The 72,089-nt window shown below is 34.9% G+C and overlaps 1 protein-coding gene, 1 non-coding gene and 1 pseudogene across 2 annotated transcripts in view; 2 read left to right on the forward strand and 1 right to left on the reverse strand.

The window, feature by feature from the left end:
- Positions 1-24,892: 24,892 nt before the first annotated feature.
- Positions 24,893-31,380, reverse strand: LOC136226049 (YTH domain-containing protein ECT1-like; annotated as a pseudogene).
- Positions 31,381-35,352: 3,972 nt separating this feature from the next.
- On the forward strand, positions 35,353-35,424 carry TRNAT-UGU (transfer RNA threonine (anticodon UGU)). The gene has a single exon. It is a non-coding gene; the product is annotated as a tRNA-Thr (tRNA).
- A 35,841-nt stretch (positions 35,425-71,265) lies between these two features.
- LOC136225444 (uncharacterized) overlaps positions 71,266-72,089 on the forward strand; it is a 4,222-nt gene continuing 3,398 nt past the window's right edge. The window contains exons 1-2 of the mRNA XM_066013444.1: positions 71,266-71,629; positions 71,799-71,855. Coding sequence (XP_065869516.1) covers positions 71,372-71,629; positions 71,799-71,855 — 315 coding nt within the window. The 5' untranslated portion in view covers positions 71,266-71,371. The remainder of the gene's footprint in view (positions 71,630-71,798; positions 71,856-72,089) is intronic.

Consider the following 72,089-nt stretch of genomic DNA (forward strand, 5'->3'; position numbering starts at 1 on the left):
CAAATGATAGTAAGAAAGCAAAATTGGTTTGCCATAGTTTTGATCAGGAGCGTTGTAGAAGAGATTTGGTTAGAATGATTGTAATAGATGAATTGCCATTTAGGACTGTTGAAAAACATGGGTTTAGAGATTTTTGTGCTAACAATCTTCCAGAATTCAAAATCCCTTCAAGGAGAACTATCACTAGGGATTGTTTTTCTTTGTTTAACAAAGAGAAAATGAAATTGAAACTTTTAATCAAATCCCAATGTCAAAGAGTATCTTTCACTACAGATACTTGGACAAGTCTCCAAAATGTGTCATACATGTGTTTAACTGCTCATTTTGTTGATAGTGAATGGTGTGTGCAAAAGAAAATTTTGAATTTCTGTGTGGTAGAAAGTCATAAAGGGATTCATCTTGCTAATGCTATTAGTTCTTGCATGGAAGAGTGGGGACTGACTAGGATAATGTGCATAACTGTTGATAATGCTTCAGCTAATGATGTTGCAGTTGAACAATTGAAGAAAAAATTGATTAAAAAAAATGCACTTGTGTTGGATGGAGTTTCTTTTCATATGAGATGTTGTTCTCATATTCTTAATTTGATAGTCAAAGATGGTCTTCAACTAGTTGATGAATCAATCAAAAGAATAAGAGCTTCAGTTAAATACATTCGTAATAGCCCACAGAGACTTGCTACCTTCAAACGTTGTTGTGAGTCATCAAACATTAAGTATACAAAAGCATTATGTTTGGATTGTCCTACTAGATGGAACAGTACTTATTTGATGTTGGATGTTGCATTAGGATATCAAAAGGCATTTGACAAGTTAGAAGATCTTGATAAGAAATATGCAGAGGAATTTGTGAATGATATTCTTGTTGAGAGTGATTGGGTGAATATTAGGAATCTATGTAGGTTTTTGAAAAGGTTTTATGACATAACTTGCAAATTATCTGGCTCATCATACTCTACATCTAGCCTTTATTTTCCCGAGGTGATGAAAATTCTCAAGGATATAACATTATGCCAAAATAGTAAAAATTCTTCTTTGAAACACATGGGAATTCAGATGCGAGCAAAATTTGATAAATATTGGGGTTCTATTGACACAATGAATATGATGCTTTTTGTAGCAGTAGTTTTAGATCCAAGGTATAAAATGAAATATTTGATGGCGAAATATATTGAATTTTATAGCGAGAATGATGCTAATGAGTTGGTGGCACGAGTTACAAAGATTATTATTACATTGTTAGATGAATATAAGGTAAAAGATGTGGATTTTGGAGCACAAATTTCTAGGTTTGATGAAGTGGATGATGACATTGATGATGATATTGATGATTACTTTTTGGATGTCGATAAAAATAATGTGGTAACGGAGGGAGATTGGGATAGATATGTCAATGAGTTACCTGAGAAATATGTAGTTGATTTTGACCTTCTAGCGTGGTGGAAGGTTAATGCTATAAGGTATCCAGCTTTATCTCAAGTTGCTAAAGATGTTTTTGCAATCCAATGTTCTACTGTGGCTTCCGAATCTACATTTAGCACGAGCGGTAGAACTTTAGATCAATTTAGGAGTTCGTTAACTCCTATTACTGCTGCGGTGTTGATTTGTTGTCAAGATTGGCTAAGAACCTCGACTCTAGCGTTCAAATATGAAGAAGAACTTGATGATCTCGAAGCTATTGAACAAGGTAATATTTCCTTAAAGAATTTATTTTTGTTTATTTATTTTTGTATGAACATGAATTTATTATGTGCATAAGTTATTAGTTATAGATTTTGATAAGAGCTTCAGTTAAAAACGAATTAATTAACCATTTGTCTTCTTTAGGTTATACTGATTACATATTCTGTTATAAAAAAATTACATATTCAGATATATTCTTAGTATGAATTTATTTTTAACTTTGTTCTCTAATTTTGCAGAGATTAGTACTGATCCTGATGTTGCAGCGTCTCTTACATCCATATTTCAATTGGATTGTTGAAGTTTTTCAATGTAACACAAGCACATCGATTTTGTTTGACAATTAATATGTATTGTAAACAAATGTTATTTCATTTGGCTAAAAATTTTTATTTTACTTAAATATTTTTATATTTTTATTTTATAAATTTAATTTTTATTTCATTAGAATATTTATCCGAATAACCGAATAACCGTATTGGATTGAACTGGATTGGACCGGAACCGATCTCCGAATCTCCGAACTGGATTGAACCGAAATTTTTAGTACAATCCAATCTTGGAGATTTAATCTTTCAATCCAAGTTTGGAGATTTCTATTTTGAAATCTCCGAACCACAATCCAATCTTGGAGATTTTTGAATCTCCGGATTGGACCGGACTGTGCCCAGCCCTAATTATAATAACAATTTATAAATCATAAGGGTTTTTTTTAACTTATAAATATAAATTAATTGGTGTGAATAATTGCTCCCTTACCTCAATTTCGAATTCACATTATATATAAAAATATACTGCTTGGATTTCAGAAATACATTTAATGCAACATGGATCGCATTTACATGTATAACTGGAAAACTAAAACACATATGAAGGCGTCTTCTAATTGGCGAACGCTTACCATATTAAATTAGCAATTCATTTATTTTAACGCCACATTAATGACATTCATAAATAGCACGGTATATAACAAGGAAAACCTTCATACGTGCACTCACAAATATATTAGATTGTTTCAATTGCAATTAATGTTCAAATCTTTTTTTTCTATTAATATTTATTATTTCGGCATATGGAAAAAGTTGCATACATTTTGACATTATGGTTGTTCAAATTTAATTAAAATAAAAAATTATAAAATTTGCTAAAAAGGGGAATCGAACACATGATCTTAAGATTCAAGGGGAGTCACTATACCATCAGGACAATGAGCTATTTTTGTTTATGCTTACACCGATTTATCTAAGACGACTTTTTAATTCCTTTTTTTTAATAATATTTTCTTTATTTCATGTGCAATTAAGGTCTTATTGCCTTCTATTAAAAAAAGGTTTTATTGCCTTGCGTAGGCTTAAATAACGTACCATAACTCCCTAGGATTTCTCAGCTCGTTAATTGAACGATTATGTTCTATATTCATCTAATAATAATTTTATTTTTATTTTGAGGTCATGAAACCTTATCGTAACCTAACACCATCGGGCTTGACATATCTTGGTCTGGCTAATTAAGTAATAATCACGATCTCCATACAAAACTCCCTAGGGTTTCTCATATCGTTATTCGGACGATTGTGTTCTATATTTATTTTATCAATCATTTATCTAATAATATATATTTTTTTAAAATTTTGAGGTCATGAAACCTTATCGTAACCTAACACCGTCGTACTTAACGTATCTTTGTATGAATAATTAAGTAATAATCATGATCTTCATACAAAAGTCTCTAGGGTTTCTCAGCTCGTTATTCGAACGATTGTGTACTATTATTATTTTTCACAATCCTTTTGTTTAATAATATTTTTTTATCGTAGACCTCATGTAACCTCATCGTAAGGTGACACCACCCGACGTAACGTATCGTAAAGTATTAATTAAGTAATAATCATGATCTCCATACAAAAGTCCCTATGGTTTCTCAGCTCGTTATTCGGACGATTGTGTTCTATATTTATTTTTCAATCATTTATCTAATAATATATATATATTTTTTAATTTTGAGGTCATGAAACCTTATCATAACATAACACTGTCGTACTTAACGTATCTTTGTATGAATAATTAAGTAATAACCATGATCTCCATACAAAAGTCCCTAGGGTTTCTCAACTCGTTATTCGAACGATTGTGTTCTGTATTTATTTTATCAATCATTTATCTAATAATATATATTTTTTTTAATTTTGAGGTCATGAAACCTTATTGTAACATAACACCGTCGTACTTAACGTATCTTTGTATGAATAATTAAGTAATAACCATGATCTCCATACAAAAGTCCCTAGGGTTTCTCAGCTCGTTATTCGAACGATTGTGTTCTGTATTTATTTTATCAATCATTTATCTATAAATATATATTTTTTTTAATTTTGAGGTCATGAAACCGTATCGTAACCTAACATCATCGTACTTAACGTATCTTTGTGTGAATAATTAAGTAATAATCACGATCTAATACAAAAGTCCATAGGGTTTCTCAGCTCGTTAATTGAACGATTGTGTTCTATATTCTACATTTATCAAACATTTTTTTGTATCATGATTTATAAAAAAAAATTAATTGGAATTTAATCACTGTGAATGTAAAAAATAATCAAATGTATATTGTCCTCTCCTCATATTCAAAGTTAAAAAAATAAATCTAAAAATATTATAGTAGTAGTATTTTATTTAGGTTTTCTTAGCTTGGTTTGTTAATCAATTGGTATTACTATTAATTAATTGCCTTACCTCAAAATTCGAATGCATTAATTTCACAAATACATTAAATGCAAATCAGAACGCATCCATATGAAACGTGTTCATTAATTCATAAAGGAAGACGTCTTATACTAAAGAGTAAAATAATATAAGTGAACTTAGGAGAAAGAAATTGCCAACAAGGGGACTCGAAACAGTGACCCAAGGATTCATGAGGACGTGTTATACCAACAGATCTACGAATAATGACTGTCATAAAAAATAGCGCGGTATATAACAAGGAAAACCTTCATACGTACACTCACAAATATATTAGATTGTTTCAATTGCAATTAATGTTCAAATCTTTTTTTTTCTATTAATATTTATTATTTCGGCATATGGAAAAAGTTGCATACATTTTGACATTATGGTTGTTCAAATTTAATTAAAATAAAAAATTATAAAATTTGCTGAAAAGGGGAATCAAACACATGACCTTAAGATTCCAGGGGAGTCACTATACCATCAGGAAGATGAGCTATTTCTGTTTATGCTTACACCGATTTATCTAAGACGACTTTTTAATTCCTTTTGTTTTAATAATATTTTCTTTATTTCATGTGCAATTAAGGTCTTATTGCCTTCTATAAAAAAAAATGGTTTTATTGCCTTCTAAATATATTACATTAATTCAATTACAATTAAGGTTCCTTTTTTTATTATTATTACTAATATTATTATTTCAGAGTATCTTATATTAAAAAAGTTGCATACAACTTTGACAATATGGTTGTCCAAATTTAATCAAAATCAATAAACAAAGAAATTTGCTGAAAAGGGGAATCGAACACATGACCATAAGATTCAAGGGGACTCATTCTACCAACATGACAATATGGTTGTCATATTTAATCAATAATTTATTTAATAATTTTTTTTTTACCTCACGTAACCTTAGCCTAAACTAATAATAATAGTAGTAAATTAGTTAGATTTTGTTATATTATTGGTTTGTTAATCAATTAGTTTTAATAGTAATTAATAGCTCTATTTTCGAATGTATTGACTTCACAAATACATTAAATGCAATTCGGAACTCATTCATATCAAACGTGCATATTTACGGACATAGGAAGACGTCTTCTGATATATTGATTCAACTATAATTAAGGTTTCAATAATAATAATAATAATAAATACATACTTGTTCGAATTAAAATAATATTTGCCAAAATAAGGTGACTCGAACACATGATCATTTATTTCAAGGGGAATTTGTTTTACCAACTGGACAAGGGGCTATTACTGCTAAGATTAACACCAAATTATTTGAGATTATTGTGTTGTACATAAAAATACCTAAAATGGGAACCTTGGTTATGAGGGGAATTGAAGGAGCATGTTCAAATGCTAACATGGAATCAAAGTGGTAGAAGACATCCAGAATACGTCGGCACCCCTTTCGACCAGATAAACAAAACTCAAATGAATAAATAATCAATAACCCGAAACAAAACCCAAATGAATAAATAATCAATAACCCAAAAAATAACATAAGCATATTAAAAGAAAACATGTTTAAATGCTAACATGGAATCAAAGTGGAAGAAGACATCCAGAATACGTCGGCACCCCTTTCGACCAGATAAACAAAACCCAAATGAATAAATAATCAATAACCCGAAACAAAACCCAAATGAATAAATAATCAATCACCCAAATAAGAACATAAGCAAATTAAAAGAAAAGCAAAGATGAAATCAACTGATGTCAAAGCTCCCTGATGAAATCAACCGATACATAAATGTTTGCTCAACTGATGTCAAAGCTCCCTGGGGTACAATTATACAAATGAGTAACTATTGCAGCCCAGGGAGTTTAGACATTAGTTCTTCATACATTTTTTCTTCTCTTGAAGGTATATATGTCTCGCCTAATTTGTGGATTCTCCTCAAGTAGTTTAATAGTTTTTTTTTAGAATACATAACACAGAAGAGAGTTCCATTTCAGTTATTTATATGTAAATGTCAATGCAGTTGGAGACTCTTCAGTTTCCCATCATCAATGAAAGGAATATCAAAAAAAGGCTGCAACTCTTTACGTATAAAAGTGGTAAAATAATTGAGGATGACCAGTTACATCAGTCATCTCCCATTCTCCATTATTGAATATACTAGTAATAACTTAAACAAGTAATATAGTAATAATAATTTAACTAGAAGATATGATTACACGATATCCATAATGAATCTATATTCAATAATTCAGATAGATGCATCATATAAAGACAGAAAATAATTAAAAGACGTCTTCCAGTATTCTTTCGTTTCAAATTTTTAACTTATCATGCATTTATTATACTGCCACATTAATGGCATAAAATCGACCTTGCATTTATTATTGTATGCAAGAAATTTGAAAAGAATTTTTAGTAGTAGTATAAATAAGCTTGAATCGATGGAAATCATTTAAAGTATAACATTGGCTATCAAAGTTTATCAATCATTTATCATTTCATCTTCAAATATAATTCATATTATATGGATAAGTCTGAAAAGCAGATTGGAAACATTATGGGAGAGAAGGATGATGTTACTGATACCGATGCCACAAAAGCATTGGCTGATTTTTCAAACATGATTACAAGTTTTAATGATTCATTCGTGGAAGGAGATGCAGATTCAATAACAGACTTCATGCAGGTGATTGCATCTGCCACAAAATTGATGTATGAGTCAGCGGCTAAATATATGAAATCCGAATTGGAAGAGATTGAGGAGTTGAAGGATGAAGTTGAGGAGGCGAAGGAGACGTTGAAGGCTTTTAACAAGATGAACAAAGTATTGGATAGGTTGGAATAGTCAACTACACATGTTATGTTTGCTTTGTTTAATATTGTTGTTTTGTGAGATACCGTAAACACAGTTTTTATTTTAATGCAAAATAATTTCTTATCTACTGAAGTTTATATTAATAATTGCATTTAAGAGTATATTTGATTTGAGTATATTTTATGTGTAGTGAGGCAATAAAATTTGTAAATACTTAAAATATCCGTTTTTTCATATTACATCTAAAAACTTGTAATTTTAAAGTACGATTTGCATAGGGATAATGAAAATGTGTTGATGCTTAAATTGTTAAATTAATTGTGTAGTGAAACAAGTATAATTTGGAAATACCTAAAACATCTGTTACTTCATATTACATCTAAAAACTTGTAATTTTGAAGTACATTATAATTTCGTGATATAGTCGGTTTAACATGAAAAGTTTAATTATATTTAATTAAGATTTGTAATAATTAATATTTAATAAAGGATATCGTAGGTGTAATTTTATGGACTAATTTTTTTCCGTAGCTCAATTTTTTTTTTTTTTGTTGTCAAAATATTATTCTACTCAAATATAATTTGGAAATACCTAAAACATCTGTTTCTTCATATTACAATTCGTTATATAATCGGTTTAACATGAAAAGTTTAATTATATTTAATTGATTTAACATAATATAAACCTTAATTTTGACATCAATAATTTACAGTTAATAAATATAAAAAAAACATAATATTTCAATATTAGTGAGATTGTGATGATAGAGAAAACCATAGTACTATTATTGAAAATGAAAAAGAACTGTGTAAACATAAGTAAAACAACAAAAAAAAGTTCCATAAAAAAAATAACAAAATAAAGTAAAAGACAAAAACATCACAGTTTATCTATTCTTAAATCCACATTCACATTATGTACAGCATTAATTTTTGCTTTCAGATCTTCCAGCTTCTTCACCAATTTCTCCTTCTCCTCCATTTTTGACTCAAAATAATCAGCCATTGAATCAGAGAGAAACACTAATGCAGATGAAACAACTTTCATGAATTTTAGGATTTCATCCTTGTCTCCACGCTTGAGTGCAACTTGTACTCCATTTAGAACACTTTCATAATAAACTCCCAATTGAGTATCATCACTACCCTCACTATCTTCGCACGTCTTTCTCTTTTTACCTGAGGACTCACCTGCCACGTTACCAAGATTCTCTCCTGACATATTTATCAGTGATTACAACACTTTGATAGTGCTATGTGAAATGGTATGCATGGTAAGAGACTATTTATATAGATTAACACACCTTTTTAAATGCACACTACATGTAACTGAAAACTGCTTTTATTTCACGAATACATTGAATCCAATACGATCTGTATTCAGTTACATTTACCATACCAACATAATGGCATTTAAAAAAAAGTATTAATGCATTGAATACAAAACGGATACATCGAACGAAAAGACGTCTCTGTATTTAAGTGTGATTATGAATAGACTTTACAAATTAAGTACATTAATTCCGAAATTTTCTATATAAATAGGAGTATGTAATGCTCTCAAAATGTTATACTCGCTCTTAAAATATGGACGTGGTAGTACTTTCCGATTCAGTAGATCCTTCCAAAGAGCCTTCCAAAAATGAAGACAATTTCCAGCCATACCTATTTGAAGATGATCCTAATGAAGGAATTTCTCCACTCAAAAAAATAAAAGTAGAAAAGTCTAAAAAAGAATCAGTAGGGCCTTCGTCGCAAAAGAAGAAAAAGGCTCAGCATAAGTTGGATGTGAAGGAAGGGAATACATTCAGGAAGCTTATTATTGGGAAGACTGATGACGGTGTTAATCCGTTGGGTGCTACTCCATTTCCTTTAAATGAAATTGAAGATGCTGTTCAAATGTGTGTCAAGAAACATATGCGTCAACATACAGATCAATTCTTAGCTAAAATCAAGATCATCGCCAGAGCCTTAAATATTTTGCATGATTCAATGGGTCTTAGTTTGGAGTCGGATTCTGAGGAGATGGAAACTAATGATGATAAGCTGAATGAAGGGAAAGACAAGAAGGAGATGTAGATCCACAAAAGCATTTGATTGTGAAAAAATGCTTTAATAAGTTTCATATTCTTAATTATGTGTGTCTTGACTTACTGTAAGACATTAATTTCAATAATATATATGCAACATTGATTTTCAATATTTTATTTCTTAGTTTCATTATTGGATGCTTAATTTTCAAGTAATACCTAGGTTACATATATTTCAATTTGTATTGTAATGATAACAATTGCTAATTTTTACAAAAAATTAACCATTCATATAATACCGAATATTAATTCATAAAAAAAAATACATTTAATATCAAACTACAATTTGCAAGTAATACCTGAGTTGAATGAATTATAAATTAATGCATTAAAATAAACTATATATAAACAAGATGTTTAATTAATTAACAAAATAATTTGAATATAAATACCCAATTTGAACGATTAAAAGTGATAATTTTCAAGTAGTAGCTAATTTGGATGCATTCTAAATAAGTACACATAAGAAGACGTCTTCTGATTGTTATTGTTTTTAAAAATGCATTTAAAATAATTTTTAAAACCAATTAAAAAAAATACCACTAGCCAGTTTCGAACACAAGACCAGATGACTTTTACGGTAGTTGCTAACCAGTTGATCTACGAACAATTACTGATTAGATTGATAATTAATATCTTTTAACGTGTTTGTAGAATAATCTGCAAAAAATACAAAAAAAGAGCGCGACGTTGGAGTCGAAAACGGGTCGGCTTGTTTAGAGCACCAAACTTACCGCTACAGTAGACCGTCTTAGTGATACTTCTCTCGAATTAAATTGTAACACGTGTTATATGGGGTTTGTTTAATCCTGGAGAAATAGGAACGTCATTGTTTCCGATCAAAATCCTCGACAAATTCCCAATACCGAAACCTAACTTCATCACCGGCGGCATCGATTTTTCCTTACCACTACACAGATTTTCTTATCATCCTTCATTTCTAAATCTTCAAATTTCAAGCTCCAATTTCAAGCTCCAATGGCTAAGACACGACAGAGTACAGCTGGTTCACGAAGCAAGGGGAATCAGACATTGCAACCTAAGAGGAAGAACAAGGCTGTAAAAAGGCATAGAACTTGCAATGCCGGAACATCTAGTACCAGAGATAGAGTGGCGAAGCTGAATAGTATGCATGTGCTCAAAGGTATGCCCGTTGATATTGAATCCCTGAAAAAAATCGATTTTGATGTTTCTCCTTACATTGAGCATTTAAAATTGAGGAAATTGTTGACTCTTAAAGTCAACACATACGATGAATTGGTTAAGGAATTCTATAGAAACCTTCATAGGAATAACAGGGGAATAGAGATATCTTCTAGTGTAAAAAACGTTAAGATCAAAATAGACACTGCTTTGTTAAATGAACTTTTTGATATGCCTTCGGTTGAGGATGGGTTTTGCATTAAAAACCCAGCTGATAAAAAAAATAGAATGGGAGGGGTATAATGATACACATTTCATAAAGGAAGTCCTACACGAGTCTGGTTTACCCCTTGCCACGACAAACATGACGGCTCATGCCCAATTTTTACATCAAGTGGTGATAAAGACACTGCTACCTAAGTATGGTAGCAGGGAAAAATGCTCATTAGCCGAAAGGATTATTTTGTGGCATCTGTTAAAGGGGAAACAGATGAATTTTGCTCAACAGATTATCTATCACATACTGAACAGGTTCAGAGCGGTTAAGAAAGACCGTCAAAGGAAAATCCATCTACCTTATGGTAATCTTTTGACGGTAGTCTTTGAACATTACAATGTTCCTGTGACTGTGAGGGATAACCGGTCAGTCAATACAAATCTCATGGATGCTCTATACTTGTTAAGTATGGCAACTATGACGAGTAATAGAGGCTGGATCCTTTCCAAATTTGTCAGAGCTAAAGATGAAATTGTGTTTGATAAAAAAAACATATTTAAGGAACGTGGGGAATGACGGAGAGGATGTTGAGGTTGAGCTGGAAGGTGATGGGCCTATGGATGATGACATAGAAAGTCTGGATGTTGGGATGGATTGTTTTGATTTTGAAGATGGAGATGTTGGGATGGGTGGTGTGGAGATGGAGGGTTCAGAGGATATGTTAGAGGCTAATGAGCCAAGACCCGAAGAGTCTGACGAAGAAGAGGAGGATGAGTATGAGATTGTATTCCGGACGGTGGAGCAGCCAGAAAAGGAGAAAACAATGGAGGAAAAAGTTGATGATGACAGCAATGTTCTGATGCTGTTAACTTATCCTGAAGCTGAACTACCGACACCCTCTTGTCCAATGAAGAAGCTTCTGATTTTAGACTTGAATGGGGTACTTATATGCTCGCGAACCGGTCGCCATCGCCCACATATCACTCCATTCATGAAATTCTGTTTTGATAATTTTACGGTTGCAATTTGGTCATCAAAGATGAGGTATTTTTCACATTCTTATAAGATTCATTGAATTCTAAACATTTGATCCTCTTTTTACATTCTTCTTAAGTTCATTGAATACTTTATAATTATAGTGTCTTCTTATGTGTTTTCCAGGAAAAACATTGACAAGATTCTTCCAAAAATTAGAATGTCATTGGCTGATGAAGTTCAAATGTTGTTTGTTTGGGTTAGACAATTGTTTCCAACTTTTAGGATTCTTTTCCGTTCCAACATCAACTATTGAAATATTCATGTTTCCTATATAATAGTTTACTATACTGTTTGATTTTCAGGGTCAAGAGCATTGTGTTGTAACAAATGTCACATTTGGCCCCCGTGATAAAAAATGTATAATGTTTAAAGATTTGAAGCATGTTTGGGATAGCTATCCACAATTCAATGCTTCAAATACTGTGTTGATAGATGATTCACCATACAAGTCACTACTGAATTCTGTAAGTGTACCATCTTTATTACAATTACCCTGTATTATGATGCATTATAATTTCATTTGTTGGATTCTGTAGCCAAACAATTTCATCTACCCCACAACATTTGATTCAAAGAACAGATTGGACAAGTATCTAGGTAAAGCTTCCTGTCAATATCTATGTACTTTATTTACCAAAATGTTCATCTAACTAAAATAATGCAATTTGCAGAGCCAAATGGAGGTTTTATAACCTATTTGGAAAGACTATCACGCGCACAACACGTTGCAGAATTCATCCAGAGGGAACGAATCGGTCAAGATCTCATTCGAGAGGATGATGGGCGAATGGCTAAACTGCAACAAGCTATAGATTATGCTATGGCATATGGAAGATGGCAAAAAATACTTTGTCAAATGTAAATATATATTTTGACAAACAGTAACTAGATATTTTTGGCATACTATGTGAAAACAATTGTTTCGGCGATCAATCTGTGTTACAAATTTATGTTTGTTTAATTATCATTTGGTTGTGTCAATTTCGACAGGCTGTGTTAAACACAAATTTATAACAGTTTGTATATATGAATTATTCCATAGAAGACATCTTCTTTGTAGTATTTAACACATAAGAAGACATCTTCGTTTGACAATATATTCTATATGCTAAAAGGTAACACCAAATTATAATACATCATTTTTTTTTGTTTTACATTGTTTACTTATCACAAATATTTACTCATATCCAAATGACACAGATGACTGGAATTTCGGCTATGCTTCATATTTGATTGATAATAAGACAACCTCTTATGTATATTCTCTAATATGATATCGAAACAACATTTTTTTACATTGCATTTTCAATCCATTTATTTATCAATGAGGATTGAAATAGAGTGGTAAACGATTAATCTAAAACTAAGATCAGTTCTGGTCGAATAGAGGCTGCCTGAGATTAATTCCGATCACTTTGAGACTGCCTGAGATTAATTCCGATCATTTTGACACTGCCTGAGATTGATTCCGGTCGAAAAAAGTCTGCCTAAGGTTGATTTAGCATCGTCAATGGCTGCCATGAGAGAGAAATCGTATTCCTTTGGTTGCACAATTCAACGTTATGCATTAATTTGGAAAGAGAAAGAGAAGATGATATTAATTGATGAGAGAGAATTCGGTTTTTAAAATGCACAAGGTTTTAAATTACAATCTACATGTCAGCAGGTAAAACCTTTTTAATATTAAATGCCAACTTAAATTATGGACCATTAGATCTTGATCCAATGGATATTAATTGCTCACCACCCATGGAGATAATTTAGTGATCACCATTAAACCCAACCCCATATATATATATATATATATATATATATATATATATATATATGGAAGAGTTCTCAATGGTGAGTCTCCATCCATGGAGACTATTATATTCTAAATAAATGACCTGCTATAGCAGGTTACCAATAAGTTATCAGGTTACCTAAATGCATATTTCTCTCTATAATAAATGATTGTCCACATTTTCCAAAAATACTTACTCTTTCTATAATAAATTCATAAAACATTAAAAATAAATAAATAATCAACAAAAAAATCCTTGTCAATTTTGGTGGATGATTTTATTTGGGTAAATTACACCCATGGCCATTGAACTTTACCAATTTTCATATTATGACCACTGAACTTCAATTTTCCGGTATGGTCACTGAACTTTATACTTTTTTAACATCGGTGACCACTCAATTATTAATTGAGCTTACAATTCTAAGGATTTTCTAAATTGAGCTTATATTTATTACGTTACTTTACTTACGTTGCGTTGGGTTACGATGTGTTAAGGATTGTAAGCTCAATGATTGTTTATAAATAAAAGTTGGGATAGCTACCAAAATAGGCCTAAGGTTTTTGAGAAAGTACCAATTTAGGCTCAACGTTTAAAATAGCACCAATATAGGCTTAACGTTTACAACATAATATCAATTTAGGCTTAACGTTTACAATATAGCATCAATTTAGGCCTCACGTGCAAAATAACACCAATATAGGCTTAACGTTTACAAAATAATACGAATTTAAGTTTAACGTGTTACAAAATATATACAATTTAAGCTAAATGTCATAATTAAATTAATCATATTATATTCTTTTCCTATTAACTTTATATGTTATCTTTTTTATTTAGTTCTATATTCTTATTTATTATAATATAATTAATTAGTATTCTTGTCCATTAAAATCTTATATTTGTTTTTCATAAATGATTCCATGACTACTAAATTTCATTGCTCGTGTAATATATGCAAACTAAAAGTAATTGAGCATCAATATTATATTTACTAGTGTTCAAAATATTGTGGATATTCAATTACTTTTAGTTTGCATATATTACATGAGCCATGGAATTTCGGAGTCATGGAATGGTTGATGAAAAATAAATATAAGGTTTTAATGGGCAATAAAACTAATTAATTGTATTATAATAAATAAGAAAATAGAATTAAATAAAAAGAAAACATATAAAGTTAATAAGAAAAAAATATAATATGGTTAATTTAATTGTGACGTTTAGCTTAAATTAGATATATTTTGTAAACGTTAAGCTTAAATTCGTATTATTTTGTAAACGTTAAGCTTATATTGGTGCTATTTTGTACGTGATGCCTAAATTAATGTTATATTGTAAACATTAAGCTTAAATTGATATTATGTTGTAAACGTTAAACCTATATTAGTGCTATTTTGAACGTTGAGCCTAAATTGGTACTTCCTCAAAAACCTTAGGTCTATTTTGGTGCCTTATCCCATAAAAGATTAAAGAAATAAAAAAACCTAAGGATTTACAAATTCAGCTTCAAATCCTAAGGATTTATAAATTGAGCTTATATTTATTATGTTATGTTACGTTACTTACATTATGTTACGTTACGTTGCATTAAGGATTGCAAGTTCAATGATTGTTTATAAATAAAAGTTTGAAAAAATAAAAATAAAAGCCGAAAGATTTACAAATTGAGCTTACAATCCTAAAGATTTATAAATTGAGCTTATGTCACGTTACGTTACATCACGTCACCTAAACATATAAGATTTATATAAAATTCAAATGTTTTACGTAAAACTTGATTTTTTGCAATGTTACTATTTTTTTTTTTTGTAAAAATACAACTTTATGTTAATTAAGTCCAATTTTACGTAAATTATCTCTAAAGATATGAGATTTACGTAAAGTTCAAATTTTTTATATGAAAGTAATATTTTTCGTGAAAGTTAGTGATCTACATTACGTTATGTTACGTTACGTTACGTTATGGTATATCTTGTGTTACATTACGTTATGTTACGTCATATTACATCATGTTACATCACATTATGTTACGTTACATCATATTACGTTACGTTACGTTACATTATTCATGTTATGTAACATTATATTATGTTATGTTACGCTACGTTACATCACGTTATAATATGTTATGCCATGTCAAGTTACACTACGTCGTGTCAAGTTACGTTACGTTACGTTACAGATTGACAGCTCAATGACTATTTATAGATAAATTGAGCTTACAATCCTAAGGATTTACAAATTGAGCTTACAATCCTAAGGATTTATAAATTGAGCTTATATTTATTACGTTACGTTACGGATTGTAAGCTTAATGATTGTTTATAAATAAATGAAAGCTTAAAGATATAAAAAAAAAAAAACTAAGGATTTACAAATTGAGCTCATAATCCTAAGAATTTATAAATTGAACTTATAATCCTAATAATTTATTGGTATACTAAACTGAAATATTACGGAAGTGAAACATCACTGAATTGAAATATTACTAAACTAGCACATCACTGAACTGAAACATCACTGAACTGAAATATTACAAATCTGAAACATTACAAAACTGAAACATCACTGAACTCAAACATCACTAAAACGAAATATTACAAAATTGAAACATTACTAAACTAAAACATTACAAAACTGAAACATCACTCAACTGAAATATCATTGAACTAAAACATCACTAAAGTGAAACATTACTGAATTGAAACATTATTAAAATGAAACATTACTGAACTGAAACATTATTAAACTGTAACATCACTAAACTGAAATATTACTGAACTGAAATATCACTGAACTGAAACATCATTAAACTAGAACATTACTGAATTGAAACATCACTCAACCGAAAAATTACTAAACTGAAACATCACTGAACTGAAACATTACTAAACTGAAACATTAATAAATTGAAACATTACTGAACTTAAACATTACTAAACTGAAACATCACTGAACTCAAACATCACTGAACTCAAACATTACTAAATTAAAACATTACTAAATTGAAACATTACTGAACTGAAACATCACTGAACTGAAATAGTACTATAGTAAAACATTACTAAATTGAAACATTACTGAACTGACCTATCATTAAACTAAAACATCACTAAACCGAAACATTAATAAATTGAAACATAGCTGAACTGAAATATTACTAAACTGAAACATCATTGAACTGAAATATCACTGAACTGAAACACCATTAAACTGAAACATCACTAAACCGAAACATTACTAAACTAAAACATCACTAAACCGAAACAATACTAAACTGAAACATCACTGAACTGAAATATCGCTAAACTGAAACATTACTACACTGAAATATTAATGAACTGAAACATTACTGAATTGAAATATTACTAAACTGAAACATCACTGAACTCAAACATCACTAAACTCAAATATTACTAAATTGAAACATTAGTAAACTGAAACATCACTGAACTGAAATATTACTAAACTAAAATATTTCTGAACTAAAATATCAATGAATTAAAACATTACTGAAATGCCACATCATAAACTGAAACATCACTAAACCTAAACATTACTAAACTGAAACATAGCTGAATTGAAACATCACTATACTAAAATATTAATAAACTAAAACATCACTGAACTGAAACATCATTGAACTGAAACATCACCGAACTGAAACATCATTGAACCAAAACATTACTAAACTAAAACATCACTAAACCGAAATATTACTAAACTGAAACATCACTAAACTGAAATATTACTACATTAAAACATCATTAAACTGAAATATTACTGAACTGAAACATTACTAAACTGAAACATTACTGAACTAAAATATCATTGAACTGAAATATTACTAAACTTAAACATTACTGAACTGAAACAATCACTGAACTGAAACATAACTGAACCGTACCATGACTAAACTGAAACATTATTGACATAAAAAATCACTGAACTGAAACGTTACTAAAGTGAAACATTACTGAACTGAAACATCACTTAATAGAAACATTACTAAACTGAAATATTATTGAACTAAAACATTACTAAACCGAAAATTACTAAGCTAAAACATCACTGAACTAAAACATCACTAGAACTAAATATTACTAAACTGGAATATCACTGAACTGAAACATCACTAAATTAAAATATTACTAAACTAAAACATTACTAAACTAAAACATTACTAAGGCGAAACATTATTGAACTAAAATATCACTGAACTGAAACATTACTGATCTAAAACATCACTAAACTTAAATATTACTAAACAACAATATCACTGAATTGAAACATCACTGAACTGAAACATCAATGAATTGAAACATGACTAAATTGAAATATTACTGAACTGAAACATCTCTGAACTAAGACATCACTGAACTTAAATATTACTGAACTGAAATAATCACTGAACTGAAACATAACTGAACCGTACCATGACTAAACTGAAACATTACTGACATGAAAAATCAGTGAACTGAAATGTTACTAAAGTGAAACATTACTGAACTGAAACATTACTGAACCGAAATGTTACTAAATAGAAACATTACTAAACCGAAATATTACTGAACTGAAACATTACTAAACCGAAAATTACTAAGCTAAAACATCACTGAACTGAAATATCACTAGAACTAAATATTACTAAATTGAAATATCACTGAACTGAAATATCACTAAACTAAAATATTACTAAACTAAAACATTACTAAGGCGAAACATTATTGAACTAAAACATCACTGAATTGAAACATTACTGAACTAAAACATCACTGAACTTAAATATTACTAAACAACAACATCACTGAATTGAAACATCACTGAACTGAAACATCACTGAATTGAAATATTACTAAACTGAAACACCACTGAAATGAAATATTACTAAACTAAAATATTACTGAACTAAAATATCACTGAATTGAAACATTACTGAACTGCCACATCATTAAACTGAAACATCACTAAACTTAAACATTACTAAACTGAAACATAGCTGAATTGAAACATCATTATACTGAAATATTAATAAACTGAAACATCACTGAACTGAAACATCACTAAACTTAAACATCACTGAAATGAAACATCACCGAACTAAAACATCATTGAATTGAAACATCATTGAACCAAAACATTACTAAACTAAAACATCACTAAACCGAAATATTACTAAACTGAAACATCACTAAACTGAAATATTACTACATTAAAACATCACTAAACTGAAACATTACTGAACTGAAACATTACTAAACTGAAATATTACTAAACTGAAACATTACTGAACTAAAATATCATTGAACTGAAATATTACTAAACTTAAACATTACTCAACTGACACATCACTGAACTGAAACAGTACTGAACTAAAACAATCACTGAACTGAAGCATAACTGAACCGTACCATGACCAAACTGAAACATTACTGACATGAAAAATCACTGAACTGAAATGCTACTAAAGTGAAACATTACTGAACTGAAACATTACTTAATAGAAACTTTAGTAAACTGAAATATTACTGAACTGAAACATTACTAAACCGAAAATTACTAAGCTAAAACATCACTGAACTGAAACATCACTAGAACTAAATATTACTAAACTGAAATATCACTGAACTGAAACATCACTAAATTAAAATATTACTAAACTCAAACATTACTAAACTCAAACATTACTAAACTAAAACATTACTAAGGCGAAACATTATTGAACTAAAACATCACTGAACTGAAACATTACTGAACTAAAACATCACTGAACTTAAATATTACTAAACAGCAACATCACTGAATTGAAACATCACTGAACTGAAACATCAATGAATTGAAACATTACTAAATTGAAACATTATTGAACTGAAACATCTCTAAACTAAAACATCACTGAACTGAAACAATCACTGAACTAAAGTATAACCGAACTGTACCATGACTAAACTGAAACATTACTGACATGAAAAATCACTGAACTGAAACGTTACTAAAGTGAAACATTACTGAACTGAAACATCACTTAATAGAAACATTACTAAACTAAAATATTACTGAACTGAAACATTACTAAACCGAAAATTACTAAGCTAAAATATCACTGAACTAAAACACCACTAGAACTAAATATTACTAAACTAAAATATCACTAAACTGAAACATCACTAAACTAAAATATTACTAAACTCAAACATTACTAAACTAAAACATTACTAAGGTGAAACATTATTGAACTAAAACATCACTCAACTAAAACATTACTGAACTTAAATATTACTAAATAGCAACATCACTAAATTGAAACATCACTGAACTGAAACATCACTGAATTGAAACATTACTGAACTAAAACATCACTGAACCAAAACATCACTGAACAGAAACATCACTAAACTAAAATATCACTAAACTTAAACATCACTTAACTGAAATATTACTAAACTGAAACATTACTGAACTGAAACATTACTGAACTGAAATATCACTGAACTGAAACATCACTGAAACATTACTGAACTGAAATATTTTAGACATTACTGAACTGAAATATTTCAGTTCAGTAATGTTTCAGTGATGTTTCAGTTCAGTAATATTTCAGTTTAGTAATATTTCAGGTTAGTAATGTTTCAGTTCAGTAATATTTTAGTTGAGTGATGTTTGAGTTCAGTTATGTTTGAAGTAAGTAATATTTCAGTTCAGTAATATTTCAGTTCAGTGATGTTTTAGTTGATTAATGTTTCAGTTTAGTAATATTTCAGTTCAGTGATATTTTAGTTCAGTAATATTTCAGTTCAGTAATGTTTCAGTTCAGTGATGTTTCAGTTTAGCAATGTTTCAGGTTAGTAATGTTTCAGTTCAGTAATGCTTCAGTTGAGTGATGTTTGAGTTCAGTTATGTTTGAAGTCAGTAATATTTCAGTTCAGTAATATTTGAATTTAGTAATGTTTCAGTTTAGTAATCTTTGAGTTCAGTAATGTTTCAGTTCAATGATATTTCAGTTCAGTAATATTTTAGTACAGTGATATTTCAGTTCAGTGATGTTTCAGTTCAGTGATGTTTTAGTTCAATAATATTTCAGTTCAGTGATATTTCAGTTCACTGATGTTTCAGTTTAGTAATCTTTTAGTTCAGTAATGTTTCAATTTAGTGACGTTTCAGTTTAGTAATATTTTAGTTTAGTGATGTTTTAGTTCAGTAATATTTCAGTTCAGTAATATTTCAGTCTAGTAATATTTTAATTCGGTAATATTTCAGTTCAATGATGTTTTAATTTAGTAATATTTCAGTTGAGTAAGGTTTCAGTTTAGTAATATTTCAGTTAAGTGATGTTTAAGTTTAGTGATATTTTAGTTCAGTGATGTTTCTGTTCAGTGATGTTTTGGTTCAGTGATATTCAATTTAGTAATATTTCAGTTTAGTGGTGTTTCAGTTCAGTGATATTTCAGTTCAATGATGTTTTAGTTTAGTAATATTTCAGTTCAGTAATGTTTCAGTTCAATAATGTTTCTGTTTAGTAATGTTTCAATTCGACAATGTTTTAGTTTAATGAGGTTTCAGTTGAGTAATGTTTCAGTTGAGTAATGTTTCAGTTTAGTAGTATTTCAGTTCAGTGATATTTTAGTTCAGAAATATTTCAGTTCAGTAATGTTTCAGTTGAGTGATGTTTCGGTTTAGTGATATTCAATTAATTAATATTTCATTTTAGTGACATTTCAGTTCAGTAATGTTTCAGTTTAGTAATATTTTAGTTCAATGGTGTTTCAGTTCAGTAATGTTTCAGTTCAGTAATGTTTCAGTTGAGTGAAGTTTCAGTTTAATAATGTTTTAGTTTAGTAATGTTTCAGTCTAGTAATATTTGAGTTCAGGAATATTTCAGCTCAGTGATATTTCAGTTTCGTGATGTTTCAGTTTAGTGATGTTTCAGTTCAGTAATGTTTCAGTTCAGTAATGTTTCAGTTCAGTGATGTTTCAGTTGAGTGATGTTTCAATTGAGTGATGTTTCTATTCAAAATATTTCAGTTCAGCGATGTTTCAGTTTAGTAATATTTCAGTTCAGTAATGTTTCAGTTCAGTGATGTTTCAGTTCCGTAAAATTTTCTGTTCAATGATATTTACATTACGTTTGTGTGAGGATATAAATCAATTGCATGAAGGGAGTAGTATTTAATACGACATCTATATGGATGACATTAGACATTTATTATTGTCATTAGTGTGGCATTAGAATATATGAATTATAGAGATTGTAAGTTTAATTGTTTATAAATAAATGAATGCTTAAAGAAATAAAAAAAATTTAAGGATTTACAAATTGATCTTGGAATCCTAAGGATTTACAAATTGAGTTTACAATCCTAGAAATTTATAAATTGAGCTTACAATTCTAAGGTAATAAATAGGGGGACAACACCATTAATTAGAACATCATTAATGTTTAATTTAGTTATAATAAATAATATTGTACATTCTCAATGTCAAGCTTTTCGTGTTCCCAATGAATAATCATTTATTAAGATTTAATGCATATAACATTGATTAGACGGATACAAAATTACTTAAAAGAAGATGTTTTCTTATGTAAAATAAAAACATCCGGAAAAAAATTATTTCTTGGAAGTTGGTTATATCTTGAGAAAAGAGAAAACGTTTTTCAAAGCACAATATTCCAAGTTACAACTGACATGTCATCAGGTAAAACCCATTTTAATATTAAATCACAACTTAAATCATGGACCATTAGATCTTGATCCAATGGATATTAAACACTCACCATCCATGGAGATAATTTAGTGCTCACCATTGAAACCAACCCCATATATATATATATATATATATATATAAGGCTTTAAGTTGTCTCTAACTTACCTTTCAGATTACATTTAATTTGTTTCATAGACATTTAGTACATGTCATCATCTTGCATCATGATGAAATTGCTTTTATACCTTCTGCAATGTAGCTTCTATTATTGAACATGCTCTCGAATTGTTTAATAACAGCCTCATCCTTCTATTTGTCACCATGTGATAAACAAAAGTAAACGCTTATGTGAGTGCACTACTTTTCTGTCTGGCATGCATTGTAATATATAATACCGAACATTAACAAAAAAATTGCACTTGAATATATGAAACCTTTATTAATAAATCATGTCCATAAAATACATGAAACCATAAAAGTATTCCTAGATCATATGCAATCTTTGGGATCAAACATATTTAATATAAACATTTCTATTGACATATTTGGTAAGAGGATGCGCAATCATGTCATGAGTCGACACATACTTCATACTATTTTTTTACATGCAATGAAGTCATTGACAAAGTGGTACTTAATCTCTATATGCTCTGTCTTGTTATGGTATCTGTGATCCTTAACGGAAGCAATAACAGATTGATTATCACTTTTAACTATGACTGGAGTATTAGAGGTAGTAATTAACATTTAGATTGTTTAGGAACCTATTCAACTAAACTACCTCTTGAATTTCTAATGAATACGATATGTACTCAGCTTTAATGAAATGGCATCATTCCCAAGAAAGAATACATATCCGATGTGGACTTCCTCTCCTCCAAGTCTCCTGCTCAATCAACATTTGTGCATTCTCTTAGATTGAGATCTTTGCCTTGATAACATAAAGAAGAGGTTGTATATCTTCAACGAGTATAAAACGTTTGAGTTCTCGATTGTATGCCGATCACACGAACTATTTGCGAGTATGAACGAGACAATATGATGGAATATGTTTCTGTTATATGCGAGTAGAAGATGTAGAAATAAATGGAATAAACGAGCCCTATCCCATTTACTGATCCATTTATGGCCTAGTTGTAACCTGATCTGTTAAGGTTAAGATTAGGGTTTAGGTTTAGCCTAGCCATACATAGAAAGCTATGGAAGATAAACCTAACACACAATACCAGAGACAAAATTCTGCCTACACTAGTTTACCCTAAACTAAAGATTAGAGACTACACAAGGCAACCTCTCAGTTCCTCTCCCTTAGCTGTTGTCGCCTTCCTTTGTCCTCAGGTTGCGTTCTTAGTTTGTGTAACAACGGAGATTGCTCCTTCGGTTACTTTTTCCCGTTTAAACCGGGTAGCGACTCTACATATCTCCGAACTCCGGTCATGCCGAGTTGTTCGATTCCCACATCGAATTCGTTTTGATAACACACGATCGACCAACGATTTCATCCCCTCGGGTCTTCCAGGCGACGCTTAAAATCTACAACTTGCAAAAACTTTAAATATAAACCAGACTCGAATTCTAGCTTCCAAGAACAAACCTCTTGCTCCTGTTAAATTGTTTCCTTAATGATATGTCTGAAATTTACCTATTTTCATATGCATTTTTACGTTCATATTCATACATTTAGCTCACTTTATTAAATGTTTTGGAAAGATTTCACTTGTTTGTTTATGATTTGAACAGAAACAAGTTAAACACGGATGAAAATTCACATTTAAAGAATAACGGCATAAAACGAGCAAAAGATATGCAAAGGAGCAAAAGAAAATAATACAAGAAAAGTACCTGTCACGATCGCGACAGACATTTTTCCTGCAAACCGAACAAGTTTTAGAGTAGTTATATTACATTGCTTGCATTTTAGAATTTCTCCCAAACTTAAGACCAAAATGAATTTGAGAATTGCTCACCTACGGATGCAAGTGGGGCAGGGATTCCCCGTTCCCGTCGGTGACCTGCCTCGGCGGGGATGGAGAATCACCAATAAGAATCCCCATGGGACGGGGACGGGGATAATTTTATCACTCGTGACGAGAATGGGGAATGGTATCCCCGACCCCGCTCCGTTAATCCTCGATGGGGAATCCCTGACGAATCCCCAATTATTCCTCATTATAATTAAAATTATACATTAAATATTATAATTTATAACATTTAGCTTAAATTAAACAGACTTATTTTCAAATAAAAAATTAAATGGGATAAATAACCAAGGAATAAATGGATATTTTTCCTAACCTAAACTAAACTAAAAGCATAGCATCTCTGCCATTCTTTCGTACAAAACCTAGAATTAGAAAGGAGACAGAGAAAAGAAATATATACTTATTTTTTAAAAATATAAATGGGGATTCCCCGCTGGGACTGGGATGTGGAATAGGGAAAATGTATCTTTAAACGGTGATGGGGGACAAATCTGTCCCCGTCAAACTCGCGAGGATGGGGACGGAGAATCCCCGACTAGTCAGGGATGGGGATGGGAAATGCATTCCCCGCCCCGTCCCACCCCGTTTGCATCCCTATGCTCACCACCTTCATTAATGTCATACATTGGATCATCAAAATTAAAAGACAAGAAATATAAACATTATGAACACATTTTGTGATAAACAAAATGATTCATCAGCAGGACAAACTTATTATTGAATCTTGTAACATAATTGCAAATGCTAATTTATATTGAAACATAATGTATGAGGAAAGGAACCACCAACAAAAATAGAAAAATACAACTCTAATCTAAAGAATAAATAAACAGCCTTCTTTTAACTGGCTTTAAATGGACAAAAGGATGATAAATTAAACCAAATAAAAACTTAATCTTGAGCTCCCTTTATGACCAACTGAATTTTCTATTTCCTTCTTTACATAATATTACTCTTCTGATTGCATCCGTTGAGCGACAGATTCCTAGTCAGATCAATGATAGAAGAGGGACTAATTATTTTCTCAGTTCCCGACTCATCTTCATCGTCTCCGACTTTATTGTTATTCTACACCAAGAAATAAAATGAAGTATCATGGTCTGTTCCTACCATAAAGACTAATCAAGTCCAGAAAAGGGGAAACTTACAGCAAAATCAACATTTGTATGTTCCATTCTAAGAGTTGCAGGCTTATTAAAGCTCTTCTTAGCATGAAAAGCCTTCTCTCGATTCTCATAGAAATTGAAGTCATCTACTAACGATGATTTAGCTGAATAATTCTTGAAAATTTTCAGCAATTCCAAACCTTGCTTCAGTGGTATCTGAAAGTTATTACACCAACACATCAAATTCAGTAATGTTGAAGAGGCAAGGGATGGGGAATAATGAATCTCGCATCATGTTTTCATTCATTGTTAACTTGGCAGACTTTCAAAATAATAATACCAACAGAATGTTTTCAACTCTTAAATGTTTCCAGCTACGCCCATATTTTCTTAAAAGAAGACAGTAAACAGACGATAATACACTTCTCAAGGACCAGAGAGGCTTCCACGGAAGAAGGTTAGTATAAAATTGAAAATAGAATTTCAAAAGAATGAAATAGAAGATGGATACCTCTTGTGTGTCCCTGCTGAAAGTTACAGGCTTCCTTTCATTATTTTCTAAAATAATATGTCGCAGCTGATTGTTAGGAATATCCTTTATGACATGCCATTTAACTGGAAAGAAACCATTCCATTTGTCAAGTTGCCAAAAGTCCATGTCTTTATCAAAATCCACCTGCCCAACCATTTCAGCTATCCCAACAAACTGTCCACTTCCATTAACCTGGAATTACGATCAAAACGAGACAAGAGTGGGTGAATCATGAGATTGTCTCAGAGCATACAACCTGCAATAGACTAAAGAAGAGATGCTATTCAACTCACAGAAAAAAAGAGGAAAATTGGACATTTTGTGCCAGATTCAGTTGACTTTTGTCCTGCATCACGGAACGCTGCATCTAGCTTTTTATTTCCATTTGGGGTACTAGCCCATACATTATACTTTATGCTCTTATGAATGTCATCTTCATTGTAAGATTTGATAACATAGAACATGGCATTTGTATACACAGTTTCAAAATCTGGTTGATTATACTGATCCCTTCTTACTGTAGTTCCCAAATCTTCCTTGACAGGTGATTCCAAGGGTGCAATTTTGCTAGATGCCCTTGGACCGCAAGTTAATTCAGTCGAGGTCTCCAGATCACTGTTCCTAGGGAATTTGTCTCTTGATATATTTCTATCGTTCCCATTCCAAATTCTTCCATTTTGTCTATAGTTCATAGGAACATTCTGTGAGAATGAACCTTGTTTATGGGAAGAATATGAAGAAAAATTTCTATCATTATTGTATCCCTTCATGAGGCCAGCCGAGAAATCAGAACCAGCCAAAGTTGATACCTGCGACACAAAATGTTTATATCAGCAAACGATTCAGAGCTTGAGTAAGAATTGATCACCGAATCGTACAACAAACTTCCAGAGTTGATCCTTTTGGAACACCTACAAATATAAAAAGTAAGACCTAAACCGACCCTACAACTACTCCAGGCACGTCAAAAAAAGAAGCTGGGCCAGTATTCTGAGCGATTCATTAATCTTCGATATTTTTGGTACATAAATTTCACGAAATTTTTTTTTGAAAGGGAAGAATTGTAACGATCCGCAAAATAATTAATGTAGATATTAATACATGCATGCATCATAATCATTTTAGTATAGAAATAATAATAAAATAAATAATAATTTAATTCCAGAAGATAAAGATAATTATATTATTTATTTATTTAAAAAAAAAATGTAACAAGTGTATTTATGGTATAGTGTTTTAAGAATTTGAGAGGTTACCTAAGAATTCAATTATTATTAGTAGTAAGATTCTTAAAAAAGAAAAAAAAAATTATTAGTAGTAAGAGTTTTAAATTCCTATTTACTCCGAACCCTGCTTAAAACCACTATATATATATATATATATATATATATATATATATATATAAAAGAATTGAAGACGATAGAACTCTTTCTCTCACTTGAGCCATCACTTTTTATCTTCAATTCTTCAAGCAATTTAAATCTTATTAAAACAAAAATCCTTAGGACACAATAATCAATCAGAAGATAGACTAGCTGATTAGAGTTGATTGACTCTTCTCCAACATCCTCCAAGCTAGCAAGGGCGTTATTAGATATTATCCTAACATTTGATCAGAATACACTATATCAAATTCATATCCACTTACTCAGTCCCCTAGTCCTTAAAAGCATCTCCAATAGAATGCCCTCTTTGAGAGTTGCCAAAGTCATTGCCACATCATATAATAAAGTTTTAATTATAACATTTTAAATTGAAACTATTTAAATTCCTAACGGACAGAATTAATGCAACGATGATCTACATATTGGTCTCCGCCGCTAGATGGTGGTTGAAATGCTGATTGCAAGTCCAACTAATCAGCTAACTCGTTTAGCCTATATTCTGATTGAGTCCTAAGGATTTTTGTTTTTAATAAGATTGCAAATAAAAAGTGGCGGCTCAAATAAGTCTTAACATTGTAAATGTCCTGCAGATATGTATATACCTTGTTTGAAGGTCTGACTGGTTGTGTTGATTTCCAAGATTTCACACCATTGTTACCATTAGGTTTCGTTGAGCTGAAACTATTTGACTTAGCAAAAGTGTAGCCTGAACCATATTTTCCATTTTCAGAACCAATATTTTCATTTGAGACATCTCCGACATATGTGGAATCCCATGAATAACAAGGCACAGCTTCTGACCCATAGGAAACTGGATGCTGAATGTATCCAGAAGAATAATATGGCTGTTGACCAACACTCTGCCCATCAATGCCAACTACTGACCCAGCCGAATATGTGTTATAGCCAGGTAAATAATACAATACTGATCCATTGTCTGGTTGCATTCCCTGAAATGGTCAACCAATAAAAAGAACTTTTATATTACATACCAATGAGAAGCAGATGTATAAATGCATGTAGTTAGTTAATCACATAAGAAAAACTGATCACTTAACAGAACTACGCGTATTTTTGCCAACTTTTCTAGCCAACATATTTCTTAGTAAATGTTAAACACATACCATATGAGGCCCATCCACTTGAAAGTAACCATGATCATCCACTTGTGTGAAGGAACCATTATATCCTGCAGCACAGAATGCCTTTCAAAAACTAACAAAACAACATTTTTCAAATTGTAAATTCAGAGATGCAGATGAAATAACGAGAATCGAGAAATTGCAAAATATTATAATATTCCTATGGAATGTATTTGAGATCTTATGAGCATCAAGCACAGTGATGAAGTCTGGAGAAATCAAAGAGATCCAACTTATGCCATTTCACTGCAGCAACTTTTATCACATTAGGACTACTTCTTTACATTCAGTCAATTATATTTGCGATCAAGTTCCCACCACTAGCAAAAAAAATCACCAGCATGTCAACATCTCATCTACACGCCCCATTAGCTTAATCCCACATAACCAGTCCACCATATCAACATCTCGTCTACCCTAGCAATCAGCATTTCAACCACCATCTAGTTTTAGAAGCCAATTAACTCTAAGGTAAGCACAAAAGATCTTCCTTAATCAAAAAGTCAAAGTACTTCAATTCTAAGAAGCATTATAGCTCTCCCTAACAATCCACGAGCCATATAAAGCATTCCATGGACGATGGTGGACAATATTCTCACCAGGTTCTACCAATAGCCCTCCACTGAGTAGATAAAGTCCCAAAAGCAATACAGCATAAAAATCAACATAACTACCCATCTGAAAGAAACTTAGTCTAGAGTGGAAACCAAAAATCTTTTTTTTTCATACAAATTAATTTTATGTCTTGGAGGCTGAGACAAACTCAATCTGACAAGTAATCGTATCTCTATCTTGCAGTAGAAGTTCTGTTTAAGTTACTGGACATGAAGACATGCCAAGTGAATGATTTTTTTTTTGTTCTTTAACTACTCTAAGAAAGATAAATCGAAAACCAATAAATAACAAACCTCATTGTACAGATACAGAGCATTAATTGCAACAGCGCAACCTGAATTTTCCCTTTTTTTCATGTAATTGTAATCCCAGCCTAAAAGCTAAAACATGGCAGTTATAAAAGTCAACTCCCGTCAATAAAATGAAGACTAACTTTAGTACACTATTCAACTTCCAGAAGAACTTTTGTTTGTGAACTTGAAGAAGGTTTAAGTTAATCCAACTAAGCCTTAACCTTAAACGAAGATCAAGTACATGATTTAATTTCCAGCATTGGGTTAACTGCCTCAATAGACTAATAAGCTTGCATATGCCCAAGAGATTGTATACAAGAGCATGTAACTGCCTCAATACCTCACCTGGGTAATAGTAACTGTAACTGCTAGTAGGTGGGTTGTTAATACCGTGCTCTCCAGCTAACGCTTGATCAGCCCCTCCCTTGATGCTAGTACCATTTCCCTCACTTTTGGGATTAAGTTTAGCACGCCCAGATGAGGTTGAGTAAGATGGTTTTCTTTCTTTTGCAGAAGCCTGAAAACCAAAATGTTCCAAAAAAATTGAGATGATCATATAGTAACAAGTTACAAGCTTTAAGAGAGAGCCTTATTGCCATCATAATCCTCTCACAAATACAAGAACAAATTTGTGTAATGTGTGTGACTAGAGATATACAAAGCCGTAAAGTTGTGATCGAGAGAATTTTGATCAACCACTGACTTTCTTTAAGATGTAAAGAATATTAGCGACACATGTATTTCAACCCCTGGACCTATGTTATAAACAGAAAGAGTAAACTTCCCAGATTCTTACTAAAACCCTTATTAATCCAATAAAAATCATACACTAACTCACAAACTGGAAGTTGCCACTGCAAAATGATCAGAAATTCAAAGCAATAAATCTAATGCCACTTAACCAAGAAAAGATTGCGTGACGACGAAAAACAAGAGCAAGATAGATAAAATAACATACCGCATCATGCTCAACCAGTTCACTGATCAGCTCTGACTTTAATCCTGTAAGAACAGGCTCAGCTGCATTACAAAGTCAAGGAAAATCCTTGTTCAAGCTCATCAAAGACAATCATGATTTGAAAAAAAAAGCACAAAGTACACAATTGTATCAAATACGTAAACACTTGCAAGGACTAGGGCTGTAAATGAGCAAAGTAGGCTCGATAAAAGCTCGACCATTTTCAATTCAACTTATAAACGAGCCAAGTTTGAGCACGTTGAAACTCGGCTCCAAAGCTCACAAGCAGACTCAGTTTAAATTCATGAACAAGCTCATGAACAAACTCAATTATAAAATTCATGAAAAAGCTAGTGTAAACAAGTTTGGTTCTTTCTATAAAGAGTGAAATGTAAAAACTATCTAGTTGTGTGAAACTTTTTTTTTAAAATTTTCAAAACTATATAGTTTTGTGTTAAAAAGAATTCAAATGAACATAATTAATGAGATACTCAACCAAAAGCTCATGAACAAAATTAATGAAATGCTCGCCATCAAATGAACATATTGTACTCAAGCTCATCAAATTTCTAACGAGGATGAGTAGACAAAAGCTCTGTTCTACAGGTACAACACAATGGCATTGAGTTTGAGTTGTCAATTATTGATGCACTCAATACATAAATCCAACCAAAAGCAAATACAAAATATCATACTTTTTTTTTATTCTTATATCAAGGCCTAGCCGACCCCACTAACCCTTTTGATCTATAGATTCTATACTGCAATTTTTCTGTATATACAGGATACATGAAAAGCAGATATAAAGAACATAGAAATCGCCTAAACAAAAGTTGACACATAAAAACGGCAAAAAAGGAAAAGCTGCAAGCATCAAGCATAACACGCACACGAAGTCCAATTAAGAAGCAAAGTCTAAATAAGAGAGGATACGTTTCTCGAGCTTAGCTCCAGTAGTGACCATTCTCGATCGAAGATGAATAAGAGCCCAAGTTACAGCCTACAAACAGAGAAGGAGAAAAGAGAGAAAACAGAAAAGATGAGAATAGAGAAAAAGGGTTTAGTCAGTCAAAGACAAAGCACCAGTCTTTTTTTTATAAGAGCAAAGTCCTAACACAAGACAACCACTTCAGATTTTTTTCTCTTTCTAATAAAACTTAAGCCTTAAGACATCTCCTGTTACTGATCCTTCCTTCATAGTAACAGAATCAAACGGTATTATATAAATAATAAAATCCATAATACAATTTGGAAAAAAAACAACGCGGGTTGCACGCTATTCACAAAGCGCACGTTAGCAAACCTACTCGAATATAGGAAGAGATTCCGATTCCACCCCCTCCAACTCCTATTATTTAATGAAAAGGAAAGCATAAGATTCTACTTTCTTATCTTCTGAAAGTGATTTCTTCGTCCTTTTAGATTAAAATCAAAAGAATATTAAGAAGTTCTCAAACCATAAAAATAAATAAAAACAATAATTTATTAAATGAAGATATTTTCATTAATAATCGGAGCTCCATCATATATCTTACTTATAGCACACAAACACGATTTTTCTTATGCTTTCAAACAACAAAAGAAAGTCAGCTGATTTGCTAAGAAATTGCAAGAAAAATGAAAATTGAAAACATAAAATTCAATTTACGAAATGGAAAACTAAGAAAACGAAATCAATAACTTGAACCACGGATAAAGAAGAATTTGTCTTTAGTATATCATATTTAAAGTTTTGCTTGCGCAGTACGCATATATATGTAAATAGTGACAGAGAGTAAAACGTAGAAGAAATAGAAATAAGAAACGGACATAAAAGCGACGGATCGAGGACAAACCTAAGCCAAGAGAGCCGATCTGAGTTGACCGGAAAACCAGTTGAGCAGTATAAGCGGTTTTCCAAATAGGGAAAGCAGTGAAGGGACTGGGTGTGAGGTAAAGAGTATAGAAGAAGAAGAAGAAAGAGAAGGGGAAAATGGACTAATAATGGAAATATCGGATGGTAGAGATTAGTTTAAATGGTGGTAGATGACCGTTGGATGTAGGGGTTGTGGCTTTTAATTTTAAGAGGGAATTAAGCAAAGCGCTTTCTGTTTTTTTACTTTTTGAAAGTTGGACCCTTACTTATGTCCTATTGCTTATCCTTTTCTTTTTCTTTTCCTTTTTTTAAAAAACAGTAATAAATGAAATTTATTAGCCCTAATATATTTGTTGACCCATGTAATTTGCTACAAAAATTCACTTTTGACAAATTTCAAATGATTCATTATTCACCTTCAATTTAATTTAATAATTTCTATTTTTATTTAATTATATTCAATAATTTTTTATTTTTATCCCATTGCATTCAATAACTCAAAAATTTCACCCTAACTCTTAAAAATTTATAATTATTTATCTATTTAATATTTTTTACACGTGGTGGAGTGCGTCTCCTACTTTCTGCATTCAACAAATTTTATTAAAAAATATGATATTATTGAATATAATTAGACAAAAACATAAAGATATTTAAAACTTTTAAATGTTAATAGTGCAGTTGAAGTTTCTATCGTTTAGGCTCGCCCATGTCCCTCGCCAGGCAAACCAGGTTGCTGATAGTTTAGCAAAAAGGTCTTTCTTGTTTACAGAAATGGGATCATGCCCCTCTATTTATCCGAAACACAGTAATTGCCGATATTTCACGCTAAGTTTAATACAATTGATTTGATTTCAAAAAAAATAGTGCAATTGAAGTTTTAGATCCAATGCAAAGAGTAACATTTACATTAGGTCAATTTATTAGCTTTCAGATGTTTATTCTTTTAAGTTTTAACATGATAAATAAGACTCTTCAAAAAAAAAAAACATGATAAATAAGAATATCATAAGGTTGATGTGCCTAAAAATCGCATATAGATATTTCTAGGTGTATCAATTTCTAAAGTTATCATCAAACGAGCATAGTTCAGTTGGTACATCTCTACAATTAGAGATGGGAGATTGTGGATTCGAACACATACTTTCTTATTAAAAAAAACCATGAAAAAAAATTCTAGAATTATTATTTTTAATGGTTAGTTAAAAAAATAATTTATATGGATTTCACGTGTCATAAAATTATATATATTATTTTTATTTCATAAACAATTTTTAATTTTAAAATAATTAATTGAATAAAACAATGAAACTTTTATTTTCATCAATAATATATGTAAAAAATACATATATATTGTTTTGGAAAAAATACAAAAATAAACATTGTGGTTACACCTGTTTTTGATCGCAGCCCTATAGTTTAAAAATTTACAAAATTGTGCTTTGAGGTTCATTCCATTAGCAAGCACGTATCAAATTGACTAACAGTGTTAAAAGTCAAAAGGAAAAGAGTTAATTTGGTCCTTATATTTATTTATTTTATAAATTAACCTTTTATTATATAATTATCATAAACAAATCCCAAAATTAAAAATAAAAATCAAATACACTTTCTTCTCCATCTCTTTCTAATTTCTTATTTTTCTTTCTCTTTCTCTCTCTTATTATTTTTCTTATTCTTTCTCTCTTTTCTCTCTCATAAATCACAAGCTGCATAAGAAAGAGAAATTAACTTCACTATAAACTTAGCAAGCCATACTAAAAAAGTAATTAAAGAAATAAAAACACCTCATCACCATATATCATATCATATTGTAATAACAACAGCTTCAATGTTACGTTAGCACAAACCAGATTTTAGCAGCTTTAATGCTGCGTTAGCACAAACTAGATTAGCAGTTGACATCAATAACCGTCGAACAACCACTGTTCTTGTTGTTGCCAACAGTAAATTATCGGCTCTTTCAGGAAAATCAACCGAAATGATAAGAAAGATATTCAGTGTCCATGTCATTTTGGATTAAGTTTATAGTGGATTAAGTGAGTTTCTCTATTCTCATTATTTACTTAAAAACTCAAGTTTGTGCTGTTAATTCTGCTAAATAAACAGTTTGTCTCTGTATCTTGTGATTTATGAGAGAGAAAGAAGAAGAAAAATAAGAAGAGAGAGAAAGAAGAAGAAAAATAAGAAATTAGAGAGAGATGGAAAAGTATGTGTATTTGATTTTTATTTTTAATTTTTGGGGTTGTTTATGATAATTAGATGATAAGGAGGGTTAATTTATAAAATAAATAAATATAAGGACCAAATTGACTCTTTTCCTTTTGACTTTTAACACCATTAGTCAATTTGGTATGTGTTTGCTAACGGAATGAACCTCAATGTACCGTTTTGTAAATTTTTAAACCACATGACTACGATCGAAAACATGTGTAATCACAAGGTTTATTTTTTTACTTTCCCCTATTGTTTTTTTAATATATATAGTCTGATTTCTTGGTTTGAAACTCGTCAGACACTCTTTAAGTGGATTATCTCACAAGTAAAGCTTTCTACATATGTTAGGACTCAAACTTGAGATCTGGTTTAAGTCACTTGAAGCCATTAACCAGTCAAGTCAACCTTAATTGGTAAACCGATCCGAACTTTCATAGCATAGTCTTTCCCTTCATATATTTATTAAATATAGAATATATTATCTCTAATTAAGAGAATAATAGAGACCATTTGATCAATCGACCTGATAACATATATTGTTGAAAGAACGATAAAACATAATTTATAAATATTAAATATAATTTACAAGATCTCTGTAGATATAAAAGGCCTACGGGTGAACTTCTTTTCCCAAAAACTCGTTGATCAAAATGAATTATTCTTTTGGTCTCTCTTCGCCTCCATTCCAAAACTGAACCACATCACAGGGCCTATTTGCTTCGTGCGTGGGAAAGCAATGAAGTTAAGTTCATGGATCCTACTAAATCAATGTATTTGATCTTAATCCTTTTTCACCATCTTATTATGTTTTAAGACTCAAATTAATTCTATAATTTGGAAGCTTTTTTTTAAGGTTTATAATTTGGAAGCTTAGTTAGTTCAATAGTCAACAATATTATTTAAATAGATATATCAGCTATTAATATGAAGTGGACCTTTAACTATTAACTCGAGCTTTTAGTTTAATCGGTTCCATAACAAGATAAACATAAATAAAAACATTTTTTAATGTTAATTTCAAATCAAACCAAGTTTCTTGTCCTGCTTACAAATTAATATAAGAAATGGCAAATAATTTTCATTATTCAAGCCCTTATAGCTCAGTGGTAGAGCGTCAGTCTTGTAAACTGAAGGTCCGTAGTTTGATCCTGCGTGAGGGCATTAAAAATATGAGTTATAGTTAATATACTATAAATAAAAAAATCTAATTTTTTAAATATCTTTAGGTTGATATTTTCCTTGCATGTAAATTTGTAATAATACACCCTTCATTTTATGAGAAATTATGCTCACCTTTTTAAGTAAATTCTATTTATTTTTATTTTTTTGAAATAGAAGTCCATTAATGTGTCAAAAGAGGGCAAAAGTTCAACATTACAATGGAAATAAAACTCGGCAATCTATAAGTAACAGCGGGACAAGTAAGGTTTCGCGCAGATTGCACAAACGAATGAGCTTGTTCTCTTTATTTTTATTTTTTTGAAATAGAAGTCCATTAATGTGCCAAAAGAGGGCAAAAGTTCAACATTACAGTGGAAATAAAACTCGGCAATCTATAAGTAACAGCGGGACAAGTAAGGTTTCGCGCAGATTGCACAAACGAATGAGCTTGCTCATTGCCTTGTCGTCTAGTTAATATACTATAAATAAAAAAATTCTAATTTTTTAAATATCTTTAGGTTAATATCTTCCTTGCATGTAAATTTGTAATACTACACCCTTCATTTTATGAGAAATTATGCTCACCTTTTTAGGTAAATTCTCTTTTTTTTTTTTTTTTGAAATAGAAGTCCATTAATGTGCCACAAGTGGGCAAAATTTCAACATTATAGTGGAAATAAAACTCGGCAATCTATAAGTAACAGCGGGACAAGTAAGGTTTCGCGCAGATTGCACAAACGAATGAGCTTGCTCATTGCCTTGTCGTCTGATGAATTCCATGGAGAAAGTGGGATGAGTTTGTAAGATTTCTTGACAGCGTATGATTATGCTCCCGAACTCAAAAACATCCTCACACAGTCTTCGGATTGCATCTGTTACAGTTTGGGCATCACTCTCGAATATTACATGTTGGTGGCCTTCACTAACTGCCCAACGCACCGCCTGCAGCAAGGAAATTACTTCAACTTCTTTGACATGCAGTATTCCATCGAAACGCTCGATTCTAGCAGCCACAAAATCACCCGAGCAGGATCGAAGAACAGCACTAACTCCAAATGAATTTGCAGCAGCAAAAATCCCAACACCCGTGTTACACTTTAGTACGCCAGGGCCTGAACGGTGCCAAAGGTTGTAGGTCGGTACGCTCGTTATAGGGGCCCATTGCATTTGCTGAGAACTTTTCCAGTTTTTAAAGCTTTCTGCACCTACATGTAGGGGTGTGCATCGGTTCGGTTCGGTTACTAACCGAACCGAACTATCAGTTAATCGAACCGAAATATCACTTGTTTTGATAACCGAACCGAACCAAATAAGAGTAGTAACCGAAATTTACCAAACCGAAATTTTTTGGTTCGGTTCGGTTACCAACCAAATAACCAAAAAACTCTCTTCTATATTTTTATAAAAAATGAAAAGCCACTGCAGTGATATTTAGCACTGTTAACTACATATGGATGTTGACATTATCATCCACAAAAAAATAATATGCAGCCCATATAGTATCATTGGACATTTTCATCCACAAAAATTAATATTCAAGAGTGTGATATTAACAAAAATTTGCAGCCAAAAAACATTTTCCTGCATTTGCAATCTCAAAAAAGACCATTGACCCGTCCTAGTTGACTCGACTTGGACCTGAAAAATTTATAAAAATGTATTAATACAAAGTTCATTAAACTTCAACAAAGTAATGAAATATAAAGATAAATCAAAATCTAATACAAATCAAATAAAGCAATAAAACATTATTAGAACATAATCAATAAATGCAAGATAAAAAAAACGAAACAACAAAATTTAAAGTTTAAATATTCTTCTTATTACTACTTAAAGCAGGCGAACACGCACCATCAGTACCAATGTTAGCTTTTGCAAACTCTGAAAAAAAAACAAAGAATTGTTAGTAAATTCTAGTAAAATACAATCTATATAAGAGAATTATTAAAATAACTAGATAGAATAGAATGTAGAAAAATACCAGATTCAAGTTTTTCCATCTCACTTAGGTCTTCTTCCACAAATATATGTTGTTTTGAAATTTTGAGCCAATCTTGGGTGCATATCAAAGCCTCCACAACTTTAGGAGATAGAGAACTCCTATATGGATCAAGTACTCTTCCACCGGTGCTAAAGGCGGACTCAGAAGCAACAGTTGAAATTGGGACAACCAATATATCTCGTGCCATTTGAGAAAGAATGGGAAACCTAGCTGAATTGACCTTCCACCATATCAAAATATCAAAGTCGGAAGAATCATCTTGTAACTCTTCATTCAAGTACAATTCCAACTCAGATTTTCTAGTATCACTACCACCACCCTCAATTCTTTGCTTCTTGTATATGCTTTTATAAAAATTCCTTGGCACTTTATTCCCACCACTACCTACCTCTTTCACTGATTGAGTTTCATTCATACTTAAATTTTCAATTTGTGGTGGATTGAGCTGATTTTTGTACTCTTGAAACAAATTGAACATTGAAGTCTTGATAGTAAGAAACAAAACTTTCCCTTTTTCCATACTATAAATATGAGAAAAGGCTATTTCTATAACTTCAAATTTCTCTCTAGGATCTAAAACAGCAGCAAACCATATCAACTTATTCATTTTATCTGGATCCCCCCAATACTTGTCAAATTTTCCCTTCATCCTATCCCCCATAAGACTCAAATCAACATCATCACTCTTAATCCATTCAAGCAATGCACCATATAAATCACTAATCTCTGTCCAAATGGTATTACATGTAACATATGATGAACCAGAAATGCGCAATGTGCTATGATAAAAAAACTGCAAAGTGAGTGATAATTTCCTAATAACATCCCAATCAACACAAGATGGAGTGCCATCTTCACACCTCAAATCAATTTTGAAACAAGGGTCAACATATTCATATCTATCAAACGCCCTTTCAAATTGTTCAGCAGTAGATAACATTAGGTATGTCGAGTTCCACCTAGTAGGAACATCCAAACAGAGTGTTCTTTTACATTCAATTTTTTCAGACTCAATGCACTCTTTAAACCTCTTCAATCTAGCAGGAGACGCCCTAATGTATCTAACTGCATTTCTCACCCTTTTCACAGACAAATTAACTTCTTTTAAACCTTCAACAACAACAAGATTAGTAATATGAGCAAGACACCTCATATGCAAATAGTTCCCACTAACAATTGCACTCCCCCAATTCACAAACTTTCTTTTCAAATATGCAACAGCAACATCGTTAGAACTAGCATTATCCACAGTAATTGCAAACACCTTATTAACACCCCATTCAAGTAGACATTCTTCAATTTCCCTCCCAATTGACTCACCCTTATGACATGAGATTGGACAAAAATTCAGAATTTTCTTATTCAATTTCCAATCATTATCAATGTAGTGAGCAGTAATGCACATGTAATTTAATCTTTGCACAGATGTCCATGTGTCAGTGGTAATGCTAATTCTTTGACCATTCCTCTTAAAGTAGGTTTTCAATTTCAACTTTTCATCCATGTACATTTGATAGCAATCCCTACTAAATGTATAACGAGATGGAACCTTGTACCTAGGACAAGTAATGGCCATAAACTTTCTAAACCCTTCCCCTTCAACAAATCTAAAAGGTAGTTCATCAATAATAATCATTTTGACAATAGACTCCCTAATCAATTCAGGATCAAACTTCCAACAACTTAAATTCCCAACATTATCATTATCTGCTGCCCCAGAAGTCATAATTTGATTGTAATGACAGTTGCTTTTGACGAGCTTCTATACTACTAGGATTTTTTAGACAAGAATTGGCATGATTACGCAAAGAAGTTGTTCCATTTATCTTAGTATCACAAGCTAGCACCTTTTCACAATAGATACATTTACCTCTGACACGGCCTTCTTTATCTTCATACTTAGTGAAGTGCTTCCAAACTATGGATCTAGACTTGACTTGCTTCCTCTTCTTACTCTTTGCCTTGGAATTTCCATCAGTTTGGGTAGATTCAGATGGCTGCTTCTCATTTCCAGCAGCATTTTGAGTGGCATCAACATTTCCAGCAACATCTCCTGTAGGAACATCACTTGCAAGAATAACAAGTGGGGGCTGCTCTTGATTTTGATTCCCAACAGTTCCAATAGCAGACATTCTGATGATAAAAAAAACACGCAAAAAAAAAGATTAATACTCTGATAAAGAGAACAAACTATTACAAACTTTAACAAATAAAATATATAACATAGATATAGTGATCAGTGCAAATCAATAATCAAATACCAGCAAACTTATAATTATCACTTAACAAACTACCAAAAGTTAAAAACAACTTAAACTTAAACTTATAATTTGAGAATAAAGTTATACAAAACAGAACCAATAGTCTTATACAAAAATAAAACAATGAAATCTCAGACAAAAATAGAACCAAATCAAATACATGCTTCATAGTCACTCTTATACAAGAACAAAACCAAACAAATAAAATATGCATAAGAACTTAGATTACATGATTTTATTAAAATAAAACAAAGTCAGAAATTAGAGAATAAAAAGGGAATCAAAATCTAACCTTTTTTTGATCTCAAAAGAGACAGAATCGACAGAATCGTAATAGACTGAGGAAATAACAAAAATAGCGATGGAGGAGGAAGAGAGACCGAGAAAGGCGAGACTGAGCAAGAGATGACCGAAGTAAATGTCTTCAATGGCGCAACTGCTGCAGTGACGCCATTGAAGGGGAAAGAAAAAACGGACGTTTTGAGTGGAGAGAAGTGCGGCTGTGACTGCCTTAAAGATTAGGGTTTTAGGAGAGGAATTATGTTGTGACTGCTATATATATGCTGAAAAATTAGGTTTTAAAATCGTAAATGGTTGAATGAGGTAAGATAATGGGCCATTGTTTTTTTTATGTTATCAAGGTTTTATTCTTGGTTGGGTTGGGCTTTAATTTTTTGTATGTTTATATATTTATAAAGATAAATTATAGTTTTTATATTTATATTAGTTCGGTTCGGTTATCGGTTATACCAATAATTTTTTTTACTAACCGAACCGATAACCGATAACCAAATAAAATCAAAACTACAACCGAACCGAACCAGAATGTTAAAATAACCGAACCAAAGTAACTTTTCGGTTCGGTTATCGGTTCGGTAATCGGTTACCGGTTTTTTTGCACACCCCTACCTACATGGTTAAATCTCGAGCCTGTGAATCAGTGTCATTCCATAATTTAGCATTTCGATTTTGCCAGATACAACCCATCAATGTCATAAGCTGGCTTCGACGGACTTCAGAAATATTAGCCATAACCGCGAAGAACAAGGCCCTTAAGTCCTCGGCATACTCTTTCTATGACTGTATTACCTGCCAAAGGCCCGACCCTCGCTAGACATCCCTAGCCACTTCGCATTCAAGAAACAGATGCCAGGAATCCTCGATGTCGAGCCTACAAAGCACGCACTGATTGTCAAGGGGAATGTCGCGACGATTAAGATTCAGCATAGTAGGCAAACATTCGCGAGTCAGTCTCTAGTAGAAGTATCGGGTTTTCATTAGAACATTCGCCTTCCACAAACAATCCCAATCTTCAACGATCTGAAGATGAGCGTTTGACTCAACCACCTCAGTAGCAATCCAGTAAGCTGACTTGACAGTATAATGACCAGAAGATGACCCATCCTAAATCAATTGATCAACATTACTCCTGCCAATGATAGGGATTTTGAGCCTTTCAGTTATATCACAGGGGAGGAATAATTCAAAAAGTAATTCAATATCCCAATTAAGGGAGTTGGGGATGAATAGATCGCGGACTTTCAAGTTTTCAAGGCCCTGTCTTATAGGTGTTTGTAAATACTTGTTCAAAGGATCCCAGAGCCAAGGGTCATTCCATACACTGATACTGTCACCCCCACCCACCTTCCAACGAAGACCTTCCTTTAGCAATAACTGAGAATACCAGACACTCTGCCATATGAAACTAGGAGAATGGCCAAGGCGGGCATTCATAAAGTCCCCCCGGGGTAATATTTAACTTTGAGGATCCTGCTAGCTAGAGAGTCTAGATGGGTTAAGAGATTCCACCCCTGTTTTCCCAACATTGCTAAGTTAAAGGCTGTAAAGTTCCTAAAAGTCAAACCACCAACATATTTAGGAACACATAACTTATCCCAGGATAACCAATTCAAGCCCCTAGAGCCATCCTTTTTATTACCCCACCAAAAGGAATTAATCATATGCTGCAATTCCTCAGCAGTAGACGCAGGAAGCAAAAATACACTCATGAAATAAACTGGGATTACCTGACCTGCAGATCTAATGAGGGTTGCATGCCCCGCCTTTGATTGTGGTTTTCCTCTCCATCTTTGTAATTTCTTCCACAATCTTTCTTTAAAATGAGAGAAGATAGCTCGTTTCTTCCTTCCAACAAGAGAGGGAAGTCCAAGATATCGTCCATTATTCAAAGGATTAGCCAGCCCTAGTACTGTATATATTCCATGCATGAGTTCAGCGGCCATATTATTACTGCACATAATACTGGGTTTCGCGAAATTTATCTCCTGGCCCGAAGCCATACCATAAACTGCTAATACTCTCTTCAGGGTGCGATATTCAGCAATATCAGCCTGCAAAAATAACAGAGCAACATCGGCAAATAGAAGATGAGAAATGGCAGGAGCTCCTCTAGATGTGGGGGGCACTAATCTAAACTAAAATGAATTAGAAAAGCGGTGAGACTCGGCTTGGGAAATGGGTTGATTATTCGGGTCGAAAAATCTTGGAATGCACGGGGCAGGATAAAGGCCTCAGAATGGCAAGCGTAACCATGGATTTCACCATTATTCTTAGCATCCCTTAACAATGCAGATAGGCTTTCGACACAGATAAGGAATAGGTAAGGGGAGAGAGGGTCTCTTTGTCTCAATCTTTGGGATGGAGTGATAGGCCTTACAAGTTGATCATTAACTCGAATTGAGTATTGAACTGTGCTGGCACACATTTTGATTAGTCGCACCCACCTCTCTGAGAAGCCCAGTTTAATCATCACATCCTCAAGATAATTCCAATCAACACGATCATAAGCTTTGATGATGTCAATTTTGAGAGCCACATGACCTTGCTTGCTATGGGTATTCTTCTTCATACTATGTATCAATTCAAAAGCAACCAGGACATTATCAATAATAGATCGCCCTTTGATGAAAGCAGATTGAGTAGAATATATGATAAGTTGGAAGAACCAGCTTTAATCTGTGAGCTAGCACCTTAGCCACAATCTTATAGACGACATTGCAAAGTGAAATGGGTCAAAGATCCTTCATAGACCGAGGGTCCTCACATTTGGGGATTAGGGTGACCACAGTTTTGTTGAGGTTTTCCAGAAAAGAACTTGTCAGTTTGGAATAAATCATCATCAAGAGTTTCCCAAAAGGCTTGGTAGAACCCCGGGTTAAAGCCGTCGGGACCTGATGCTTTATTAGGGTGCATCTCAAATAAAGCACGATGAAATTCATCCTTCATGAAAGGTAGCAATAGTTCGTCATTCATACCAGGTGTAACCTTTATGTGAAGCACTCAAATAACAGGTTCAAAAGAACAGCAGCTTGGAGAAAAGATATGAGTGAAGTAATCGGTTGCTACCCTGCAAAGGTCACTGGTATCAGATACCCATAACCCATTTGAATCCTGTAGCTTCTAGATTTTATTTCACTGCCATCTACCATTTGCAAATGAGTGAAAGAATCTGGTATTCGAGTCCTCGTCTTGAAGCCACAATGTCTTGGCTCGCTGAGACTAATGCTCTTCTTCCAAACTAACAGTTTCACCAAGTGGAGGCATTCCTGTTCGAAAGTCGCGGACTCCTCCTCTGATGATCCCAGCCGTAGAACCTCAAGTTGCTGATTACATTGTTTAATAGCAGACCTAAGTTGAACATTAACCTCCCTACCCCCACACGGTCAGATGAAGAGCCATGCTCCGGAGCCGTTCCATGAGGGATGGTCTGTTCGACGAATGCCATTTAGAATCCACAATGTCGGGGAAGGTAGGTTCACGTAGCCACTTCTGTTCAAACTGGAAGTGCCGTTGTGGTCGAGTATCAATAATAGTCTCGATACAAAGCAATATAGGAGAGTGATCCGACACGGGGGTCAACAAATTAGAAACCTGGCCTTGATCAAACCGTGCAACCCAATCCCAAATTTCAGCTTATATATAAACCATAACCTATAGACTAAATTAGGTTTCGCCTTCAGCTTAAGCTTCAGCTCTCTCATCCCTCTCTTTGGCTATCTTCATGGTTGCTTTCTACATGCAAATCACTGGGACTGAGATCGAAACATGATAATGGTAAGCCATATTTACTTTGTTCATTGATGTATTAGAGTTTCATTATTCCTTAATCTATCTTTGCCTCATCATATTTACTCTTGTGGATGTGGATTTCAGCTGTTGGAATAAGGATTTATTAATTTTCAGACTTACTATTGAGAAGGTTAGATCTCTCGCTTAGATACACTGATTTTATTGTATTCATTGTGAGGTTCACTAATGAAGACGGTGGGTCTTTATTTTACAAGTGGGCAATATACTTCGTGATGCTATTGTGGGTGATGCTGAGATAGGTAAATCTTGCTCTTTTTATTTGCAAATATTATTAACAATGGGGATTATGAACCGATCTTATTCCCTTTTTATTTGAAAATAATATTTGTAGGGATAGTAAGAATGCTTATGTACATGGAAAGATTGATTGAAGAGATGGTTGATTAGTTCATGCCTATAACATGGGAAGATTTCTTTAACTTATTGAGTATGTATATGTGATTGAATGTTATCTTATCGAGTATATGCATGAAGCTTGTATGTAATCTTGTATGAATATGTATGTGCATGAAGCTTGTATGAATATTGGTATGAACTGACTAGTAAAGGGTTATGTATGAAGTCATATCTGCACAAGTTAGACAAAACAAGTTAGCTGATTATCGTGATCTGGTTTCATTCACTTGAATAAGTATGCTACAATTAAATAAATTGGTATGAACTGGCTAAGCTTGTATGTTTGTTTGACATAAATTGGGCATGTGTATGAAGCTTGCATGTGTATGATATGATTGATTAAGCTTGTATACCTTAATCAGACATGAATATATAAGAACTAAACTTGCATGTATGAAACATGTAGTGAAGGGTTGTGTATGAAGCATATTATATAGTGAAGCATAAGAAAGGGATATATCTGTTTCATTCACTTGAATAAGTATGTTGAAACTAAATAAAAGGTCATATATCTGTTTCATTCACTTGAATAAGTATGCTGTAACTAAATAAAGGGTCATATATTTGTTTCATTCACTTGAATAAGTATGATGCAACTAAATAAAGGGTCATATATGTTTCATTCACTTAAATAAGTATGTTGCAACTAAATAAACATATATGTTTCATCCACTTGAATAAGTATGCTGCAACTAAATAAAGGATCATATATCTGTTTCATTCACTTGAATAAGTATGCTGCAACTAAATAAAGTGTCATATCCGTTTCATTCACTTGAATAAGTATGCTGCAACTAAATAAAAGGTCATATCTATTATTTCACTTGAATAAGTATGTTGCAACTAAATAAAGGGTCATATTTATTACATTCACTTGAACAAGTTAGACAATGAACTGATTAGATGTCTTCTAGTTGGACTTGAAGGTGCAAGTGACACTGTCCACTTCCAGGACCCCCAAGCCACTAGCATCAGGAACATGGTGTTCGCTGCAAACATCAATTGCAGCAGGGGAGTACCCTCAGACTTTTGTACCTTATTATAATTTTGTCAAAATTTTTATGTATGATTGTCTAGTCAAGTTAAATTAATTCAGTGTTGCCATAAGGGTCCGTAAAATAACAATTTGATTTTCACCATTTAATTGCAAGCAAAAATATAAACTTTTACCCTTCCACTAGGGTGAAGTTTTAATTTTTACTTGTGAGAAAAAGGGGACAGAAAAGCTCTTGGGGGGGAAATAAATTGGCCAGAAATTTAAATCGAAAACTTGAGGATAAAGGGGGCATCAAATCACACTATTTTAAGGGCTACTTGTTGTACTTTGCCTGCACACCTCTCTCTCGGTAAATTCGAAGTAGGTGGAGTGTAGTCAATTTCAAAAAAGTAACCGTTCGCACCCCGCCCCAAAAGCATCCTTTCATCCGTCCGCGGCTGTTGCCACACCCACTCTTACAGGTGGCGTTAAGAGAAGCATTGTCATTATGGCGGTTCTGGCAGCAGGCCGTTTCGAACTTTATCCACTTAAAGGACGAGGGCTGTATTGCGGACCCTAGTAAACATTTTCTTATTTCTCTCTCACACACTGTTCCCCATATTTCTTTTGATAACCATTTCGGGTGCAGCTATTTAGTCTCAGTCTCAGGATGAGGACTCGCGGCTCTGGAAAGCAAGAGAAAATAGAAGGGGTGAAGAAGGACAAAGCAAAAGGCAAAATGGTTGGCACAAGTACAGTGGCTTTCGTGCCAGATGAAAAACTGGTGAAGAAATTATCACAGTTCAAAGACGCTAATGTGCAGCAGTATTATGATGATTTGGCTCAACTGGAGTTCGGGCCCATAAGAACGATCTGCTGGGACACTCTGAAAAAGCTTAAACTTTCGGAGCGTGTTAAGAAGCGCATGGAAGCATGCCACTTTGGCTGTTTCTTTGAAATGAAGGAGCCCGCTTACAAGGAACTCACACTAGAGTTTCTGGCTACATTCAAACATGACCTAGAGATCACTGACCTTGAAGAATAGGGGAAATTCAGCTTCCGGCTTATGACCCATACCCAGCGGCCATCTTTGAACACATTTAACAGCCTGCTCGGTGCCACTGATGATGATGACTTGGAATCGGACGGTTATAAGGGGGCTTTCACCGAAACCCTAGACGAGTTAAACCCGATGGTTTTCTGGCACTCAATCTCTGGCCAGCCAAGTTATGATGGGAGTGCCTCAAAAGCATCTAACATCGAGGGCTACGCCCTCCGTTATCTGCACAAACTAGTTTCTGGCATCATCTTTGCACGAGAAAACCAAGCAACCATCCCCAACGCAGACCTTACTGCTCTATGGAGCATGATGACTGGGCACAGGATGAATCCAGGGTTCTGGTTTGGGGACTATGTTAGTGCTTTTGGGCGGAAGAACTCTTCCCTAATATGTTGTGGCAGCATTGTAACGTGCATAGCGGAAGCAATAGGGGTCTTCAAACCTGAAGACCGAAACAGGCTGACGGTGGTGAACCACCCGGATCAAATTGATTTGAGAAGCCTACAAAGCATACTGTTCGGGAAGATGGTTAATGGAAAGTGGGTGTGGATGTCGGATTTCGTTGTTGGCAAAGAAGGTTGAGAGCAAGAAAAGGAAAAATGAGCATGTTGTATCAGTGTCGTCAGAATCTGAGAAGGTGGAACAGGCCAGGGATCTAGGCTTCTACCGAAAGTGCTCAAAGCTATCCAACGAAGATATTCTCTCCCAATTGAACGCGCTGTTTGCACAGACCAAAGCCAACCACGACTAGATACACGCGCTGGAACATAAAAATGCCCACCTACAAGGCGAGGTCGATATGCTAAAGCACCTCTGTGTGGAAGAAGAGCAAGGGCGGGGCAGTCCCTCTGGTGCCTCAATAAAAAGTCCGATAAGAGCAAAACCTAAGACAACAACAAATGTCGCAGCCTCCTCGAAAGGGGATGGCACTGCTCCTGCTACTGATAGAGAGGTTGATTCCTCTCTTTCCCCGCTTGTCTAAACATTCCATTTGTCGTTATCCAAGCATCTGGTAACACTTATACACCTTCTTTTCATTTGTTTAAACTCCTCTGATATCATGTTATGATTTTCTTTCCTATGATTTTTAGTGTTAACATTGGGGACAATGTTCGATTCTAATTTGGGGGTGGGGAAATTACCATAATAATTGCAATATCTGCGTGCATAACATGATAAAAGACTTTATAGAGTATTATTGTAGTATGTTCTGAATAATAACTTACCCCATGTGACCTCTTGGCATGTAAAAATGTAACATTTTTTGTCTATCCTCAGTAAATAGTTATTGTTTTGTGTTCGTTCCATCATGTGAACAACTAGTTCTTCGTTTGTTTAGACTCTGCAGTAATTCCTGAGTAAACGGTTTGTGCATGTATGTTTGAAATGTGTGGTGAAAGCCTGGTGATAATTTTTAATTTCTGAGCTTTGAAGTTCCAAAAGTTTTTAAGTTTTAAATCAACATTCACTTGAAGGACCTTTTGCCCTAATGCATGAAAACCCCAAAATAGTGAGAACTGGAGCCTACAATTGCATGTAAATGCATCGATTATTTGAAGAGTGGGCTTGTACTTATTGTCTTTAGGGAGAATTTGCTTTGGTAAGCCCTATCGAAATGGAAAATTTTTGGACAAGCATAGAATGATAAAGGCACTTAGGCACCCAACTCGACCATTAGAAAGACACAACCCGTGCATTGCACTCACATAGTAGGATGAACCATTTGAGCTTTACCCTTTCTTTTGTTAACTTCTCCTGATAACAACCACATTCCCGTCACTTTGATCCCAAAGAACCTCGAATTTGTCTCATGCAAGCTGTATTGATTAAAGATAGGTAGTGCTGAGGAAACATGAGAATTATTGAGATAAAATATCTAAATAAAGGAAAATGATCAAGAGGAAAATAATATGATAAATCACTAAAGATGCCTCCTGATGCATGGGACACAATCGCATTGAGTGCCCAAAGTGTGAAATTGGTTGTTTAGTGGCATGTGTTAATAAGGAAATTTGGTAATTCATCTGTTGAACAAGTTGTGCAGAGTGGTATGTAGGACTAAGGTATTTGTGTAATGTGCATGAGGACATAATTCTTACACATAAAAAGCCATTCACTCTCACACCTCTACCTTAACCTTACATTACAACCCATTAAGACCTTTGGACTTTGTTTGAAAATTTTTGGTCCACAGAAATAGGACCAATAAGCAAATTCACACCCTACTGGTATATTTACTAAGCTGGGGAGAGAAGTTGCATTCCCTTCCTGATGGCTAATAAGGGCCATTCGAGAGTGAGTGAAACATCCCTTCCTTAGTGAGGCATTTTGGGTGAAACAGGTCGTTCAAGTGAACTTTGAGGTAAAATTTGAAACTTTGAGGAATTTCTCAAAATAGGGGATACATGTTTTAAATCAGGAATAACCATATCATTGAACATTGCGTGCATAAATATATATATATATATATATATATATATATATAATTCGGAGTGTCATTTCCTGATCCATCTGTTAGTCGGTTATAACCTTTCTTTTTCCCTGTTCTCTCTGTTTATTCGTAAAAATCTCTCTTCCGTATCTTTTCATTCCTAAATTCTTCCAGTCAATTGTTCTGTTGTTTATTTCTGTTTACTTGAGGACAAGTAAAGATTTAATTTGCGGGTATTTGTTAGGCATGAAAATGACTACAATTAAACATACTATTTGTGATAAATTGGGAGTGTTTTAGGCATAAGATTACTTAAAAGAAGGACTAATGAGTGTTTTATGCAGATTTAAAAAGCTTAAGTCAAAAAGGATGTTATGCAGCCTGTTTTGCAACAACCAAGATGTGACGTGCACCCTTTGATCCAGCGGTCAAACGCTGTGTACCTGATGACGGATAGCGACTTGACAAGCAGGCATGAGCGGGCAGGAATGGGTGGCAAAAACAATATGATGATAAGATTGATCGACCCTTGAGTGTTCAAGGGTCAAACATTTTAACCACTTTTAAAAATCTCGGATCCTTTAAACAATCTTTCTGTTTTGTATTATTTTGTGGATATTTTGTGTACCTGTTCCCTTTTTCCTCCTATTTATAGATGTAGTGGAGGGAAAGGAAGGGTAGACTTGTTGGGGAAGAAAAGAGAGAATTTTTGGGAAGTAACTTTAGAGAGAGAAGCTCTCTAAGAAACATTATGACTCATTCCATGGAGTTCTATATATTAGACTTAGGCTGTTCACTCTTTAGCATGAGTGAGTAGTCGTTTTGAACGGGTTCGGCCAGTTAGGGCCTGTTATGAAAGTCTTCTATTTTCTTATTTATGAATGAATGATGAGATATTATGTTGTGTTTGATAAAGTTTTCACTCCATTGCTATATGCTTGTATGTTAGTGTTAGATGAATGATAGGGAACTGCTTTCATCTTCACGGAACTATTTGTCAAACGTCCAAATCCCGAAACATGAATGTTAGGGGGTTGTATCAAGGGTTTTCTTAATAGAAATGTTGTTTCGATCGTAATCCAAGAAAGAACCAACTTTAGGGATGCTTAAGGTTGTAGTATATCTTAGAATCTTAAGAACACACAAGAGTTGACTTAAGTGAGCATTAAAGCAGAGACCTTGACTTCACTTTATGTCATTCATGAATAAATAGGATGTTTAGAGATTGAAAGTAACATGTTCCACTGTGGCTTAGCCTGTTCCACCTTTTATCATTATCAAAAACTCCTTTTCGTACGCTGAATCATTTACTTAGTTACCATTTCACAATATTTCTCAACACAAAGAATTCACACACCACGAACACCCTGTTCTGTAAGGTTTTTCTAGTAAAATTTGGTCATCAATCCCTGTGGAGACGATACTCTATTTATCACTTTATTACTTGTATCTAGTGCACTTGCTAGAGTCTGTTTAAAGGACAACAGTTGCTCTCAAAGTGTCCTCTAGGGATTCTGACTTCTTTTGGTAGTGTAATGTCTTTGATGTTGGGTGTTTCAACAACATCTGCAGCAGTAGATTGGTTAGCAAAGGTAATCTCGGTTTCATTTTTACCTTTGGTGAGTCCGAGTGGAAATTGTTGAAACACCTTTCCACAAGATTTTGATTTGACAAAATCATCCATGATTAAGAGGCAATTAAATTTAGATGCTTTGATTTAATTGTACTAATATATTTGTTAAATTTTGAGTGCAAAAATATATAAAGTAAAGACAGGTCAAAAGTCAGCATAAACGAAGCTGAGTAGAAACGGAACTCAGCATGACAGAATAGAACCTGAGTGGAGTTAAAATTCAGAAGCAAAACGAAGCTGACTAAAGTTGAAGACTTCTTCAGGAGCGGTTAAACAGAACGGAGCTGACCTTGAAGGAACTCAGCATGAACGTTGAACATTCGAAAAGAACAAACGGAGCTGAGTAACAGTCAGGACAGCATGAAGGATCCGTTCACTAAAAGACAAAGTCTGCCAATCTTCTGCACCAATAATTTGAACCTCGAAGACACCTAAAAGACTAATTCCAAGAGTCATGGGACGTTGGATTATTGGAAACAGACAACTGGCACAAACAGACAAACCAGACGCTAGAAGATAAACCTGACGCCTGAAGAAAACAGAGAAAGGGAATGGAGGTACAGTCTGAAGCTTTCCAGAAATTGTTCCCCAAAAGAGCCGTTTTGATGTTAACGGTTAGGAAATTTCAAAACGATCAAATCTACAGATTTCCTTCTATAAAAGGACAATCGAAAAACTTGGATAATTACTGAAGCATCGAAAGAAAAATACAAGAGAGAAAGTCTCAAAAGCACTCAAATACAAAAAAAGAATCTTACACCGACTTTTCTATTCTATGTGTAAATGCTAGATTGATTTGTAATCATCTAAAGTGTTCTTTAGTTCAAAAAGAACAAATCTGTGATCAATAGGAATATTGAGAGTGTAAAGCTGAGTGCTTGGTTGTAAGCATTTCAGTGGTAAAGAAATCTAGGTGCTGGGTTGTAGCACTTAGTAGGAGTTGAGTAGACGAATAGAGGAAGGTACTCTTGCATATTCAACTGCCTTGTAATCGGTTTGTGCTCTACCTTTAAAGAGCTCAGTATTGGATTCAAAAATCCCGGAGGACTCTGGGGACTAGACGTAGGCAGAGAGGCCGAACCAGGATAAGTGATACTGAGTAATTTCTAAACTCTCTCTTATAATTGCATGTGTTGTTTACTTTATTTACTCAGCATATAAATTGTCTAAAGCTGATCTTGAGTAAGTAAGTGGTGCTGAGTTAGAAGCTGACCTCCAAGAGTGTCAATTCTCAACTCACAAGAAAACAACTTTAGTCAACATTTGACTAAAGCTGTTTTCAAACATTTCTCACCAAGCTGACCATAAGCTGAGTTAATAAACTCTTAAAATAACTTCCAGTCAGCTTAATTAAAACGCGAAAAAGTTATAATAGTTCCTAACCGCACCCCCCCTTGGAACTAATTACCAGGGACCAACAAGTGGTATCAGAGCTTAAGCTCACTACTCAAAGATTTAACAATCTTGAGCTGATCCCGAAAAATGGGTGAGAATAGCACTCGGTTCCTTCCAGGAAACCAAACAACACAGATACTCCCTGAGGGACTGTCAATCACTAGACCTCCCCTATTCTTTGGGTCAAATTATACATTCTGGAAGAATAGGATGAAAAACTTTATTCAAGCCACAAACATGAGTGCATGGCTTGCAATTGTTCAAGGTCCACATGTGCCATACAAAACTGTTAACGATGAGAAAATTGTTAAAAGTGAGGCTGAATGGACAGAGGATGACCTCAGAAAATTACAAAATAATGCTTCGGCTATAAATATGCTTCACTGTGCGTTAGATGCTGCAGAATACAATAAGATTTCAGGTTGCGAGTCAGCACAGGAGATTTGGAAAAAGCTTGAAGTAACCTATGACGGCACAAGCAAAGTTAAGGAGTCTAAAGTCAATCAACATATGAGACTCTACGAGCTGTTTGAAATGAAGGAGAATGAAGACATATCAGAAATGAACGCAAGGTTCACAAACATTATAAATGAGCTAAAAAGGCTTGGAAAGAACTTCACTGAAGAAGAACAAGTGAAGAAAATTCTGAGAAGTCTGCCCAAGAGCTGGCAAGCAAAGAAAACAGCTGTAGAAGAAGCCCAAGACTTGACTACCTACAAATATGATGAGTTGATCGGATCCCTGCTGACCCATGAAATCTCTATGAAAAACTTTGAAGCCAAAGAGAAAGAAAAATCATAAGACAAGAAACAAAAGTCACTTGTCATGAAAGCTGAGTCAACTGAAGCTGAGTCAACTGATGATGAGGAATTGGCCATGTTCACCAGAAAGATGAAAAAGCTGTTCAGGAGAAATGATAGAAACAGCAAAAGGTCATTTAGAAGAAATGATAAGTATAAAGCTGAGTCAAGTGACAAGTACAAGAAGGACAGCTCAAAGTCTGTCACATGTTTTGAGTGTCATCAAACTGGGCACATCAAGTCAAGTTGTCCCAATCTCAAGAAAGAGAAGAAGGGAAGCAAAAAGGCTATGGTAGCCACATGGAGTGACAGTGATGAATCAACATCATCTGAAGCTGAGCAAAATGAAACAGCCAACATATGCTTTATGGCGGATGATGGAGCTGACCAATCCCAATCTGAGCAAGCTGACCTTTCTGATGAAACTGACCAGGAGGATCACAGCAATGAGGTAACATCCTTACTCTTACTTAGAAAAGAAATGGTAAATGCCCTGAGTGACTTGTATACACTAACCAAAAAGTGTAACAACAAGATTAAGGCACTCAGCAGGCGCTGTGATGAGATTGAAGAGGTCAAGCTGAGTGACCTCCGATATCTTCTCCAGGACAACTCTGACTTGCATACCAACATGCAAATCTTACATAAGTTTGTCACGGAGGTTCAATCTGAGTCAAAGAAATTTAGAAAGGATATCACAATGTTACAGAGTCAATGGAAGGGCTCAACTAGAAATAAACCCCATGCTGAGTACGCAAATACTAGTCAGCATAAGCAATTCACTCAATGTGAGTGTTGTGGAAAAAGGGGACACACGAAGGGTGTGTGTTGGCATAACAAGCGGTCTGTCCAATGTGACTTCTACGAAAGAAAAGGGGACACCACAAAAGTATGTTGGCATGCCCAACACAATAATGCTGACCATACTCAGTTCAACCCACAAAGGGTACTTTTTTGTGATTTCTGTGGTAAGCCAGGTCATACCATAAAAGTATGCCGTCACAAGTTAAAATATGATTTTTGCTCCTGTTTATACTAACAAGAAAGGACCCAAAAGAAATTGGGTACCTAAAAATGAATAGTTTAAACTGCAGGTCAGCTTGACATGCGTGGAGAAGTCAAAACTATGGTATATAGACAGCGCATGCTCAAGGCATATGACAGGTGATGAAACTCAGTTCATCACACTAGAACTCAAACGAGGTGGAAGTGTAAGCTTTGGAGACAACAAGAAGGGTAAGATAGTCGGCTCAGGTACTATCGGAGGTAACCCAACTATTGAGTCTGTCTCCTTAGTTAAAGGTCTCAAATACAATCTGTTGAGTGTAGCTCAGCTTTGCAAGAGCGGCAGAAAGGTTGTATTTGATGATACTAAGTGTCAAATACTCGAGGGAAATACAAGTGAGTTAATTTTAACTGCCCCTCGTGTAGAAAATGTATACATGTTAAACTTAGAAAAACTGTTTTCTAAAAACATATGCTTAGTGACTAAAGAGGACAACTCCTGGCTATGGCATAGAAGACTTGGGCATGTCAGCATGGACCTTCTTGCCAAATTAGCTAGAAAGCAATTAGTTGAGGGATTACCCAAATTAAAGTTTGAAAAAGATCAACTATGTAAAGCGTGCCAGCAAGGCAAACAAACTAAAAAGTCATTTCATATCAAAAATATTGTCTCAACCAAAAGACCATTGGAATTACTACACTTGGATCTTTTCGGACCTATCCAGCCACTCAGCTTGGGAGGTAAGAAATTTTCCTTAGTTATTGTAGATGATTTCTCTCGGTACACTTGGATCATCTTGCTGAGTAGCAAGGATGAAACCTTTGAGATGTTTACCACATTGATCAAAAAGCTTGAAAATGATAAAGACCTAAGAGTAGCTCACATTAGAAGCGACAATGGTGGAGAATTCAAAAATCAACAGTTTGATGAATTCTATGAAACCAGTGGTATTGACCACAACTTCTCTGCTCCTAGAACACCTCAACAAAATGGGGTCGTTGAAAGGAAAAATAGAACCATTATCGAAATAGCTAGGACAATGCTGAGTGAAAATAGGCTTCCAAAGTACTTCTGGGGTGAAGCTGTTCACACGGCATGTTACATACTGAACATGGCTCTAGTTAGACCTATACTTAAGAAAACCCCATATGAACTTTGGAAAGGTCGAAAGCCCAACATTGGATACTTTCGTGCCTTTGGGTGTAAATGCTTTATACTCAATACAAAAGACAACCTTGCTAAATTTGACGCTAAAGCTGACGAGGCGATCTTTTTAGGGTACTCAACAAACAGTAAAGCATATAGAGTATTTAACAAAAGAACTCAGGTCGTAGAAGAGTCTGTACATGTTGAGTTCGATGAAACTGACCCTACAGGTAAGTCAGCTCAGCCTGAAGAAGATGAACCAGGCTCAGCTTCCGCTGATCAACCAGAAGCCTCTGTGTCATCTATACAGGAGCTGACTCAAGGTAAGCAAGAAATTGAAATATCATTTGCTGACCAATCTATTCCTGTAGAGATTGTAGAAACACCTCTTCCAAACGACTCAACACTGCCCAAGGAAATAAAAATCCCAAGAGGACATACAGAACAAGCTATTCTTGATGCCGCCAACAACAAATTAATGACCAGAGATCAACTTAGAAAATACCTCAGCAATGTTGCATTCGTCTCAATACATGAGCCAAAGAACTTTGCTGATGCTGAGCAAGATGAATATTGGATCAATGCTATGCAAGAAGAGCTTGACCAATTCACCAGAAATGAGGTATGGGATTTAGTACCTAAACCTAGGAATCAAAAGCCCATAGGAACCAAATGGGTCTTTAGAAATAAGCTAGATGAGCATGGAAATGTGATTAGAAACAAAGCTCGACTTGTAGCCCAAGGCTATAGTCAGCAAGAGGGTATAGACTATGGAGAAACATTTGTTCCTGTTGCTAGATTAGAAGCTATACGCATATTGTGTGCCTATGCTAGTTACATGAATTTTAAACTATACCAAATGAATGTAAAAAGTGCGTTTCTTAATGGCTTTATAAACGAAGAGGTATATGTTAATCAACCTCCTGGGTTTGAAGATTCAAAATTTCCAAACCACGTTTATAAACTCAAAAAGGCCATGTACGGCCTAAAGCAAGCACCAAAAGCTTGGTATGAGAGGTTGACCAACTTCCTGCTGACCAGGAACTATGTCAGGGGAAAAGCTGACACAACCTTGTTTATTAAGAAAAAGGGTAAACATACCCTACTTGCGCAGATATATGTTGATGATATAATTTTTGGTGCTACTGATGAATCCTTGTGGAAAGAATTTAGCCAACAGATGCAAACTGAGTTCGAAATGTCCATGATAGGTGAACTCAACTTCTTCCTTGGACTTCAAATCAAGCAAGGAAAGAATGGCATCTTTATAAGTCAGTCTAAGTACACCAAGGAAATGTTAAAGAAATTCAGCATGGTAGATTGCAAACCAATATCAACTCCCATGGGTACTGATACTGTCCTATGCAAGGATGAAAAGAGTAAGTCAGTTGATAGTAAACTCTATCGAGGTATGATAGGTTCATTACTCTATCTCACTGCTAGTAGACCAGATATTCAATACTCAGTATGCTATTGTGCTAGATATCAAGCTGACCCCAGGGAATCTCATCTAACTGCTGTAAAAAGAATTTTTAGATACTTGCAAAGCTCAGTTGATGCAGGTCTATAGTATCCAACCTCAAGTGATTTCACACTCATCGGATATACTGATGCTAACTACGGACGAGATAAGCTAGAACGAAAAAGTACTTCGGGAGGATGTCATTTCCTCGGAAGCTGTCTAGTATCTTGGTTCAGTAAGAAGCAATCATCCGTAGCTCTATCCACAACTGAAGCTGAGTACGTGGCTGCTGGAAGCTGTGTTGCACAAGTCCTATGGATAAAGCAACAGCTTGAGGATTACGGAGTCAAAACAAAGACAATAAAGATCAAATGCGACAACAAAAGTGCCATTGATCTATCTAAAAATCCAGTCCAACACAGCAGGATGAAGCATGTTAGCATAAGGCATCACTTCATCAGAGACCATGTACTAAAAGATGAGATCAAGCTGACCTACGTGCCTACAAACGATCAGTTTGCAGATATCTTCACAAAGCCCTTGGCACGAGAACAATTCAACACACTAAGGGAACCAATTGGTATGTCAAATCCACTCTAACTAAATCTGTATTGAATAAATTGTCACATGAGTTGAACTTTGAATAATTGTGCAAATGCCATGTTGAGTAAAATATCTACTCCTTACTAAGCTTGAAAATGAAAAAGCCACCCTATGCTGAATTGACATATATATTGAGTGATGATACTAAGTAGGCATAAAAGCTGAGTAAACATCCTATGCTGAGTAGATAAACATATTGAGTAATCACTCTATGTTGAGTAAATACACATGCTGAGTGAGTAACGTATGTTGAGTAAATTAGTGATAGAGAAATTATCTTAGGCAATCAATATCGTGGATGCTTCGAATTCTAGCAAAACCTAGTAAAAACCCACTGGCGTAAAGAGAACCTACACGTGTAACCTCTGGCACCTTGGGAAGACGCACATTAATGGCAAATCCCATGCGCCGAAGATGTCATAATTGACAGAATTTTTGTCAGTTGAACGTCCCTAGGTAAAAACGGCTAGTTAATGATTAAGGGTCGTCGTAGATTTATATAAAAAGTGGAAGAATCCCCACTCTTCGTTCAATACGACTGTAATCTCCTGAAATCGAATTTCTTTCTCTCCAAGAACTTCAAAATCTTCAAAAATGGCTCCCGGCAAAAACAAAAACCCTAAAACTCAAACCACAGATAAACCCACTAACCTCGCGGGTCCTTCAACGGAAATAGAAAGGAAAATGATCAAAGTACATTCCAAGGTCAACAATATGGAGGTTTTAAGGTGCCGATGGTTTTCTCCAAGTTTCGTCTCGTCTGAGAAACCATTCTGCGAATGGATCGAGAAGAACAAATGGAAAGGTCTCTTCTCTCTTTCAGGAACAACCTATCCCATGTTAGTACGGGAATTCTACTCGAATCTACATGTTGATGCAGATGACTGTGACTATCTGGAGACCACTGTTAAAGGTCAGAAAATCATCGTAACCCCTGCCTATCTAGCCACATTGCTAGACTTACCAGACGAAGGAATTCAATTTAGAACGACAAAGGAGAAAATACCAAAAGCCACATCTGATAAGCTAAAGGGGTTCTGTAAACCCAAAGATCATAAGGGGGAAATACCCAGCACCTGTATGGGTAAAGCACAAAAGATGGTCCACTTCATGCTGACCAACTTTATCTTCCCCAAACTTAGCTCAGCTTCATCCGCATCAAACTTCGAACAGTGCTTCATCTGGCGCATGTTGACCTGCACTCCGTTCAATCTTCCCGTCTTTCTAGTTAGAGCGTTTCAACGAAGTGGTAAGAAACTCCGCTTGGGCTCAATCATTACAAAAATTATACAGGACAAGAAAATAGAGACAGTGAATGAGACAAGCACATTGGGAAGTGAAATTACTGCAGTCCTGCTGGATGGACTATTGTATAATCAACCATTGAAGGGTTATGAAGGAGCTGGAGATGCTGAGGAAGATAAAGAAGATGAGCAACAAGAAATTGAGCCTGAAACTGAGCCTGCAGAAGATGTTGAGGCTCATACTGAGTCACCTGAGACAGCTCAGCCTGAGAGAAGGAAGAAGAGGAAGGCTGTAGAAACTTGCTCCAAGGACATTCATGCTGTCCCAAAGAAAGTAAGGCTTTCATCAAGAGAAAAAGCTAAAGCTGACAAGGCTAAGGAGCATGCTGAGAAAAGAAAGAGGCAAGAAGAGCCTGAGGATGAGAACGAAGAAACTCCAGAAACCCCCTTAAAGAAAACGAAAAAGGGTAATTCCTTAAAGATAGTAGAAGTTGTCCCACTAGCCTCTACTCAACCTGAAGGTCATGGAACTGACCAAGAAAAGGAAGCTGTGGAAGAGACTGAGCAACATGTTGAACACCAAGAAGTTAATACTGAGCAAGAAGAATGTCCAAATGTTGAAGAACCTCAGGATGATACTGAGCAAAGAAAGAAAGAAAGTAATGCCATTGAGGGTCCTTTTGAGCAACCTGTAGAAGAGGAAATAGTTGCTACTGAGTCCAGTGAAGGTATTCGAACTGACCATTCACCGCCAAGAGCTGAGACGCGGCGAAGACTCAAAAAGAAGGCACAAAAGCAGATTGATCTCATGGAAGACTTTCCCATTGATGAGCCTGAAACTGACCTCTTTACAATCCAATTCCAGTACTTCTCAAATGAAACTGAGTCACCACCAGAAGATCCAGTGGAAAAATAAGCCTCTGTTACTCAGGATGAGGAACAAGCCAAAAACCCTGCAGATCCAATCCAAGATGCTCAAGGTAGCACACTTCCTGTCTCCACTTCCCCACTTCAAGCTGAGCAGATTGACTTATCTAATCAAGTTCCACCCCCAACACAACATGTTGATGATTCAGTTCAAGAAACCCATCAAAGTCCAGGTACCAATCAAGGTACTCAATCTGGCAGAGAACCAACTCCTCCACCACCATCAAACTCTGTACCAGCCTCTGAGTCCAATACTGCTAAGTTTGCATATTTGAATGCTACTGAGTCTGGCCGACGGGTCATTGCTTCTGCTCAGTCCTTACTTCAAGATTTCCATACTACTCAAGCTGATGGTCACCAATCTACTCAAGCTGAGTCCTCTCACCTGACAGGTATTACTCAGATTCTGAATGAACTTCGAGGACTAAAAGATCTGGTTAGTGTTATCACTGCGGTTCAAACTCAGCAACCTAATCAAGAGCAAATAGCAAAACTGACTGAACTAGTGCTTACAATGGCCACCCATATGAATTCGCTTGAAGGCAAAATTCACCAACTGTCAGAAGCCAATCCAGGGTATGTCACTTCCACTGAGCTTCAAAGCTACTTTGTTAAGCTAGCAGCGGAACTGACCACCTCTAGAGCACCTGCCAATCCTGAGTCTGTTACATCTGCTGAATTGCAAGACTGTTTTACAAAGTTGAATGCTGAGCTGACCAAATTAAGTCCTCCCGGCAATGCTGAGTTTGCTACCTCTGCCGAACTTCAAAAATGTTTCACCCAACTTCATACTGAGCTGACCAGTACACGTGATTTAGTATCCTCCTCTTCTCAGTGTACTATTGACTAATTGAGTGAGGCTGTCAGACTACTCAACATTGACCGAGCCTAAATGGATGTTGATCCCATTTCCAACACTGAACTCATGAGCTTTTCACAAGCTATCATGAAGGCAATGCGTATCAATAATGGCCAGCGCATGTTTTATGATTCTGCTCTGCTCAAACTTTTCCATCAAGCTTTTGGTCAGATCACAAGCTCCCTCACCTGCCTGAGCAAATCTCATGAATGCCTCCTCAGTATGATCAGCAGCTCTCTTAGGGTTCCTCGGCATATCCAAGACGATAGTGTGCTAGTCATTGATGGCTTGGGTGAAAGCACCAAAAGGCTCCAGCGCTACTCTCAGTATCTCTCCTCCGCAGCACGGAATGAAACTTTCCTCTACAAACCCGATGATGGCAAAACGGGGGAGACAAGTAAAGGAGGAACTCAGCCCCAGCCTGCAGGTATTGCGTCTGGAAGCAAAGGAAAAGGCATTGCTTATGTTGATCCCTCAGCTCAAAGAAAGAAGAAGTAAAACTAGCTAGTCTGTGTCTAGAGACTTAACATCATATCCTGATTCCTGTTTTTGTTCTCTACTGTTTAGGTTAATATTTTTTGTTGTTGTTATGGTTTAATCTAATATCACAAGTATCAGTTTTCTTCCTAATCTGACAAATCAAGTTTGAACAAACGAATCAAAAGGTTAAACTCATTAACACTAAAAACTGAGAGACAACATCCTTCCAAAACTGGTCAGTACACACAAATGTCTTAAGTCTAATCAAATTAGATCTTGGAAGGTTTAGAATAAAATTAAAAACAAAAATGTATGCAACCCTTATGGGGGAGTCATATCAAAAATATTAATCATGGGACAACTTATAACTGAGTTCCGTAATTATGTATTTTGCCAACATCAAAATGGGGGAGTTTGTTGAAACACCTTTCCACAAGATTTTGATTTGACAAAATCATCCATGATTAAGAGGCAATTAAATTTAGATGCTTTGATTTAATTGTACTAATATATTTGTTAAATTTTGAGTGCAAAAATATATAAAGACAGGTCAAAAGTCAGCATAAATGAAGCTGAGTAGAAACGGAACTCAACATGACAGAATAGAAGCTGAGTGGAGTTAAAATTCAGAAGCAAAACGAAGCTGACTAAAGTTGAAGACTTCTTCAGGAGCGGTTAAACAGAACGGAGCTGACCTTGAAGGAACTCAGCATGAACGTTGAACATTCGAAAAGAACAAACGGAGCTGAGTAACAGTCAGGACAGCATGAAGGATCCGTTCACTAAAAGACAAAGTCTCCAATCTTCTGCACCAATAATTTGAACCTCGAAGACACCTAAAAGACTAATTCCAAGAGTCATGGGACGTTGGATTATTGGAAACAGACAACTGGCACAAACAGACAAACCAGACGCTAGAAGACAAACCTGACGCCTGAAGAAAACAGAGAAAGGGAATGGAGGTACAGTCTGAAGCTTTCCAGAAATTGTTCCCCAAAAGAGCCGTTTTGATGTTAATGGTTAGGACATTTCAAAACGATCAAATCTACAGATTTCCTTCTATAAAAGGACAATCGAAAAACTTGGATAATTACTGAAGCATCGAAAGAAAAATACAAGAGAGAAAGTCTCAAAAGCACTCAAATACAAAAAAAGAATCTTACACCGACTTTTCTATTCTATGTGTAAATGCTAGATTGATTTGTAATCATCTAAAGTGTTCTTTAGTTCAAAAAGAACAAATCTGTGATCAATAGGAATATTGAGAGTGTAAAGCTGAGTGCTTGGTTGTAAGCATTTCAGTGGTAAAGAAATCTAGGTGCTGGGTTGTAGCACTTAGTAGGAGTTAAGTAGACGAATAGAGGAAGGTACTCTTGCATATTCAACTGCCTTGTAATCGGTTTGTGCTCTACCTTTAAAGAGCTCAGTATTGGATTCAAAAATCCCGGAGGACTCTGGGGACTGGACGTAGGCAGAGAGGCCGAACCAGGATAAGTGATAATGAGTAATTTCTAAACTCTCTCTTATATGTGTTGTTTACTTTATTTACTCAGCATATAAATTGTCTAAAGCTGATCTTGAGTAAGTAAGTGGTGCTGAGTTAGAAGCTGACCTCCAAGAGTGTCAATTCTCAACTCACAAGAAAACAACTTTAGTCAACATTTGACTAAAGCTGTCTTCAAACATATCTCACCAAGCTGACCATAAGCTGAGTTAATAAACTCTTAAAATAACTTCCAGTCAGCTTAATTAAAACGCGAAAAAGTTATAATAGTTCCTAACCCCCCCTTGGGGAAGAAAAGAGATAATTTTTGGGAAGTAACTTTAGAGAGAGAAGCTCTCTAAGAAACATTATGACTCATTCCATGGAGTTCTGTATATTAGACTTAGGCTGTTCACTCTTTAGCATGAGTGAGTAGTCGTTTTGAACGGGTTCGGCCAGTTAGGGCCTGTTATGAAAGTCTTCTATTTTCTTATTTATGAATGAATGATGAGATATTATGTTGTGTTTGATAAAGTTTTCACTCCATTGCTATATGCTTGTATGTTAGTGTTAGATGAATGATAGGGAACTGCTTTCATCTTCACGGAACTATTTGTCAAACGTCCAAATCCCGAAACATGAATGTTAGGGGGTTGTATCAAGGGTTTTCTTAATAGAAATGCTGTTTCGATCGTAATCCAAGAAAGAACCAACTTTAGGGATGCTTAAGGTTGTTGTATATCTTAGAATCTTAAGAACACACAAGAGTTGACTTAAGTGAGCATTAAAGCAGAGACCTTGACTTCACTTTATGTCATTCATGAATAAATAGGATGTTTAGAGATTGAAAGTAACATGTTCCACTGTGGCTTAGCCTGTTCCACCTTTTATCATTATCAAAAACTCCTTTTCGTACGCTGAATCATTTACTTAGTTACCATTTCACAATATTTCTCAACACAAAGAATTCACACACCACGAACACCCTGTTCTGTAAGGTTTTTCTAGTAAAATTTGGTCATCAATCCCTATGGAGACGATACTCTATTTATCACTTTATTACTTGTATCTAGTGCACTTGCTAGAGTCTGTTTAAAGGACAACAGTTGCTCTCAAAGTGTCCTCTAGGGATTCTGACTTCTTTTGGTAGTGTAATGTCTTTGATGTTGGGTGTTTCAACAATATCTGCAGCAGTAGATTGGTTAGCAAAGGTAATCTCGGTTTCATTTTTACCTTTGGTGAGTCCGAGTGGAAATGACTCAGGAGTGGTGCTTGGCTCAGCAGGTGATGGGCTAGGATCATCTTCTGAGATCTGATTGACCTTCTCTACATGGTTAGTCTCATCAAACTCAATATGGATTGACTATTTTAAGACCTGAGTTTTTTGTTGAAAATTCTATATGCTTTGCTGTTAGTTGAGTAGCCCAAAAAGATGGCTTCATCAGCCTTGGAATCAAACTTGGCAAGATTGTCTTTAATGTTTAAAATAAAACATTTGCAACCAAAGGCTCGAAAATAGCTTATGTTAGGTTTTCGTCATTTCCAAAGTTCGTATGGGGTCTTCCTTAGTATAGGTCTTGAATACATACATTTTAGATTCATCTTATTATCATTGGAAGTTTCGTAAGCATAATGCGATTACCGTGCGATTAGGAGGCGATTAGTGTGTCACTAAGATGTAATGATTGGTTAATTGAGTTAGGATTTAAATAAATGAACAAATATGACCTTAATTTATTAAATTAGACTTATGGAGGTCTGGAAATAAAGTTTTTGAGCAAGCACCTCACTAAGCATGAGGTGTCACCCATGGTTAAGACAAAATACACCTCTTTGATTCAACAAGATGTATATGACTCAATTCTTATCATTTGCTTCCCAAATTTTGACCATATCTACAACAAACCTTCATTTTTTATACCCTAACATCCTCCAAAGAAAAACTTTCCAGTTTCTTCCATTTTCAAGCCAAACAAGTTACGTTAGGAAGCATACTAGGTGATAGACACCAATTGAAGGTTAGTATGTAGTTTTAGCATATTTTCTATGAGTTTGAGATTCTGAAATACCTACATATGATGATAGGATTTGTTGTGAATGAGTTATGATTGAGTTTGTTGAGTGTTGGTGCTGTTTAAAGTGGTTATAGGCTGTCTAAATGAAAGATATGTATCAAGTGCCCTAAACAGAACTATAGGGTACTGCTTTCAGTCATCTTGGAACATGTTTTTCATATTGATATTATTCGAATTTGAAAATATATAAAGAATACACTATGTTCATATATATGTTAAGAAACTCTCTGTAAAATATGGGACTTTAATTCAATATATAGATGAAGAAAACCTAAATGGAACATGACTGCCTCGAAATTGAATGTCATGTGAGGCAACTATATTGATGTAGCATTTTGAGTACTTTAGATTCAGAATTTGGGAAAGTTTATTTATACAAAAGTGTTATAACTACTTGAATTATATGTATGTAAAAGTATTTGGCAATCCATTGTGTTTAGTATGAGCTAGGTTGAGTGAATTATGGTAGATGCAAAGCTGGGTCGTCTATTTCTTGGGTGGAAACAGGACAAAATCATTTTGCATGCCATATATTATGTGGAAGTGATATTAATGTGAATTTTGGATATGTTATACCTATATATGTCTAGTTTCAGTAGGGTGAAGAAACATGGAATTTTGATTCATATAGAGAGAGTTATGGTAGAATGTGTGCAAGTAGGTCATGTGATGATCTAAGACAAAAGGATTAGATTGCATGCACTTTGTGGAGTTAGTGTCCTGTAAATCATGTAGCATGCATTAGTTTACATCTTCATTAAGTTTATGTTAAGGCTAATTTTATAAATTTTATGTGACATTATGAGGACAAGGTGCAATTGAACGCACACCCGATCGTGTAGAATAGATCGAACCGAGTGCGACGGTAAGCATATTGCTTATATATGTGTATGAATGTATTGAGGCTTGTGACTTGTTGAGTGTGAGATGTGGTTGAATCTGATGTGAATAATGTTTGAGTGTTTGTGATATGTTGTGTTAGATATGAAAGTGATATGATTAAGTATGTTGCAGTGTTATGACTACAAATGTGGCATGTTGAGCCTTGTGCACATACTTGAACTGGATAATGGTTGGATAAGAAATGAATATGAGCTTAATTAGATAGATATGTGAAATGGTCCTAGTTGAGAGTGTTATCTGAATATTGTAAGCAGGAAGCACATGTGTTGAGATATATGCGTACGTGAGTTGAGTTTAACTCCTCCATAGCACAAATGATTGTATTCCGAATTTAGTGAGCCGGGATACAGATTGGGCCCAAGGACCATTTTATATATATTATCTAAGTATAGTAGGGCCCTTACTTGCTAAAACAAGTATTACTATAATAAGTGAAACAAGTGAATATATTTCTATTGAAAAATCTAACTTGGTACTGATGATATATTTCGATTTGTGTCTTTACATTTCTTTTGTATACATATATGCGTAATATGTTTATTGAGTAGGCAACTCACCCATTGCCAATAGATTTTTACAAGTTAGGTGGAGTTCTTCTTGTTTAAGGTTGCACCGGCAGTGTCAGTCCATTCTCGTCTAGGCATTTTGGAGTATTATGATGTACTTAAACGTGTATTGTAAATTGTAAATGCTTTCTCTTATGTATAAAATATAAAGTTTATATGAGATTGAAGTTTATATGATTGAGAATTGAAAGCATATTTGTAACTGATGTTGTGTGAGATATCATGTCAGCCTAGTGAGGGGTTACATTTAGTGGTATCAGAGCAGGTCTACTTTCCTATGGATTAGGTTGTGTATGACTTGTTTTGGATTCCTAGGTTAAGACCACATAATCATGTTTTCTTATTCTAAAGCATGTTGACATGGTCATGTTTCATGTAGGGTTATGGAGTCTAATGGTGAGAATGGACAAGTCGGTAATGTGTTTAGTCATGGTTCAGTTGGTCATGTTTATGTGTCTGGGGGCTCATAACATATAAGAGCTTCAAGACATGAAGGTTACCCTCAAGGTTACAACCAGTTTGAACAGATGATATGAATCTATTTGGCTCAAGGTCAGCCACGTGTTCAAGCTCGTCAAGATGCCAGTCTTTGATAAAAAAAATTGAGAGGCTTAAAAAGGTGGGTGCTACAGAGTTTGAGGGTAGTACAGATCCTGAAATAGTTGATAAATGGTGGGCCAATATCGAAGGTGTACTTGAGAACACAGAATGTCGACCAGACTCAATGGTCAAATATGTTTCTAATCTTTTTACTGGTGAAGCTTTAGAATGGTGGAGATCTATCAAAAGGATAAGAATTAGAACTGAAATGACATGGGATATTTTCAAGAAGAAGTTCACTAATAAATACTTGCTAGTGATATATAAAGATAGGAAACAAACGGAGTTTTTAACCCTTATGCAGGAGGATATGTCTGTGGCTAAATACGAGCTTAGGTTTAACACCTTAGCCAAATATGCACCTGCAAATGTGGCTACAAAAGAAGCAAAATGTCGCAGGTTTGAACGTGGTCTACACCCAGATATTAGAATGGGGATTCATGCACATGAAACTAGCTTTAGATTGTTAGTAGAATCTTCACTCAGAGCTGAGGAAATTGTGAAAGATAGAAAACAACTTTTTGCAACCAAAAGGGCTAGATTTGATACAAAGGGCCAGTCTAGCAGGCCATCAAAGAGAGGTGGATTCTTAGTTTCTTCACAGAAAAATGACCGTCTCAACCCCTTGTCACTACGACAGGCGGTACTGGGACAATATCAGCACTCAGAGGAGGCATAGAGTCATCTACGTCCACCTCTAAATCATCAGCCTCCTGCTGATGTCCAACATGTGCAACGTGTGTGCCCTCTAGGCATCCCCCATCAATCTCTGCTCGGTCCGGATCCTCCGAGCGGAGGCAGTAACAACACGAATGGATGTATGCCGGTGTCCAGAACCACCGTCAATAGTGCCAGCCTGTAAATTAACAAGGAAAGTAATTAACTACATATCCAATCTCTAATAAGTTATCTATCTGAAATTTACTTTTTACATGAATAATCACAAATTACCAACATATTATTTCCAAGCTTCAATTCAACGTTTTCGATTTTTTTTACTATTTCGAGTCCGCTAACGGGCGTCCCGACTTTAATTTTTTTAAAAAAAAAAATTAAAAATACCCTAAATTGGTTTGGGCGGGTGATTCACACCACCTATCCCAGGTCCAAACGGGTGCGGCACACCAGTTGGCCCTAGGGCCAAACGGGTACGCCATCCTGTTCTCTACTTAGGGAACACGGAATGGGTGTGCCATCCCGTTTCCCCTAAGGAAGAAACGGATGTACCGCACCGTTCTTCCCTAGGGCCGAACGGGCGGCAATCCCGTTTCTACCTTAGGGGGAAAACAGGTAGTTCATCCATTTTCTCTAGGTGCCGAACGGGTGGCGCACCCGTTCAGGTAAAATTCAATGAGTTCCGTCTCAGATTACGGAGACGGAACTCGTGTTTTCAAATAATTTTTTTTAAAAAAAAATTTATCGGGATACCCATCACGCCTTTTCCCATCCAGTGTTTTGATGCCATGTTGTTTTAGTTCGGGTTTTTAAAAAACTAATTTTTTTTTGAAAGGATTTAAGAGGTTTCTGGTTTTTGAGTGCAAATTATGAGAATGTTATAAATGTCAAAAAGGGGAGGGAACGGTAAATAGCAGTTACTTTATAAATCTGTCCTTTGTTTGCCTGTTGTTTTTGAAAAGGGTGTTGTTAAACCCAGCCCCAATTTCCCACCCCTAGCCCCGTGAAAGGACGAAATTACCCTTTCATGGGTTTTGGGGTGGAAAAAGCTATTTTTTTTCTCTCTCGACACGCGAGCGTATGAACATAACGCCTCACCTCATGATGGGGCGTATGAACATCACGCCTCACTGTGTGGTCGGGCGTGACAGCCCCACGCCTCACCGTGTGGTCGGACATGGGACTATCACGTCCGACCACACGGTGTGGCGTGGGGCTGTCACGCCCGACCACACGGTGAGGCGTGGTAGACACATGTCCGTGTGTCGAGAGAGCAAAAAAAATAGCTTCTGTATCTCGTAAATAGGCCGTTAAACCCGTAAATAGTCCGTTAAGCCCGTAACTACATAAATGTACTTAACAAATAAAATTTAAAAACATAAAAATTAAAATAAACATTAATAAACATAAACATTTATAAACGTAAAAGAGTAAATTTAATATCTACAACAAAAAAGTGTTTAAATGTATGAATGTCTACAACAAAAAATCAGCTCGCCCGACGCCACGCATCCATAAACTCATCCATCTCCCTCTTAATGTGTGGAACATCCTCGTCAGATCGGTGGGTAGCCGATAGTTGGGTGACACGCCACAACCAGCTAACCCACTGCAAAAAAAAGTAATAAATAAATATTAAAAATTAAACACATATAAACTAATACCAAATAATAATATTAAATAATAATAAACTTACAAATTCGCTGTTGGCGCGAGCATGCTGTACCGGTCCAGCCTGTGGTGCATGAAGGAGATGGGGATGCGAATATCGCCTATACCAATCCATATAAGCAGGATCACAGATAGTGGGATCGTATCCAACTGGTCGGCATCTCCTCCGATCAATGCCCCGAGCCGATGGAAATCTCCGCCAGGTGTCCTCAACTGTGACTAAGGAATGCGTGAGCTTGTACGATAACGACTTCCATGGTCGTACTGCTTTATCAGGTCTAATACGCTCAGCTGGGATAGGCTGAGTATATCCGACCTGTCGCAGCGCTCGATCGGGCATATACGGCTCGACGATGTCTCTACACCGTATCCAACCGGCGTAGGACACTCGAATCCGATCATCATCGGCGACAGGACCATAAGGCAACCACGTAACCTAAAAAAAAGTAATACTCAATAAAAAATAATAATATACTATAAATAATACTTAAATTAATTCTAAAATTTATTAAAATACCTCTGCCGCCGTCATACGGTCCAGCTGCCCGCGTATGGTATCTAGTCGGGTGGTCGTCTTGCCTGGTACCCCAACCTCCCATCTCAGTGCACGGGCATGGTCATCTGGGATCAAGTGAGCTCCTCTTTGCGGCCGGAAAACCGGAAAATACTCATATATCCATGCCTGCAGTAGGGTCAAACATCCGCATATACCTGAACAGTCTCCTCTGCTCGCTATCCCCAGCTGCCGGTACAACATGGCTAGTGTAGCAGACCCCCATGATAGTCCAGCTGCCCCGCTGTAAACCTCAGCAAGATGGGCCGGCCTAATCCTATCTCCACTCTTGTCAACAAACAGAGTGGATCCAAGCATAAGCCACATCCACGCTATGGCCCGAGTAGCGTCATCCCTACCCTCGGCGAGAAGCCCCTGTACAGCCCCAACAAATACACCTCCACCTGCCCATAAATGACTAGTCGGCAACAGAAGCTCAGCCTGACTCACCCCAAACATCATCATGCACATGGCATGAAGCGAGTCAGTAGGGGGAGACTCGGACACCATCGGACCGTCGATCGGGATCCGAAGAATTTGTCACACATCATGCAGCTGGATAGTCATCTCCCCGAACGGCATGTGGAAGGAGTTCATATCAGGCTGCCACCGCTCCATGAACGCAGTCAACAGCGGAGTGTCGAGGTTCCTGAACATGGCATGTGGAAGGTGAGACAAACCAATCCTCACTAGCATCTCCCTCAGCTGTAAAATGACACATATACAATTTATACAATTACTGAATGTTTTTTATGTTTATAGTTAAAAATACAAATTACAATAAATGTTGACACACTATATTATTCTTACCTCGGCTGACGCACCAGAAAACCACTGACACAAATCTCGACATGCTGCTGATCTGTTGTAGCATGTCAGAAACGACCGAATCTCTCCTCCCAACATCCGTGAGGCAACGTGTCCTAGAAAACTAGGAATCACAGAACCATCAACGGGACCACCATCAACCGGTGAAGTAACTACCCAGCTCTCGTCCTCACTAGCTTTGGGACGTTTGCTTGTCCCTGAAAATTATAAATTATATTAAAATATCCTAAAAAATACTAAATTATACTAAAAAATACTAAATTATACTAAAATTATACTAAAAAATACTAAATTATACTAAAATTATACTAAAAAAAATACTAAATTATACTAAAAAATACTAAATTATACTAAACTTATACTAAAAAATACTAAAAAAATACTAAATTGTACTAAATTTATACTAAAAAATACTAAATTATACTAAACTTATACTAAAAAATACTAAATTATACTAAAAAATACTAAATTATACTAAATTTATACTAAAAATACATGTACTCGCAAAACGACCTCCTACGCGCTGGGTCGGCTGTCTCCCCGGGGTCGGCTGCTCATCGCTCTCCTCAACCTCGCGATCATGTGCAACTGCGGACTGTCGCACTGCTCGGGCTGCCACATCCAGGTAGTCCTGAAAAGAATCGCTATCGGGCTCTCTGTCATCAAAATCAGTCGCTCCCTTTGATCCATGAATATCGGCCTGATCCGCAATCGGCCCCCTCCTCACCTGCTCCGTCGCAGCTCCTCTCCGCCTACGACCAGATATATCTATACCACGCAATCTCGTATGCCATGGTGTATCATCCTCGTCGTCCATATCTAGACGACGAGCAGATGACGGGATGGATTTCCCACCCCTAGTAGGCCGCTCCGTCTACAAAAAAAATACACTAAATTAATAAAATTGTAAATAATGTAAATTATACTAAATTTATAAAATTATGCTAAAATACTACTAAATTAATAAAATTATACTAAAGTTATACTCAATTTATACTAAATTATACTAAAATTACACTAAATTACTAAAATGTTTACTAAAATTAAACTAAAATTACACAAAATTACTAAAATTTTAAAAAATATTAATTTTTATTAAAAAAACAACGTGGGCGTAAGGGAATCACGCCCGAACCACTGATCGGGCGTCTGCGCATCACGCCCTATCAGTGGTGTGGGCGTATGCGTATCACGCCCGATCAGTGGTTAGGCGTATGCGTATCACGCCCGACCAGTGGTTCAGGCATGTGGCTATCACGCCCGCACCACTGGTCGGGCGTGATACTCATACGCCCGAACCGCAGGTCGGGCGTGATTCTCATACGCCCGACTGCGATTCCGGCGAATTTTTAAAAACCACCAACAGATTCAATTCGATGCAAAAATAAACGAAATAAAGCGGTAAATCTTACAATTTTAGCTTTTCCTTTACGGTTTCTATCACCATCCATGATTCGGTTCACTAATTTGTCCGGATTTGAGCAAAAATCGTATAGACTTCTTGAGAGGTTTTGGGTTTTTTGAAATTTAGTGCAAAAGGTATTTCGATCTATTCACGGGGCTAGAAGTATAAATTTGGGGCTGGGTTTAGTAAATCACTTTTGAAAATTGTATCAGCGATCACGCTTGAAATATACATGCACTTCTTTTTAGAACACTAAGGGTAAATTTGTAATTTTATCGGCCCAATGCAACAGAGTTGCCGGCGTTCACTACTCAAATTTAGAGTTTTATTTTCTTCCGCCGCTTGGAACCCAGGAAACCGGATTTGTAGGAAACAATTTACGGCACTACCATATTCCATGACGGAAACTACCAAGCATTCCTTAGATATTCCTGCTGTTGAATCTCCTAACAGACCTTCCAAAATCCCAAAGACTCAAAATCTCAGCGAGGACGACGAAGAAGACGACCAATTGCAAGAATCCAGCGCTGTTGCTGAACCAATGAGTCCAACTCCTAGAATCCAACGCTACTTAATAGCTCTTGAGTATATGGGGACTCGGTTCTCCGGTTCTCAGAAGCAGCTTACTTGTAGAACTGTGGTTGGGGTCCTCGAGGTCAGTTCTCATCCTCTCAGAAAGAAAAGAAAGAAATCTGTTATTTTTAAATTTAAGTTCATTCCTTGACAATTTCATTGAATCTTTGCATGGTTGAATATCTAATTTTAAGTGTTCGGTTAACTTATTACTCTTATTTTAATTTTGGTACAATGTTGATTGAATGTAGGAGGCTTTTCATAAATTTATTGGCCAACCAGTATCAGTCTCCTTGTCAAGCCGAACTGTAAGTCTACTTCTACCTCCCTCATGATTTTGTTCCTAAAATTTATAGTTTTAATAAATGAATTTTTTAGCATTCAGAGTTTACTCTGGAATTTGGGAAGCATGATATTTTCTAGGTTTTTAAAGTTCCAATATTTGTATAGCTTTACCTATATGCATCTGTGTGCAATAGCTTGGTATAAATTGATGGGGCCGTAGAGAAGCCATATAGTTATGTGTGCTCTTTTGAAGCAGA

This window comes from Euphorbia lathyris, chromosome 4, assembly GCF_963576675.1.
Source record: "Euphorbia lathyris chromosome 4, ddEupLath1.1, whole genome shotgun sequence".
NCBI lineage: Eukaryota > Viridiplantae > Streptophyta > Magnoliopsida > Malpighiales > Euphorbiaceae > Euphorbia > Euphorbia lathyris.